Raw genomic sequence first — 71,086 nt, 5'->3', positions numbered from 1 at the left:
CTTCACCCAGTGTCTATTCAAATTTAAGATATAATCTCTGTTCTGCCACAGAATTCAGACTCAGGCAGTGCCATCCTGACCTCAACCTCCAGTCCTCAGTCCAGACCTCTTGATACCTTTTTAGTTTCTTCCCCATGGGAAGGAATAGAAATCTTATAGGTGAACAAGTTTTAGGTAGTTTCTAACTGTGAAACCTTTAGAGATGATGTAATTTACTCATATACATGAGGAAGGATATTCAAAAAGCAGGAAGGAGCAGGAAAATATGTACATGAGTGATCCACTCTCCTGCTGGGAAATAACATGGAGTGCCAATGTTATTCCAACGTTACCTTTCCCAGGCATCTTTCCTTCCTCCCTCTGATCTCTTCTAATCACCCCAATTGGCCAAACCCAACCAGAAGCCAGAAGGCAAGAGAGCCCGGGCAATGTGACCTATAGACAGTACAGATCCAGGGTCACTGAGCAAGGTAGAGAAAAGTGGAGAATAGACCTGATGGTAAGCAGGGGTGCAAACAGAGAATAGCCTGGATAAATAATTTTAAAAATTAAAAATCAAAAGTTCACCTTCCAGAGGTAACCTTGATTAACCCTTTGGTAGATTTCGTCAATGACTTTGTAATATGCATTACTTTTTTATAGCCGAGATACTACTACATAGTTGTTTTTTAAAGCATAGTTAACGAAGGAACAAAGGTCCAAGTGAAAAACTATTGAAAGACGGGCTTGATGACAGGTAATAATTGCATTTGAGTGGTTTATTAACTTTCCTAGTACATTAAAACACACACACACACACACACACACACACACACACACACAGAAAATGACCCAAGTCACTCTTGGAGTAATTTTTTTTTTTTTTTTTCTCATTGTGAATTTTTTAAATACAGAAAACTATTACTCAAGCTTCTTGAAATATAAATGGTCTTGGGCTTCCCTGGTGGCGCAGTGGTTGAGAGTCTGCCTGCCGATGCAGGGGACACTGGTTCGTGCCCCGGTCTGGGAGGGTCCCACATGCCGCGGAGCGGCTGGGCCTGTGAGCCATGGCCGCTGAGCCTGCGCGTCCGGAGCCTGTGCTCCACAGCGGGAGGGGCCGTGGCGGTGAGAGGCCCGCGTACCGCAAAAAAAAAAAAAAAAAAAAATGGTCTTTTTTATTGAACTATGCAGCTATTCTTTTGTGGACAAAATTACGATTTTTTTGTTTATTAATTTTTAAACCACAATATGCTGAGTATGTGATTAGGGATAGCAAGCGAGTGACACATGTACCGCCATGCTCCATTTTTTCCCGGGCCAGTCATCGCTCATTGATCCCCCTCATTATTTCCCATGGAGCTCAGATGTGGTTCAGAATCCTACTCAACACAACCCTCAGTACAGTGACTCTTACAAAATGAAACCTATTGCTGTCTTGTATGTCTAGCAGTCATTAAGAATAGAACTGTAGTGCCTAATAGTTTAAGTGGCCATCAATTGCAACAGAAGATTTCTCCTAAATTATGGGGTGAAAGATATGGCACAAAAATATCATTTCTTGGTTTCAGTAACATGTCAGAAGCAGAAAAACAGCTGAGGGAAAGAGTGAAGGGCTAAGCCTGAAGTTGCAGAATTCTCCAATAAAACAATCAGACTGGATTTTGAATTAGGGATCTCCATAAAAAAAGTGCATATTCAGAATTCCGTATTCTCATACCCTTAAAGTTTATGATCTCAGTCACTGGTGTAAGTCTATTTTGAGTGCTTACGTATCTAAGAATGTCTGTCTATTGACTTTATTCTGAAGGCCACAAAATTACTGGGTCCCAACATTCTTCCCTCAAAACCCTCTGAAGGCTGCCACATATAGAGTGGTAAAGGAAAAGTCTGAAGCCAGCCAATTTTTATATTCTTTGTAAGCAGTTGTCTTTCTTCCCTGATGCTTATAATATACAAGTAAGTTATTCTTAAAATTCAAATACTTTACTAGAATGTGTTTTAAGTGAAGCCCTTGTATCAGGGGTCCCATTGCTAAATTTGGAGATCCACCAAAATGACTCACAAAAGACCACGTGAAGGGTACTCCTGGCTAAGACTTATTACAGCAAGTCTTAGGAGGATACAACTGGCTTATAAGGGAAAAGGCACAAGCAGAGTCTGGAGGAACACAAGCGCAGTCTACTTTATGTTCTCTGTCTCCCATCAGGGGTCACACATTTTCCCCAGCAAGGAAAATGGAACAACATGTGTGATGTGTCTGCCCAGAGAATCTGATTAGAGACTCAGTTCTCAAGTTTTTTTTATTGGGGTCTGATCATACAGGCACTCTACCTAGCATGCACCAAAATTCCAGACTCCCAGAGGGAAAGCAGGTGTTCAGCCTAAACCACAGTGTTTGTAAAGAACAGGCAGAGTGAGCCACTCTTACTTACCATTTAGGTTAAGTTTTATATCAGTGTAGGGAGCTATTTACCAGCCAAGTTCCCAGACCCCAGCAAGCAGCTGGAGGTCTAAGGATAGCAGCTTTAGGCCTGTTTTTTTAGGTCTTTCCTGCACAGCCCCCTTTAAACTTATTTTTACTCATAATACCATGAGCCCTTTCAATGTGCATACTGAATATAAAGTTTTCTTTAGTTATATCTTTCATTATTGCTTTTGTTCCAACCGTGTGAGTTTCTTCCTTAGGAAGCTCTATAGCTCTTTGTTGTGGCAAGATAGACAATGAGGAGAGTGAGAGAAAACCTGTCCTTTCCTTCCTGTCGCTGTCATCACTTTGCCCTTCTCCTCTGCGTCCTCTGAGTCTCATGCTCGTCCCGTGCTACTGATGCATTTTTCTGTGGTATCAGCTCAGCTTTTTATGGACCTAATGCAAGGTTTTTGGTTTTTTTCTCGTATTGCATTTAAAACTTTTAAATTGCAAACCTGGGTGCTTTTTTCAGATGTTCCGTGATTACTTTCTAGTTGTTGTTGTTTTTCCCCTTCTACTCATCCTCCAACGGTTGGAAGCTCTTTCTAGATCCATTAGTTTCCAGTAGAGAGGTTGTGGGGCCTCATGCTTGTTGCTGCCTCTGTCATCAGGGGTTTCTGTTAAAAGCCCCGCTCAGTAGTTGAGTCATAGATTGTGGCGCAATTTTCTGGCCTTGTTCCAGGCGACCAGCAGGTTTTTATTTACTGAAATCCTCTTTCTCCTACATCACCGTTTAGCTAGCTCTCTGACACATTATAAAGATAAAGTAGGTAGAAAGAACTGTACCCTGGCACACCTGCCTCCAGGCTCTGCCATCTGTAGGCTGGGGCTATAGTGCCATACCTGTGAAGTCTCCCCTCCTGGGCTATTGTGGAGCCCAGTTCCTCTGCATCCACTGTCCCCAGGACATTAGGCGAGGGTGCCATTGAAGGCAGAGAGCCCTCTGGACAGCGTCCCGGCGTTTTGGACTGCTAGCCCTTGTGGTCCTGGTTTTAGGGGCTGGCTCCCTAACCCACAGAATGGGTGGTCCTAAAATGGCATCTTTTAATCCAATTTCTTGCCTGGTGTTGGGTTGAATATTGATCCCAAGTCACAGAATGAGATTCTTACTCTTTTTAATGTTGTGTTAGTTATTTTCATGAGAAGTTGGGAGCGGCTCAGTGGGAGGCTATTAACAAAGCGTTGTTTTAAAACGAAAGTTCTAAGGAAGCTTCAAATTAAGGGACTATCAGGGATCCAAAGAATAAAGCACGGTAAGTAGCCAGTGGAGATTAGAGTCTCGTTAGAGCGCTAGGACAGATACACACGGACCGTAACTCACAACACCAATATATTATGACGGGTGCACTGGGAGCCCCGTGGCTGGGAGTCAGGAACTCTGGCTTCTTGTTCCTGACTCCAGCGTGGACTTGCTGTGTGACCTCAGACGAGGCAGGGCTCCCTTCTGGAGCCCTCTTGCCTTGTTTACAAATGAAGGGATTGGTCTAGAGAGTTTCCAAAATGCCTCCAGCTCCAACATTCATCATCTTTTTCGACTGCTGCGATTCAGTGGGAATACTGTAGAAATGAGGGATCTGCTGACCTTGGGTTAATCCACCTCCTCTAGGGGCCAAAGAAACAGAAACCACAGATGCCTCCCAGTGTCCAGCCTCAGAGCCAGGAAGTGCCCTGTGTCCCACCAAGGGTGCCCAGCTCCAATCACTCCACCTCAGCTCTTTGTTGTTAGATTTTTTTTTTTTCTAGAGGGTGCATAAATTATATGAGTTTGCAGTTTGGAAAGGTCTTGTCTATTTGACTCATCCAGCTTATTTGTATGTGTGTGTTTAATGTAGCAGAAAATGGATTTCAGGCTCTTTTTGTTTTTGGAAATGAAAAGTCATTTTCATTTCATTTTTTGAAATGAAAAGTCCTTTCATGACTGATTCATAATTTAACCATAAGGAGTTGTATTATGCTCCATTTTGACAATGAGCCTTGATCATTTTGTTAGACCAAGTTTAGACAAGGGGTCTAAGACAAAAGTGAGTAACTTCTGAGACATTAGGTTGTGCAAAGACCTCAGGACCTGGCCTGGAGCCTCCTGTGCTCCACGTGGATTTTTGTCTTGTATTCGGAATTCTGTATTCTCTATGAGTGTCTAACGGGCGGAGGTGAGTCAGCGCCCATGGTGAGGAACAGGGTGGCACCCTGCTCTCCGATGAAGCTGGTCTTGGGTGTGAACCCCCTTGGGGCAAGGCAGTGGAGACCTGGGACCTTAGGGACTCCTGGGCTCTGTCCTCCCCGTGGGGACACTGCTGGCTGGCTCTCCTCCTGATCATTCCATAGGCACAAGGCCCCTCTACCTCCTGTGACATCTCCTTACCCCAAGCCAGGATAGGAGGGGCAATTAGTGAATCTAGGAGATTATAAAACACTGCCAAAACCAGATATTCAGGTTAATGCAAAATCCACTTGAGAGGCATAAATAATCTAATTGGTGCTTGACATGCAAACAGAATAGATAATCACAAGCTCTTTCAAGTGCATGGTGTTCCAGCTCTCCCTTCTTTCAGGACAAACTTCAGATACTTAGTGCCATATATATCTTTCCATACTTTAGGGAGAGAGATGGTGGGGAGAATTTCTTTTACAGTTCATATCTGTGAGATGTTGCCAGAGGGGAAAATGTGCACATCCCAAAGGCTCTTCCTCTGTGGCTTTCCCCGACTTCACTGCCTGAATGTCTTGTGCAGCAGAAAGATCATGCTCTCCTCGTTTCCCCAGCTGGAGCACAGCATTTACCACATTGTCTTGTATTTGTCTGTGTGTCTGTCTCTCCCATCAGTCCTGGAGGTTAAGGACTCCTTAATTCCCGGAGGTTAAGAACCACATCCAGTTATCACGTCTGAAGGAGCCACTGCAGAGGGCATGCTCAGCAGTGACTTGTTAAGCCAGATAAATAAGTCGGCTCTAGACTTAATTAAGGAGCTGGGAGGATGACATTCCCCAGAAGACAAGCTGTATCTGTCAACCAGAACAGCCTGTGTGCATTTAGTTTATGTAATTGAAAAATATTTGTTGAGTACCTACTATGTGCCAGATAGTCTCTTAGATACTATGGATGGAGTAGTGAATAAGACAAATAAGATTCCCACCCACAAAGAGTTTAAATATAATGGGAAACAGATAATAAACAACCAACGGAACAAATAGCAGCAGTTGTTAAAGGAATGAAAATAGGATGATAAAGAAAAATTGGGGCCAAGGAAGACCTGTCTCCTTTCACGTAAGATCTGAGGACAAAAAAAAGTCAGAGAGAAGAAAGAGCATTCCAGAGGAGGAGACAGCTAGTGCCAAGGCCCTGGGGCAGAACTAAATGTTAAAGAAACAGGAAAAAGTCCAGAATGGCTGAAGAGCACAGAGTGGGAGTGGGGAGTGGTTGGCGTGAGACTGAAGCAGCAGGCAGGCTGGGGCCAGATCACAGAGATCACTCTAAATGCATTACTCTAAATGCACAAGGGTGCTCTGAGCTGGGTGGAGAAGGGTAGAACACATCTGTTTATGGAGACATTTTGAGAAGACCTCATCATAAAACTAGGGTCTCATCCTTCTAAGGGGATGATCCTTCATACTTTCATGCTGTTTTCCAGGGAAGGAGGTGATTCTTACTGCTCTTTTGCTACAGCCTTGTTTGCTCAGCCCCTCTGGTGCATGTTTGGACCTGTAGAGGAGAGGGATGTCCCTGGCCCTGGGACTGGGAGGAAGGGAATGGCCCTCATGAGGATGGAAACCACAACTTTAGTCTTGAAAGCATTGAACACTCTGCATTGTCCAGGGCTCTTTGAGTTGCAAGTGACAGAGACACCTTGGAAACTTGCTGAAGTCAGAAAGAGAATGTGTTGGCTGCCAAAACTGACTTCAGGGGTTGAACTGGCCTCCACAGCTCTGGGTCAGCAGGACTGTCTCTGTCACTTGGTTTCCCCATTCTGTTTCTCTCTTTGTATTGGCTTTATTCTCTCATATTCCAGGAGAGCTTCCTCCCAAATGCCCTTAGTCCCACAAAGTGGGGTCTCTGTCCCAAGCCCCATGCTTTGGAGTAACTTGCTTGAAATTTACTTAAGTCCCCTCTCATTCCAGGGGCCAGCTGGAACACTCGGTTCCATCTATATGAGCTCTGATCCTCATTTCTTCTGTTTAGGGTGCTCTTTGACCCTTTCACCTCTGTGGGGTAGACCAAATGTTCCGAGGAATTTCAGGACTCCCATTCATGGCATTATCCTGAGGGCCATATGGACGGGGCTCCAGTTCTAGGAAACGGTTTGGGAAATAGATTACTCTCACAGGGCAGCACAGTATTTCTTTCATAGAGTCTCACGGGATTGGGCCACCAGAATGGTGCTAACATGCCGATTCAGGATGACTTTTACTCCTGTCTGACATAGAATGAGTTCAGAGCTCTGGGCTATCCTGATCCTTGGGCTCCAGCTGCATTTGAAGGCCTGAGTGTCAGTCTCTCCTGTTTAGGTTCTGATTGTGGTGCATTTTTAGTCTACAGCACCTGCAGGCAGTGGGTTGATGGCAGGCATCCTTCATCCTGTTTCCTGCTTCTGCACCCAGGGTGACCACTCCAAACTATGGCACCTGTCAGGGTCTATGCCACGTGGCCATGCCTGTCTCCTCCAAGGGTTTCAAGACCATTGCTCTATAGCACTGCTGGGTCATGACAGTTGATATCCTCTCTTGCATCTGCTTGATGTGCTGACTTTGTGCCCTCCTGGGTTGGTTGTGACCCATGCCAGACACGGGAGAGGCATTGCTTGTGCAGATCTAGGTAATAATATAGCTCGCCTCTGCCCACAACCTCCAACATCTTTCTACCCTACATTTTCATTTACCTCTCCTCCACCCATGATTGGAGATTTAACCCTTGTAAAGCCAGGACCAGGTGGTCCAGTTTGAAGAAACACAGTCCATCTACACAAATTAATTTCAAAATAACTCAAACATTTTATTTTTACTCTTTTAAGAATTTAAAAGGGGTCTCAGTGTATGCTCCAAAGCTGTTCTCTACATTTCCCTGGCAATAAAGTTCTAAACCCACAGCCTGCAGGGCTTTTTTTCTTCATTTCTACTCCCCCCTCCCAATAATTTATTATCTTGATTTGTACCGTCCAATACGGCAGCCGCTAACCACGTGTGGCTAGTAAGCACTTGAAATGAAACTACTATGAATTGAGATGTACTTTAAGTGTAATATCCACACAGGATTTTGAAGATTTGTTATTAAAAAAAAAGATATGTAAAATATCTGATTAATAATTTTTTATATTGAGTACATGTTGAAATGATAATATTTTTTAAATATTGCTTTATAAGTTATATATTTGAAATTAATTTTGCTTGTCTCTTTTTGCTTTTTTGATACGGCTACTAGAAAATTTTTAATTTCATGTTTATTTTATGTTTATTACATATTTATAAATATAGCTCTTATTATATTTCTTTTGGACACACTGAGTCAGATCAATGAAGACTTCCTAGTTTTCTCCTTTTCCTCCTGCTTCTGTGGTTCTTTTTTTCCTTGCTCTGATATTTTGATTCAAAAACATGAAAGTTCCAATAAGTGGTGGGGCAGAAATGAAACTCTCCTCAGATGGAGCTGTCAAAGGGCAAAGGTTCTAAGAGATACAAATACGTTAATCATCTTTGCCTCATCACACATAGGTTAAATAACATTAGGATCAAAATACACATTTTAGGGGGCTTCCCTGGTGGCGCAGTGGTTGAGAGTCCGCCTACCGATGCAGGGGACACGGGTTCGTGCCCTGGTCCGGGAAGATCCCACATGCCGCGGAGCGGCTAGGCCCGTGAGCCACGGCCACTGAGCCTGCGCGTCCGGAGCCTGTGCTCCGCAATGGGAGAGGCCACAGCAGTGGGAGGCCTGCGTACCACAAAAAAATAGACATTTTAGGAAATAACTGACTTCACTGTTTATTGAACTTGCCATCATAAAACTTTACCACACAGAAAACAACATTGGATGGAGGAAAGACACTCAATTTTTTCCCCTAAAACTCTTACCAGTCCACGTTTTGCTCGAGAGTTTAAATTCTTTCATTCATAAGAGTGCTCCCCTCCAACCTGTGTCCTCTCCAGGCCCTGCCACCATCCCATACTTCTTAGCTGACACAACTAATATAAGACAGTTAGTTCTTTTGATTTAAAATTAGCAGGCAACATTTTCCTATTTCGTTTTTCTTCACTTGGATAAATGTCTAGTTCCCAATGCATCATCACCAATCACTTAAGACTGCCATTTATTCTTCACTCCAAGGAGACTGTCCCAAACATTGAAAGCAATGCCGCTATGACTCACACTTCACATAAAATATGTCTGGGTGTTTGGGAAAACGGCCAAAAGGATTGTTTAATTTTACCTTGTGATAAAAGATATAAAGTAGTTGGGAATACAATAAGAGGATTTGTTTTAAGCTTTGAAGTTTTTTTTTTATTTGATAATCTTTTAAATCTCTTTTTTTTTATTGAAAAGCAGTGCACAGTGACAGCTAACAGGAAACTTATCCAATATCTAAGTATTTACATGTGTAAAAAATTGAATGTGGAACTGAATAGATGCATTTGAAACAAATCAAGGTTGAGAAATAACAGAGGATCTTTTATTAGATAATTATTCTCTCTAGGTTAATAAAGGAGAAATTTACTCTGGGTGGGTTGTAGCCAAAGATTTAAAAGCTAACTATTGTTATCATCCTTTGGTTTTGAAAATCAGAAGTGAACTTGGAAAATGGTTTTCTAGAATCTCCAAGGAACTCGGGGAAGGTGAGGAGTCTCTCCCTTGTCTTTTCTTCCTATAATGCCATATGCTTTTCTTTGCCCATAAAGAGCACACGTATATAATTTTAGGATTTATCATTTAGCATTTGCTGTGGTTTTGTGTATTTAATATTTCAGACAACTGCTTGTTCACATTAGTTGAAGAAGAGAGGAAGTGGAGTATTGTGTAATTAAACGGAATCTCGAGAATTAACGCTGGTATTTGGTAAGCCATTTCCTCTTCTTACTATAAGGGTCTAATTCATGCTTTTCCGGATAAATAGCAAAATTGCAGTTCTCATCAGAAACCTTGAACTCAAAATATAAATCTCTAAGTGCCTAGTGAACTTTTTTTTTTTTTTTTTTTTTTTTTTTTTTGTGGTATGCGGGCCTCTCACTGTTGTGGCCTCTCCCGTTGCGGAGCACAGGCTCCGGATGCGCAGGCTCAGCAGCCATGGCTCACGGGCCCAGCCGCTCCGCGGCATATGGGATCCTCCCAGACCGGGGCACGAACCCGTATCCCCTGCATCGGCAGGCGGACTCTCAACCACTGCGCCACCAGGGAGGCCCGCCTAGTGAACTTTGAGGTGGCATTTTCTTAAAAATTTTTTGGAAACAAGGGGGAGTTCAGAATTTAGATCTTTGGTGATTCTGTTACCTGTGAAGAGCTGAATGTAACAGGCACGTGCAAACAAAAGTTTCTCAGTGTTTGGCCCAGAGAAAAAAGCTCAATTTTTTCCCCCCTCTGGGCTGAAGTTTCTGTGTAGAGTGGAAGTTATACAGTGTGCTGAAAACCCTTGTTGAGATACAGGCACTTAAGCAAAAGTTGGAGAAGAACAGCAGCTTCACCTGGCTCTGGATGAGGCCAGCAGCACATGTCACAAAGTCCCTGGCTAGAAGCAGCTTTCAAAGCTTTCCCCACCCCTCTGCTCTCTGTGCTTGTCCTCAGCCAAGGGTAATAGACGGTTGTATGTTCCTAAAGATCTCCTCAGGACACCTCCCAGCAGCTTCTGCAATCCATTCCAAGCCTAACACTGAAGATAATCTTTTAAACATGTAATCCCAATTTACCAGGCTCTAGCCTGGGGCCCTGGGGGTTGCTGCCTTAATACCACAAGTCTAGGTCAGGCACAGGGAGAGACTGACTCATTTCAGTCTCTGTCAGAAGTCTTCCTCTTAAGTAATATGCACTAAGGAACCAACACTTTCTAAAATATCTCTTGAGACCTCTGGTTTGGTGCTAAGAAGATAAGAATGCGAAAAATTGCTGGCTCTTTAGTAAATCCTACTGTACAGTTGCAACCTTGTCAGTATAAATTTGCATCTCAGAGACAAAGTGAACTTTGAGAAATCCTGCCATTTGTGAAAATGTGCATGGACCTCATGGGCATTATGCTAAGTGAAATAAGACAAGAGAAAGACAAATACTGTATGATCTTGCTTATATGCAGTATCTTTAAAAAAAAAAAAAAACAATTCCTAGAAACAGAATAGGTTGGTGGTTGCCAAACAGGGGAGTAGAGGTAGAGGTAAAAGGGGTCAAAAGATGGGCAGGATTGGGGTGAGAAATAGTACAGAAGATAGATCGAAGGGGATCAAAAGGTACAAACTTCCAGTTGTAAAATAAGTAAGTCCTGGAGATCTAATGTACAGCATGGTGACTATAGTTAACAATACTATATTGTATATTTGAAAGTTGCTGAGAGAGTAGATCTGAAAAGTTCTTATCTCAAGAAAAAAAATTGTAACTATGGGTGGTGATGGGTGTTAAATAGACTTACTGTGGTGATCGTTTCACAATATATATCAAATCACGTTGTACACCTAAAACTTATACATTGTCATAAGTCAAGTATAGCTCAAAAAAAAAAAAGTGGGTGCCTAGCAACGGGCAGGAGATGAAGGGTAGAAGGCCACCAACACTAAAGAAGCAGCAGCTTGGATCCCAGATTCCCTGGGGAGGAAAGTGCATGGTCAGCCCTGCTCAGAAGCACAGGGACGACAGTGATGTGAGGTGAAGTCTTCCCTGCATCCTGTTTCTAGACATTGAATATCTGGTTCCCTGCCTGAATTTTATAAGAGCAAATTACTAAATGATTCCCATAACATGAAGGGAAAACAGGAGAGCAGTTCAAGCCCAAATGCTAATGCAAGTTTCTGCATCAAAAGAGCATTTATTAGGGGCTTGAACCGAGGCCAGGCCCAGGCTGCCAGAGTAAGCTGGAGGGAGAGATGGAGAATGTTTCCTTTGAAGTTTGGTGGTCAGGTCTCTGCTGGCTGTGGTAGTGAACCTATCTTGTCCCACCAAAGAGTAAGGCTATTATTTAGAAGGGAGAGGGCCCACATTTGAAGTTCTGCATTAACATTGCTACAAATGATAGAAAACTTTTTATTTCTAGGCAACTTTTATGTTGCAGAGACCAACGCAACTTGCCTAATGTGGGTTTTGCCCACTCCCCTTAGAGTAGTAATTTTAAAAGAGCTTTAATTTAGGGGAACAAATTGGCAAGCCAGGTAATCCCCAGCGGTGGTGGAGATGGTCTGCAGCGCTACAGGGGCTCTCAGGCCCTGCCTGAATTTTCCAGGCTCTGGAGTTGTCCTGGGCCTGCCCTCTGCCTGGGGAAGGAACAGGGCAGGGGACGCAGTTGTGTGTGAGTAGCTCTCGTGTGCCAAGCTGAGAGCCGGGATAAACAAGGATACGTGGGACCCCAGTCTGCCCTTGAAGCCTTCAGCCTCAGGGGGCGGCTTGGAAAGGGGAAAGAAGATGCCCAGTGTGAGTCCAAAGTAGAAAACAGGAAGGGCCATGAGAAAGTCAGATAAAACATGATGGGGAGGTCACCACCAGGCGGAGGGGATCATATTTCAGATGTGCCTCAAAAGATGGGCAGGATTGGAGTGAGAAATAGTACAGAAGATAGATTGAAGGGGGTGAGCGTGTGGGAAACTTTGAGGGGTGCTTGGGGAAGAGCAAGTCCTCCAGTTTGATTGGAAAGTGGGGGAGCCTTTGGAGCCAAGGTTGGGAAGAGTATGTAGGGCTAAGGTTGGGAGGATCTGGCTTAGGGAAAGGGCTGGGGGCTGCCAGAGTAGCCCCAGGGAGAGGAGGTGAGTGTGCAGCTGTGAAGGGGGTACTGAAGGCGTGCCGATGCGTCCGCGACAGTGGCTCTCAGCATTGGCTGCACACGGGATCACCCTGGGAGCTGAGAAACTGCTGCTGGGACCACAGGACCGGAGCTCTGGTTTAAATGGTCTGAGGTGTGGCCCCGGGCAACAGGATTTGTGAAAAGCTCCCCGTGAGCGGTGATTCTAAGATGCTGTCAACGTTAACCACCTCTGGTTTGTGGCAGAGTCTGGTTCAGTAGGGTGGGGCTGAATCACAGTCTTTGAGTGGCAAAGGTCTGTAGGACTTGGCCATGCCACGCCAGCAGAGCACCTGCCTGCAACTTAACCCTTCTGCGAGGAAAAAGTGAGAAAACCTTTGGCCTCTTTCATCTGGTTTGCTCTGGGATGCTGGGCCCCTGCTGAGGGAGGGCAGCCTTGTTCACTAGTGGTCGCTGACCTTCAAGGGCAAGTGGAGACTTTAAACTGAAACACACATACCCCTGGGGCTCTAGGAAGCCCTGCAGGGGGTGTGTGGATAAGCAGAGTTTTTAGCAGAATCAGTTTTCTCGGCTTCCACGCATACGCTCTTCTACAGCAGATCTGCCTGAGCGACCCCTCCTCCGTACCGATTCACCCATGCCGCCTCCTCTCTCCCACTGTCCCGCACGTACTCAAAATACAGTATTCTGCATCTTTGGCAGTTACTTAAACGTATGATAGAAAAAATCTATATATCAAGTTTAAAATTTGGCTCCGTGATTATGCGGTCTTGGCCCAATCCCACCCCTTCTGAGGTTCAGTGCCTCCTCTGTAAAAACGGGGCCAACCAGTTCCACTCAGCAGGTTTGTTGAAAGATCAAATGAGGGAGCCCCAGAAGTAGCCTGGCCTGCAGCCAGCTCTGGGTGAATGGCAGATGTTAATAACGGAAAACCGTCTTGGCATGTGGATGAGCTCCTTGAATGTGAATGCCCTTCCTCCTTATTATTGGGTCCCAGATTTTATTCCCATGGAAGCCCAGACCTCTCATGGAGGGTGGAGTGTGATGCAGTGAGGTTCTGTGCCTCTCTTGTCTTCCCTTCTCCAACTTTCTTGAAGAAGACCTCCCAATGCACCTCCTCCAACTGGCCTTCCCTGAGTAATGAAGCCTCATGACGGACGACTTTTCTCTACTTTGATCGTTTGACTGGCTCACTCTAGGTATGACATAAATGAGTTAATGCATCAATGAATGAATGCCGGGAATAGGGTAGTGAATGAGGCAGGCATTTTCCCCACCCTTTCCAAACTCGCGGTCTAGATGTCACCAGACTGTTACAACACTGACAGATGCCACAGTAGTAAAAAGAAAAGAGGCCAATGCAAGCCCAGAAAAAGGGCGTGAAGGAAGGGAAGGCTTCCAGGAGGAAGCGTTGTCTAAACTAAAATCAAATGGGCAACTGGAAGTCAAGCAGCAGGCTTGCCTCTGACCAGTGGGTTCAAGGGCCTGGAGGTAAGAAAGAGCATGCTTGGCTCTGAGAACAGAAAAGACTTAGTAAATTTGGCCATGGAGATGAAGGTTTCCCAGTGTCTTTCTTCCCTTTTCTTGGCCCTCCCAGATGATGGTATGCTCTGGAAAACACAAAGGATCTTCTACATCTTTTATGTTTATCCCCATATTTGCTCCACTCTGCAGAACCCACTACTGACACTTTAATAAATGCTTACTAGGCGTTGAACTTACTAGAAAAGGAGGCCTCCTAGAGCTTCTCTGGAGCTCTTCTCATACCTCCCTGGCTCTGGGCAGCAGTGCATGGAACCCAGTCTAGCCAGGGAAAGGGCTAACAGAACCCCATCTGCTGGCCCTTAAGACATGAATCCCTGGGAAGCCATGCTCTGAAATATCTTTTCATGCATTATTCCAAAATCGGGATTATGGAGGAGCATTTCATCTTCGAGGGGTGTGCACCCCAGTGGCCCTGGGGCTGAGGCCAGGAGCCTGGGGGATGGATGAAATGTGTGGCTTGTGTCAGCCTGCCTTTCATGTCCAAGACTAGGGAAGGGCAGAGAGACAGCAGCAGGGACGGGAGAGTAGGATCATTCATTTACACTCTGGCTCTGTCACCGGCCCATCAAGTCCCATCACCAGCAGACAGATTCAGCCTTGCTTGCTACCCCACAGTGGCCCTGGCGAGCCACATCCTCCACCTTCTCCCTCACACCCTTCGGGGCTTCCTGTTCAAGTGTACACAGGTTACTCCTGCAGATGACTCGGGAACAAGCTCTGGTCCCTGACAAAACCAACTGAGATCAGATATATCTTTTGAGGCACGAAAGCGGGAATTGTCTGTGATCTTTCAGTGCGGTATTTTCCTGGAAATCCACAACTAAGTGCTGCTTGTGGTGTAGAAAGCAATGAAATTCATTCTTATGGTTGGCTCCAAGCTGGTCAATGACCACACAGGCCAGCTTACTCCCTATCTGATGTCTGCGGGACAAGGCCACATGTATGTCAAACCAGTTTATATGCTTCTAGTTTTAAATACTCAGAGTTGATTTTCCCTGTGGTTGGATGAGCAGATTGGCAAATAAAAATCAGCAGAAGAAGGAGGCTTTCCCAAAAGGCAGAGGAGGACAGAAGCAGAATGTGAGGAGCCTGGGCTCCGTTGGCCTGACCTCACGGCCTTGGGCCTCTTGGAACCTGACTGATACCTTGACCACGATCTGAGGTCCAGGGTGAAGTTCCCCATGTGCGGACACTGGCCACTTGGTCTATGCCAGAACCTGCCATTTCCTAAGAGCACCCCTTTTTGCTACTGAAAGCAGGCCCAGCTGTCCTTTATGAGTCCGTTCATGGGCATGTTCTATAGGATGTCTTTCCCGACAAATCTCATCTGGCCCCAGTCACTCCTGGCTTTGTTTCATGCGTGTGTGCCCTGCCTCAGGTTGTAAGTGCCCTGAAGCCAGAAGCAAGCCTGCCTTCTCACCTCTCCTCTCGGGAACTGTAGAGGGACATTTCATCAATGGTAAGGACAGGGTCCTGGGCTAACGACTACACATGTACCATTTCCCTAGTGATGTGATGTTTGCCCCCAGTTCAGCCCCCATCTTTCTCCATCATTTAGGGCTACTGTTATAAGGATACGATTCTTTCAGGAGATGCCTTGCACTGAGGTTCTTGCGTTTGACTGGAATCAATTCCATGGCCTGTGCCCACTAAACACTCAGCAAGGGCCATGCTTCCAGCCGAGCAAGTCCTCTGAAATGAAAACACAGAGAGGCCATTTTGCCGGGACCAGTAGCCGCCTGCTGTTAGCTGGAGAGGAGGGACTTTTGGTGGTTACTGTCACCAGGCTGACACTGTGCCAGACCCCACATCTGGAAACAGTTATGACCCTGCAGTCTTCCTTTCTGCTCCTCCATTTGTTAATTTGCTGGTTTGGAATGATCAACTCAGGTCCCCGGTGTAAATTGTAGGAACCAAAGTTAAAAAAGAGGCCATGACTGTCACAATACTCTTTGAAAACAGACCAAGGTCTTTTTATGGGGTCTCGGATGAACCTTGTATCTAAATAAATATGTTTTTGAAGTTGCGTATTGTGTTGGACTTTAACCACCAAGCCAAGCCTTTATAAGCTCTGCCTTGAGCCTCATACCCCTCCCCGACTCAACACAACTCGGCCCCATCTGTCTCAAGGGCTCCATAGGATTTGCACTTGGTGGATTTGGACCCACACAGTCCGCTGTTTGCATGTACATCATACAGACACACACAGAGATGTACACTTCTTGGCCTACCCCACCCCCTTTAAAATGTAAGCAAGTAGAAGGCTTGGAAGGAGCCTGAACATGTTTGCACGCCAGCAGCACGACATGCCATTAGTTGCTGATGGTGTCCTGCAGATGAAATAGAGCCCAAAAGGCTTAGGGGCCTGCTTCAGTGCTTATTGCTTTTGGAGTGGAAAGTGCTCACACAGAAGACCTGGGTCTATTTTTGAGAGAAACCAAAAATTAAGCCTTAGGATATTTAGTAGATTTCTAAACAATGGAGGAAAAAAACCCTGGATGATCTTGGGAAGATGGTGTTTTCCTTGGCCATGAAGAGTGGATGCACAGAAAAGCAATTCTTTCAGGCTCTTCTGTCTCGGGAACTATAAAGCCCTAACGAGAACCAGAAACGCAGACCAGCAAGTATGTCTCTGGTACTAACCCTGTCTCCGGTTTCTGGTTTGATGAGTTGCAGTCTACCTTGCTGACTTGGCCTCTTTTTCAACCAGATGATGAATCACCTTTTCTGGGAAGAATCCCAGTCCCCCGTCACCCCTCCCACCCTCCGCTACCCACCCCATCCTCCCTCTTCTTCCCCATTCCCTGCCCCGACACCCCCCCCCCCCCCAGCAACAGAGTTGTTGGGTACTTCCCTTTGGAGTTCCTTTCATATCAAGCCATGTATTCGGCGCTTATTTCATCGTATGTGCGCCTGGCTCCCCAACCAGACTCAGTGCCTCGTGTTTAGAGAATGACTGCCTCATCCATGCTGGGCTTATAGCATGAGCTTAGGGAGTGTTTGTATTAGAATCCATCCAGAACCACTCTCTGGAGCAATTTGGTTGTCCATACGTTGTCGACAGTATTTTTGTAGATGATGTAGACCAGCAGGACTAACTCAAACTCTCGTTCAACTGTAACTTCAGAAATGTGCTAGTTAATGTAGGCAAATCTTTTCTACAGACACCGGGGGTCATTTTAATTCTTTCATCGTCCTGGGATTTTGTTGTATTAAATGTTAATTAAAGTGCCTATGCCATTCGGTTGAAGAAATCTTGGGCACAGATACTTAATATTTGATCAGTAATTTAAAAAGGAATAAAAGGAAAGTTTTTTAAAATGTGCCTTGCCAAGGTGTTGTCTTAGGTGGGGTCATGCCAATTACCAGGAGAAAATTACCTTTCAGTTATTTTACCTCTTTTCATGGTGCTTTCAGAGAAACAATGACCGCCAGGTATAGATTAGTCCATCACCAATGTGAAAGACATTAGGAAAGAAAGTGACCCATCTTGCCAACCAAAGAGTCAGACAGAGGTCACTGTGGAAGCACAGAAGGCTGTGAGAGGCTCCTAGATAGTTAAGGAGGAATGGTGGGACCTTGCCAGCTCCTGCTGCAGTATGTTGAAGAATCCCACGTGAGCTGAGACCGTAAATTGGCCCTTGGAGCCCAGGGGTGTGAATGGGGTGTGGCTCGGGGGATGTTCTCTTCGGGAGGTCCCAGGCCCCAGGGAGCCCAGGGTCAGTGATGCAGACTCCCTCGGGTATCTACCCAAACCCCGGGGAAAAGACAGGTCTGTGCTTCCCACACATTCAAGGAGACAATTCCCCTCTTGCCCAGGCTAGCTGAGGAGCATTTTTATTTGTTTAACTCAAATTCTAGAGACTTCATCAGAGGGGGGTCCTGCAACTGGATGATTTGGAGGAGCTGAAAGTCAGGGCTGCCGAAGCATCAGTGGCCCTGGGCTCATCGTCCGACCCCCACCCCTTGTGCCTGGGAGGTACTGGCCCCCACGGATTCACTGAGCAGTCGATACACAACATTCTATTTGCAGGCTGGGAGTGGCCATGGCAAGGTTGTTAAGGATTGCTAAATAAGTCTAGCTGATCCGTTCAAGGAATACTGATTTCCTGGTGAAAATAAATTGCGGTTCCAACAGCTCAGTTCCCCCGCCTGTCTAGGGTAGGGGGGCAGTGACTGTGCCAGCTGCTTTCCTCACCAAGGCTGCCTCATTCTCCAGAGTGGCTCCTGGGGACTTGCAGGGGTTTGCTCTCCCTTGCTGTGCGAGGGAGAGAAAGTTCCAGGGCTCTCCAAAAATGAGCAGCTACACTACCTGGAGAGGGGCGTAGAGCAGTGATACAGGTAGGGCAGGCGCTGGGAGCTGGGCTGTTTCCATTCAAACCCTGACTCTTCTGCTTTCTGGCTTCCTCACTACTCTGGCAAGTTGCTTCACCTCTCCTGGCCTTGCCTTCCTCATCTGTAAAACAGGAAAAATAACAATACCCAACCCACAGGATGACTTTAAGGATGGAATGACTTAATGCATGGAAAGTACTTAGAATAGCACCTGCCGTTGGTAAGCTCTAGCTCTCCTTTCCTAGGCTCTGACTGTATGTGTGCGCGTGCAGGAACACATCCGCTCTCCTCCCTGATGGCTTCCGTGCATCACTCTCAGGCTCACAGCCTTTCCTAGACACAGCCTCACCTGGGGGAACCGCAGAGGCAGAGACCTCCCTGCTTTGGCTGTCCTTAGAAGCAGCCCTCCAAGTCCCTTTAAGTGCCTCCTCTTATTGCAGCATTTACCCCATTCATGTCCAGTAAAACATCAGGAGGCCTCTGAAGGAAAGAATGAGGAGGAAAATGCTGGAAGAGGCTGGGGAAGGGGTGTTGCACTAGCTGATGCTGACAGGTGTGCCCTTGGGCCCGCCTGCTGGGTGAGGGGGAGTGGAGGGTGCAGAGAAGTTGGGGTGGGTATCATGGGGCACGCGCATGGGTTTAATTTTGCCCTTTTGTTCCAGGGTAAAGGAGAATGAGTTTGTTCCACAGTGTTAAAACCAACAGGCTAAATTTTGTGGCTCTCATCTCACAAGCTCCCCAGCCTACACAGGTTGCCTGCTATACCCTGGATTCAAATGTCCAGAGCTTTTTGGTAGAGGCAGGTGGTGTCAGGTTAGAAGCAATTTCTTGGGCACTTTTTTTTTTTAGTAAATGTATTTATTTATATTTGGCTGCGTTGGGTCTTCGTTGCTGCGCGCGGGCTTTCTCTAGTTGCAGAGAGCAGGGGCTACTCTTCGTTGTGGTGTGCGGGCTTCTCATTGAGGTGTCTTCTCTTGTTGCGGACCACAGGCTCTAGATGTGCGGGCTTCAGTAGTTGTGGCATGCGGGCTCAGTAGTTGTGGTTCACGGGCTCTAGAGCGCAGGCTCAGTAGTTGTGGCACACGGGCTTAGTTGCTCCACGGCATGTGAGATCTTCCCAGACCAGGGCTCAAAACCTGTGTCCCCTGCATTGGCAGGCGGATTCTTAACCACTGCACTACCAGGGAAGCCCTCTTGAGCACTTTTAATGTGGCTCTCAGAATGGCTGCTACAGAGCCAGCAGCTTCCCCTTTCTGCTTTCTGATGCTGGCACAGCTCTGCAGCTGAGGAAGTGGAGCCTTTCTTTTCAGCTAACATGGGGGAACCTTCCGTGAATTGGGGAGTACCGGCCCCAGAGATGCTGACGCCTTCCTGCTAGGGAACTGAACACCCGGCTAGGGAGGGTGGGGAGACGAGCCAGGACCAATGTTCCTTAAGGCCCATCAGAGTCTCTGCCTGACCCGGAAGGCCACACAAGTCAGTCTAGCCCAGGGTGTGGGGTGGAACACCCACCTAAAGCAGTGCCAGTCTCTGTCTAGAATCCGCTGGAAGAGGTGTGAATTGCACCAGCAGGGATTTAGGCTAGACCTTTCAAAACACAGTCAATTAATGAATCTGTAAATGTTAACTGGGTTCCTTGCTGAGTTAGGATGAGGTTATAAAAGAAGCACAGATATAAATACGTGGGCCAACTGTGATGGCAGACCCAAGGGCTAAAGGCTAGAGCTGGTGGACATGGCAAAGGAGAATCTCCATGAAGTGGGAAGGTCATGGAAGGGAGACCAGCTGAAAGAACAGTAGCCCAGAAAGGTTAAGGAATTTGCCTGAAGACACACAGCTTCTCAGTAACAAAGCTGGGTTTAAAGGGAGAGTATTTTACAGGTAAGTGGAAGCAAAGAGGTAGCCCAGGGCTCTGCACAGAGGAAGCAGAAGTGGGCTGTGTGAACTGTGTGTGGGGAGGGTAGAGGAAGCATGTGCCCTGCAGGAGCCAGAGCTGACCCTGGGACACATGGGAGAGCAGGCGAGATGGATGACAGAGGAATTCTACCAAGGACTTAGAAGCCAGGCGCAACAGAGGGAGGGCAACACCTTGGAAGTGTTTTGGTGTAGGGTGGATAACTTTTATGCTCTAATGTAGCCTTTTCAGTGTGTTCCAAGCTTTGTTCAGTGTGCATGTATTTCTTTTTAAATCAGTGGCAAAAAAAGATGTTCATTTAAAAAAAAAGAAGAAGAAAATAGGCAGAGAAGTCTGGATTTTCTCTCATAAACAATAAAAGCCATTGGTAGCGTCCTAGGAAAGCAGTGCTTTGGTGAAAGTGGTGTTTGGGGAAGATAAGACCGGTAGTGGTGGGATAGATGGATGGCTGCGGGTCAGAGGAAGGGTGTGGTCTGCTGGTGGTGAGAGGTGAGGCCTTGGGGATCTGGGGTATTTGAGTGGTCGATGGGGAAACAGAAACATCTAGGAGCGTTTTAGAAAGAGCACTTGTAGGGTCTTGGTGACCGATCGCATGTGGTGGGGTGAGGGGCGGGGGGAGAGGCAAACCTGGAAGCAGGCTTTCCAGCCTTGGGCAGTGCCATGCAAGAATACAGAAGTGGAGAGGAGCTGGACAGAGGCGGTATGAGGACTAGTGGACTTGGGAAGGCGTTGTTGCTCTGAGGCCTTTGCTCTCCATGCAGGAAAACTTGAGGGGAGCAGAGGAAAGGCATGAGTAAGCTTTGCTTCTCAGGCCAACAGTCGTCTGGTAGGTTCCCCACAGTGGCCATCACTCCATAAGAGTATTTGAGGTCAGGCAATTGAAGCAACCTCCAAAGTGCCTCTGGATTCTTCTCTTGTAAGATATTTTATCTGAGCCAAATCAGTGCAACTCTCTTGTGAAAAATCAGTTTCCCTGGAAAATAAAGTTGGGTTCTAGCCAACAAGTAGCATTTGGCAAGCCCTGATTAAGAAAGCCAGTGTTCAGAGAAGTTGTGAAAATAGCAAGTCATTTAGGAAGGTAAACACGGGGTACCTAATGCCATTTTAGGGCTGTGACAGCTGTTCTGTCTCCATCAATTGTAGAGCCTGAAACTGCAGGTTTATTTTAAGTTCTTGCTGTTACAAACCTGTAGACCACCCACGCCCCCTTGGCAGGCTTTGGAAGGGGAGACCAATTGAAGATGACCTGGACTGAACACAATTTCCTTTCCCAGTTCAGTGAGTAGAAGCCACCAAATACCCAACAGCTGGACCTAGAGAAAAAGCCACTTGCCAGTCACCCAGGCACCTTGACTGTCATTCACAGTGTGAGCTGGGCTTCCATGAGAGCAAAGATTTCCAGTGTGGTCCTTGGTACAAATTTTCAGGGTTTTTTTTTTTTTTTTTTTTTTTTTTTGGTCAATGGCTATGTTTCTTGAAAAGTTTTACGTAAATTGAATCCTATTTTAAACTCATCTGAGCTTTAGCTATTTAACAGAAACCTGTAGGCCTGTGCTTCTCAAACTTTAAGGTACACACAGATGACCTGGTAATCTTATTTAAAATGCAGAGTCTGATTCAGTGCGGGGGGGCGGGGGCACGCAGAGGGCAGTATCTAAGATTCTGCATTACTAATAAGTTCCAAGCTGCTGCTGCTGCTGCTGTTTGCAGATCACATTTTGAGTGGCAAAGTTATGGAAAATCCTTGAAAAACCAAATCTGAATCCCCTAAATGGCACTATAATCACCCCTTAATTTTAGTAAGTGGGCATGTTGCTTGCATTTGTTTGTTGGGTGGATGGAATAATTGCAGTGTGTAAAGTACCATTCTGAGTGCTGTGTATTGTACAAGGAATGGAAAATTTCTCCCAAATTTGATTCAAGTACTCTTAAAAATTGGATATCTCATGCCAAAACCCACCCTTCTTTCTCCCTGGCAAGTAGTAGGGAACTGAATTGTAAGAGCTTTCTCATTCACTACGTGGTAGCAGGTTAGAAAGGCCAAGTGTCCTCTGGGAATTATTTTGACCGTGTCATCTATCTTCACTGATGCCTGACATCACCCAGAACACCACCCAGGGAGGATGGCAAAAGGGAGGCATGAAGTTGGTCAAGCGGCAAGTGCCAGCTCTCCTGCCAGCAGACCCAGAACCAGTTTCTTTCTGTGTTTCCTTTGCGGAGAGCTTGTTGGAACTACTCATTCATCTTGATGTTGAAGCCCTGTTGTCAAGCACAACTGGGTTATTTTCAAAAACTAAACTGTTTTTGGTGATCTCGTAAGAGCCACAAAATGAGAAAGTAGTCATTTGTATAAAGTGTCTGAAAAAGTCTAGTAATTATTGTTCCAAACAAGCCTCTCTGTCCCTTTAGTTGGTCTAACATGGAAAGAAAAGGGAAATCTTTCCCAAATGAAAGTGAGTGGGGCTAGCCCCAGTTGGTGGCAGGAGATCTGGGATGGAGGACCCCTGTTCCCTTCCTCAGCAACATCTTTTCCTGTGGAAAAACACCCCTCCCACAAAGCAGCAATCTGTGGTGGAAGAACGTGTTTACATTCACAGAGCTCTGCATTTTCTGGTTTTGGAGGGAGGCGAGTGGTGGGACACAGAGGTGGAATTTTTTTTACATCTAAACAGTAAATGAAGTATTACTATAATCTCTTTCCTGAGCTCATGGAAAAACTCAAGTCATCGAATGTTAGTTTTACAGATCAGGGAAGTTTTACAACGAGATTACCTGCCTTGTCCCGGAGCCTATAAATCTTGCTAGAGGGAGAGCTGGGCTGGGGAAGGCACAGCTCCCAGGCTCTTACACACACGGGGTATCTTCCCTAAAACTGTGATGCAGCCAATGCTCCATCCCCAGGGGAGAGATCAAGCCCAAGCTTGAATCTCTTTGAGCCCTTCCCAGTGTCCTATGCCAAGCAGTCCTGTTGAAACAGAGAAATGTTTTGTTTTCAATCAATTAAATGATTATTTTCAGATGATTACACTTCTGTACGTGCTAACCTATCATATCTTTTCAGTGATCTCTGTTATATAGTGCAATTACTGGGAGAGGTAAGCGACTCATATCTTTTGGCCACTTTACATGAATTATATCATGTAATCTACGCTAGAGTCCTGTGAGGTTGGTTTTGTTATCAACTCTATGGGAAAAGTAGCAACTGAGGCTCAGAGGGGTTCAACAACTTGCCCAAGACCACACAGCTTGTAAGTAGTAGGACTGGGATTTGAACCCAGGTCCCCTGCCTCCAGAGCCTGCACTCAGCAGCTTTGTTTTACCAATGCCATCACTCTGGCAAGGCTGGCAATCTACCTGATGGATCCTGGCTTGGGCACCCAAGCTTTAAACCTAAACCATCAAGCAAAGTTGCCAAAGGCTACTTCCTCACTTCTCGGCATGTATCCTTCCCAGAAACTTCCTTTCATTCCTTACCCTACCCTTCTGGTCGGGACCACCTCGATTTTATAAAGGAGTTATTTTACAGCAGCTTAGACTAGACAATCCATGGAGGCTGCCGTGTTCTTAGACCTCAGCCCAGCTTTCCAGCTCATGATCTTAGCAGCCATCCACCTTGACTCACTGAGTAGTCATTGCCAAAGACACCTCTTTCTTTGCTCGAGGACTGTCTGAGAACAAAGTCAGCAGATAGGATTTTTGATGTGGAAATCATCAAAACAGTTCTTCCTATCCCCTGGCTTTTCTTCTTGAGGCTCCAGAAAAAAAAAAAGAAAATGATAAACCCTACAGTGAGGAAAAGGACTCATAGATAAAGTGGAGCTAAATCCCAGGCGCCTGAATGCTGAACTTAAAGCCACTGGAGAGGCATCCTCCTCCCTCAGAAAGTTGTTTTCAGGAAAGTCCATTCATTCCAGACTGAAGTATGTGTTAGACAGTCCTCACCAGCCGGCAGAATGAGCCCCATCTGAACGGAGGCAGGGAAAGGGATCATCTCCCCCAAAGTGGCAGAAGTCCCAGCCCGGGGAGCAGCCCCCCACAGCTAGCCAGGGGAGAGACTGTCCCAACCCTCCCTCCAGAGGAGATGGGAGGAGAGGAATGAGCAAGGGGATCAGGGAAGGACCTGGCTCTCCCCAAGGTCAAAACCACCCCAGAACATCCCCTAGTCTTCAATGAGGAAGGTACAAGCTGGGGTTAGAATGTTCCAGAAAACATTCCGTAGTCTTGTGGTCTTTAGTTTCCTGAGCGCCAACCGTAGTCTAGGAACCGCTCAGTGAGAGGGTCCAGCTTGGATCCTCTGCCCCACCTGGCAGTGATGGTGGCTCTCTGAAATCCTCCTCTCCCGTGGCCTCTCAGGGTCTCCCTGGGCCTCAGTTCTGTCAGGGTTCCTGCTCTGTTTCCCCTCAATCTCTGCAGATGGGTGCTCCCCAGGGCCTGCCATCTCCTCCTCCTCTCCTCCAACACGCACGCCCGAGGGAGACTGCCCAAGTCCAGGGCTTTGGCCACCACCTGCTAGTGTGATGACTCCAATCTGCATCTTCAGTGCTCACACCTCCCCTGAACTTCAGACCTTCAAAGGCAGCTCCCTCTTGCACATCGCCACCCGGAAATGTGGGTGTCTTGTCAGGCATGATATGAACGCACCTGGAGTCACGCCTCCCTACCCACGTGCAACCCAATGTGCACCTTCACCAGCGCAGCGTGCCCGTCCTGCATCTGATCATCCCAGCTAGAGACCTTGAGATTGTCCTTGACTCCCCGCCCCCCTCCCCTCCATGCCCTCGGGTTTCCCAGTCTAGTCCATGCTACCACTGAAATCTCCCTGAAACCTGACCCACCCTCTCCTCTCCCTCCACCGCACTCCCGGCTCAGGCCCTCAATAGCTTTTACTCCCTCTGCGCTCTGCCCCTCCTCCAGCCCCAGACTGCTCTGCTCCAGCCTCTCCTTGCTTCCCTTCCCCTCACTCTGATGATCCCCTCCTCCCTCCCTCCTTTCCAGCAATGTCCTAGCATGTCCAAGCCTCTGTAGACTGTGTCCCCTGTCTTCCACGCTGACTCTCCCCTTCCTTTCTCATCTAATCTTCTTGGAAGAATCGTCCACACCCTCTACTGCGCCATCACTTCATCAAACCATCATCTGGCTTCTCCCTCCTGCTCCCATAGCCAAGTCCCCAGCGCCTGTTTCCCACACAGCAGATAAGCTACAGATCTGTGTGCAGCGGTACTCGCTGCTCACAGCCCCCTCCTTCTGGGGCTGCCCATTGCCTCCTGCTCTCTGTCAGCTCTCCTTCACCCCTTGCTGGCTGCTCTCTGCCATGCCTCCTCTCCATCATCTGTCATCACCCACCTCTTGCTCCACACGCCCAACCAGAGAATCCATCCGCTCCCACGCCTTCAGCTGCCTACAGCTAAGGAGGACTCCCCTGTTTGGATCTGCATCCCAGAATCCTCGATGGAGCCCCAGATCTTTACATACAGCTGCCCACAAGACAGCTGGATGAGTCGCAAGCACTTAAAGTCAGTATGTCCAAAACCACTGACCCTCTCCTGGCAAATCTGCACCTCCCTCCATATCCCTCATTCTGAGAATGGCGCTACCATGCAACAAGATGTCCCTGCCAATAGCACCTTAGATATCCCTGGCTCCTGCCCTTCCACCCCCCGCCACTCTCTGGGTACAGCCTCCATGTTCTGCCGAGTCTGTTACCTCCTAGACACCCCCTGGTGTGCCACCCTTCTTCACGCCCACCTCCACTTCCACGGAGCAAGCGCTTGGTCCCCTCCTGGTCACCTGACCTTCCTGCCTCCAGCCTTGCTTATTTTATGTTGTCCTCTCCTAGCCTGCTCCTGCCCCTGGCCTGCTTCTCCATCACCTGCAGGACTCTTAGCTTGGGTCTGGCTCCTGTGACATGCCTTCCCTTCTCTCTGTCCTTGACTCTGCCTCCCCGTGCTTCAGCCAGCCGGACACTTTGAGGGCCCAGAATGCCCTCGCTTTGCCTGGCTAACTCCTTCTCACCCTTCCAGTCTAGAGCAGGTGTCACCTCCTGTCAGGCCGGTGCTTCCTCCAGGTTCCCAAGGCCCCAGCTGCCCCTCCCCACAGCAGCTTGTTTTCTGGCCCCCGGGTCTGTGAACTTTTTCAGAAAGAGCCTGGATCTCACTCACTCATCTATCTTTGTCTCCCCAGGCTAGCAGTGCCAGGTAATTGGTGGGTGAGTAATAGGTGCTTGAGTGAATACTTATCTCCCTCCCAGGTGACTATTTGTTCACTTGCTCTGAGCTCCTCCAGGGCAAAAATCTTGTCTTTGCTATCTTTTTGCAGCATCTTTCTCACAGTGCTATACTGATGTTAATTAAAAGAGACAATGAGTGTGTACCAAGGTGGCGGACCCCACCCTTCTCCATGGCTTCCAAGAGTAGCTTGGAGTCTAACAAAACCTGCCATATATATATACATATATACATATACATATACACACACATATACATTTATACATATACATATATATATATTGTCTTCTGTCAATCATAAGATTTAGTCCCTATCCATCTTAAAGTTAGCAAGCTAGGGGAGGAGAGGGGTGCGCGTGGAATGCAGAGGCAAGTGTGATGGGTAGAATATTGTGGGAATCAGCATGGCCTGAGACCGGTGAGGCATGTTTGGGCTCAGGACCCTGCAGACCTCGAGGAGGGAGTGAGGGAGTGAGGCCCCGTAGGCCCGTTGGTGGACGCTGGGGAGCACGGGAGACAGGGGCTGGTTGTGAACCATCTTGGGCCGCGGAGAGGGAGTGGGCGGGGCGCGGGGCGTCCGCAGCCCGCCCTCCGCCCGCTCCCCGCCCCTCGGGCGGCTCCCTGCGCTCCGCTTATTTAACCTGCCGGCGGCGACGGCACTCGCACTCCCGCACCGCTCGCCAGCCCTCTCCGCGCGTCTTCTCGCTCCATGGCGCTCCTCGGGCAGCTACTGCCCCTCGCCCTGGCACTGGCCCTGGGCCCCGCCGCCACGCCGGCGAGCCCCGCCAAGTCTCCCTACCAGATGGTGCTGCAGCACAGCCGCCTCCGGGGTCGGCAGCACGGGTAAGAGGGCGCCCCCACGGGGGGCGGAGGGACTGGGCGTCGGGGCCGTCGGAGCGGGCTGGGGGCACCGGAGACAAAGCCCGAGCCTAAAGCAGGCTGTGTGGGACGCTCGGAGGGACCAGCCCTGCAGGAGGTGGAGGGAGGGAGGCGGGGACGATGGAGGAAAGTCAGCAGGAGGCACTGTGTAGAGGAAGCGGATGGGAGAGCTGACCCGTCACCCCAACTCAGGCCAAGAGCGTGAGAGGGATCCCGGGCTTTGAGCTTCTCCCAGCGGAGAGCGCTTGGCAGCTCTCTGCCCCGAATCACTGTGGGAACGTGACCAGGGCAGAGAGGGAGCCCACCCAGCAGGGCACAGATTCCAGCCCAGCCAGGTCCTTGTCCAGCACCTTCAGACGTGTCGCTGGGGCCACACAAGCTGGCAGCAACCAAGGCCCCCAGGCTTCTGTTCACCTGTCCAGGCCTACACCCGCGACCTGGCACCAGACAGTGCTCTCCGGGCACAGCAAGAGCAGTGTGGCATCTGCTCCCCGGGCAGATGAAGAGCAGGAGAGTGTGCCGAGCCTCGCACACATTGTACAGATGGGGAAACAGTCTGGAGAGGGCACACCACTTCCCCAGGGACCTTCAGTATGTACTGGAGCTGGGATTGGAATCGCTCTTAAAACACTGGCTGGGCTTGTAAACTTGGGACATTATCATTGCATATATTCCTTTGAGACACTGAAGATGTGTTGGTTTTAGGGGGCAAACCCAGGCAAAATGTCTGACCCGGTAAAGACCCTGGCCCAGACCCAGGCAGAGGTGGGCAGTGTTTCTACATCCCAAACTAGGCCCTCCCGCTTCACACATAGCCAGGCTTTGCTGCAGCTTCCAGCCTACCTGGGTGCACCGACTCTTTTTTCACAACTAGGTAGAAGTGTATGTGGATAGTCGTGTCACAGCCCAAATGCCATTGGGTCTGGCGTTTGCTCCCAGGTGGTTCCCAAACCACCATGTGACTGGGCAGATCTGTACTCAGATCAAAACTCACAGTTGGAAGTGATCAGACTTGTCTTCATAGGGCTTTACAAAGCCTTGGCTCCCCGCCTTTTGAAGCGCCCCCTCCTTGGGAGCGGTCATCCTTGTACCCTCTGCCTGTGTGTGGCCTTGTGGCCTTACTTGGCCTTTCAGGTGCCCAGGGCTGTGGGGAGGGGACTGATGGGAGTGAGTCTGACCCCTCTTTAGAGTGAAAGCCATCCAGGCCATGCTGCAGCCTCAGCACCCTGCAAGAGATAGAGCACAGGGGATGTCCCAGGATCTTTCGGGAAGTGAAAGATGCCCCTTTGACTTAGGCCGGGTACAGAAGGGTGAGGGGACAGGGCAGAAAGACGAGGGGGAGATGAGGCATAAAGTCAAAATGTGAGCACCTGGCATTTTCATTGTCTCTGCCCAGCTCACCATTGTCCCTCTGCCTTTCTTACCAATGGAGCATGTCCTGTTTGGGTGCTGCAGTCCTCCTGGGAGGTTTCTGTTCCTGTTGTATCTTCTTAGGCACTAAGTCAAGAAAAAATCCCAATAGCATGCCCTGCGGCACTGTTACCCGGAATGGTGGCTCTGTGCGCTCCACAGTGAAGCTTCCCCAATGGTGTTGACAGGGTTCCAGCAGGAGCCACCTCTGCGGCAAGCCTCCTTCCTGTCAAAGCCCAGAAAAGCCACAGACCAGCTGGAAAATAGGTTTTCTTTTTCTTTTTTAAATGCAAATGCTCTTTATTATAAAGTTCAGACATTAGATCAATTAACTCCCTCCCCGCCCTCCCCCCACCCCTGCAGGCTAATCCTCTTGATTAGCTGCTTCCAGTGCAGTTGGAAAGGCCTATAGTGATCTGTGATGGACAGGACAGTGTAAGCAGTCCCTGGTGTGCACCCTCCCCCAATAAAGTCTGGACACACAGGCAGGTGAACTGTGACAAACAGTTGCAGACACAGTTGCGTTTACTCTGATCTGACTGTCCCTGAAAACCTCACAGGGCTGCCTGACTTTGCCCTTGGGGTGGCACCCTGTGCAAAATGGATAACCTTGTTCAAACTCCGGCCATCTTTTAAAGTGAGATCTGGTGGGAAGGGAAAGGTAAGCTCTTTTTTAAAGGAAATGTTGTATGTGTGCTTCACACGACGTGAAGGAAGAAATAATAAGCAGGCCCTGCTCACCCTTTATCACCGTCACCACTTTTGCTTTCATCTTCACCACAACACAGTGAGCTCTGTAGTGTGCGTTCCCATTTTACAGATGGAGAAACTGTGGCTTAGTGAGGTGGAGTGACTTAGTCCAAACACAGAAAGATGTTGGGAAGGTAGTGACTATGAGGTGGTCTCTTGACACCTGGCTGTTATCTGTGTTGCTATAAGGAAGGAAAAAAACAGTACTGAAAGAGAAGTAAAAATGCAGTCACCCTTCCAAATATCAACAACCAAACTGGACTGAATTTTCTGAAGCACTTGATTTTCAAATCCAAGTTGAACAGCAGAGCTGTTGTGCTTGAGGTAGAAGGCCCAGAAATGGGGTGCTCATTTTGATTAAACTTCAGCATGAATTTCCTGTGTGCACAGCCCACCCCTCCCACCCCGATGTGAGAGGGAGTGCGTCACAGAGACCCCCAGCCTCAGCTCCTGTCTCAAAGGGCAGCAGCAGTGGAAACTCGCTCCGCAGAGGAATGTTGGAGCCACATCCACAAGAGACACTGAAGATTTTGCCAAACGCCTACGGAAAGTTGCAGGGAATTCATCAACAGTAATTGTTTCCTGCTTGGTCAGATAGAAGAACTTCTGAAATTGTACAGCAATTAACAGCACCTATGGCTGGAGTGTGGCCAGCGGGGACTCTCTCAGGGTTATCTGGGGACTGCTGTAACCTATGAATGCCGAGCAGCAAACTGAGAAACAAGTTGGCTTCTGTAAAAATCCTCTGGAGGCTGTGGGCATTTGGTCAGACCCAGCCAGGAGCAAGGGGATAAGGGCTGTTCTCCCTGCTGGCCTGCGGTTTCCTCTCTAGCCTCAGCTTCTCTCACCCTCAGGTTCTTAACAGTAACTCACTAATATTTACTGGGCTTCCTTGGCCCACTCACCTTTGCCTGCTGAACCACAAACTGGACAAGAGGTGACATCCAGGTGGTAGAAGAGACAGGGCAGAGAGGTAAAGGGTCAGTGTGCCCTCACACCCAATAACCTGACTCAGTATTTGAAAATTGACCAAGTTCCTGTAGCCATATGACGGGGATGGCAGGTGCTGCCCTCACTGCAGTATCAGTGTCTTCCCTAAAAATACCATGCATCTCAAATGATGGCAATTGATTATATTTGTAAGGTATCAGAGGAGATGATATTTAGAATTGATACCTGAGGTTCTCTGGGAATAGAAGTTTTGTGAAAGCCCTTAGTCTCTTCGCTTTGCTTTTCTCTGGCTTGTGATTCAGCCAGGTGAACTGCCTGCCTCTGGCTCAGGAAGACTGCCTCCCACTTGTCACCACACAGCCACAGCTGCCTCCTTCCCCAGGGGCTCCCAGTAACTGTGCTGCCACCACATGGCCTGAGCATGGTTTGGGTCAGAACTTGGTACACTGGGTAAAATACACAAAAACAAAACCCCACGTCTCTGGGAAAGCAGACTTCTCAGCAGAACCTGGGTGTTTGCACAGGGTTGCTCAGGATGCTTCTGAGCTGGGTGGTCCTGGGAGCAGGTCATTCCAAGCCCCTCTGCACCTGATCTGGTGCTCAGCCGCATCTAGAACATGAAAGAATGAACAAGGCAGAACACCTGCCCTCAGGGTTCTTTGGAGGGTAGTTGAAGAGAAGACATACACGCCCTGATCAGTTTTGGGTTCTGTTTGGTAGCCAGCATCAAACAAGGGCTGTTATCAAAGGTCAGAGGTGGACAGAAGTATGTCCCCTGGGGCACTGGAAGAGGGCTTTCTGCGGGGAGTGGGATGCAAGCCGGGGCCTAAGTAATAAACAGACTGAGTTCAGTGAGTGAGCATCTCCTTCCAAGGTCCTGACAGCAGCTGGCCATGACCCCTAGTTTCCAGGGTGGACACTTCAGATAGGCCGTGTTTGGGAGCCAGGCAACTGCCTAGGGACGCAGAGGATGTCTGTGTGTGGAGCTGCCTGGGAGGTGCTGGGGCCCGGACCTCGTGACCACAGGACCAGCAATGCCCACAGGGAGGCCAGGTTAAAGCCTGTGGATGTTTGGGCTCAGTGTGGAGTAGAGGTGTAGAGAAGGGCTGGGGAGGGGCCTCTCTCAAAGCTGCTGTCCTTAGCAAGCACTCCACTTTTACTTAGCTGATGTTCTCCATCTATAACACGGAGTCTAAAATTTTTAAGATGTTTGTAGTTACACTTACCAAATGTCTGTGTCAAAGAAGAATGCTTAAATGAAATTACCTCACTGTATGAGATATACTTTGACAATTTTTAAATCGGGGGGGGATATTTTCAGGGGGATGCTGGAAATCTAGGTCATGAGGGCCAGAATGTACCCCCAAGCCAGCCCCTGGAACCAAGACCGAAATGACTGTATCTTCTCCATATCTAGAACATTCTGGTGACCCAGGAAGGCCCACATGGTGGGAAGGATGTGGAGGTGGGTAGACATGCTGACCATCTTGCTAACACGGCAGCTTTTGTTTTCAGCCCCAACGTGTGCGCTGTGCAGAAGGTCATTGGCACCAACAAGAAGTACTTCACCAACTGCAAGCAGTGGTACCAGAGAAAGATCTGCGGCAAATCCACGTGAGTATCTGGAACTACCCGAGACCCCCAGCTGCTGGGGAGGCTGCCCTTGATATGCACGGGCATATGTTCTTGATAAGGGGTCATTAAGATGTGATGGTGCAGCACCAGTGAGCACAGGGAGAGCCCAGGTACTGGGGGAAGGAATAGACAGGTAGGTGTGGGTGGGGAAATGGAGGTGTAGAGCAGGGCCAAGCAGAGCCCAGGGCCCAGTCCCAGCCACTGAGCTGGTCTTACAAAGCCAGAGGGGATGACCTGCACCTACAACTCTGCAATGTGCTATTGCTTTGGGCAGCTTCAAAAAGAGGAAATGGGGACAGAAAATCATGAGTTGATAAAAAAAAAAACTTCACGATTCAGGATAAGAAGGTCCCTTCCTGGAACATTGTGTGCAGCATCAGGAAGGTGAAGCTGACCGGGGAGAAATCCAGAGAACTGAGGGAGGGAAAGGGGAAGTGGTTGGATTCATCTCCACTGTCCCCGAGAGAGCTGAGAAGGAGCAGCCTTGTAGTGTGCTTGTGCCCGGGATTAAGACCCATGAAGGGGCTGCCATCTGGGCACCAGGAATTCAGCGCCATAGCTGGTCAGGAGAGGAGAGGGTTGTGCTGGCTGGAGTTGATGTCATCCTGGTGACAATGGGTCCCTTGGTGCATGTATTTGGGAGATGACCAGACTGGGAAACCGCAAGCATGGTTGTGGTTGGAGCAAAGAGGGCCTTCTCAGCATGGGGTCAGCCTGGGCAGTGGGGATCTTCCCAGCATGACTCCAGGGAAGAGGCTGGAGCAGAGGTGTGCACTGGGATGCACAGGAGCAAAGGTCACCAGGGGGCCCAGGACCCACAGGAGAATTTGAACTTGAAAGCAGATAATTGACACTAAGTACAGAACCAAGGGATAAAGGCTTTGCCTGGTCAGGTCACACAGAGACCCAGGTGCCTGGAGCCAAATGTCTGCTGCAGTGAGGCCCCGACTCCCCCTCCACAGAGGGAGGGAGGGGAATGGCCACATTCAGCACTCAGCACTCCCATCAGGCCACTGCATCCATCATCTTTAGACCATAGCTTTTCTGTATTACCAAAAAGAGTCTTGGTGCTGTTCGTCAAGCCTGATGCATGGATTTTATTATAGGAAGTAGTTACCAGTGGGCCCCTATTTAGTGACTTGAGTGAATTTTATTACTTAGAAATTCATTTAATTTCAGATCCTAAAGAGCACCAGTGTGATACAACAGCTAATCAAGCAAAGAGGGTCATTTCAGTCCTCGGTCTGATCAGTAACCATAACATTTTTACATACAGCAGCTGAAGCAATGGTGCAGGAAATTGTGCTCAGGAAGCCTGGCTGCCTCTGACAGGCCTTCTTTGTAGAAGCCCAGGCAAGAGGGAGGCCCATTTAACAGCCAAGTCAGAGCTGACATCATGGGGATGTAATGAATCACAGCAGGAGCTCAGGCATCCTCAGTGTGGCACAGGGAGGGCCAGCGCAGGAGCTAGCAGGTAGGGGTGGCAGCTGCCCATTCCAAAAGGCTTGACGTTGTTTCACAAGCAATGCAGTTCACAAGCACAGTAGCCAAGATGAGCTGGCAGGGCATTCCACCTTCTCTAGTAGCAAGCATCGCTTTGCCCAAGGGCTGAAATATTAATACTTCTTCAGCACTGCCTTCAAGTTTAGACATTTCACTTCTACCAAAGCCAGCTGGTGTATGGTCGAGATTTTCCATCATTTGGCAAAGCTATTTCCTTTAGATCTCATTCGGGCAGGGCACCCAGGGACATCTGCAGTGAAGCTGAGGAAGAGCCTTCCTTTCCTCCCTCTCCTGTATCCCACAGCCTCAGTCCCAAGAGGAAAAAGAAGAGGATGGTGAGAAGCCATCTAGGGATGACAGGCTATCCTCAGACCCACACCAGCACCTCCTTCCCTGTTTCATATTCCCTGTGCAGCCCCCTGGGACCGCGTGGCTAACCTGCTCTGAAATAACTCAGGTTTGACATATGCCAAACACCTCTGTTGTGCAGTGCTTCCTGAAGGTTCTGTCCCATTCTGTAGACTCCTAGGAGTCAGCTTAGCTGACAGGGAATCTTGTTCTGTTGAGTATTTACATGAACCCATGTACCATTTGGGGTAAGATCCTATGGTGGGCAGAATAATGACCCCCTAAAGCTGTCTACATCCTCACCCCTGAACCTGTGAATATGTTACCTTACAAAGGAAAAGAGACTTTGCGGACATGGTTAAGTTAAGGATCTTGGAGGGGGTCAGGGGGGAATGATTATCCTGAATTATCTGATGAGTCTAATATAATCATAAGGGTCCTTGTAAGAGGAAAGCAGGAGGGTCAGAGTCAGAGAAGGAGATATGACAATGAAAACTGAAGTTGGAGTGATGTGACCACAAGCCAAGAAATGCAGGCAGCCTCTAGAAGCTGGAGAAGACAAGGAGTAGGTTCTCCCCTAGAACCTCTGGAAGGAATACAGCCTTTGGTTTTAGCCTCGTAAGGCCAACTTCTGACTCTAACATCCAGAATTGTAAGATAATAAATTTTGTGGTTTTAAGTCACTAAATTTGTGATGATTTGTTCTAACCACAATGGACCCTATCTATTAACGTTTATAGCTGTGTTATGGGGAATTTATTACATGTGATTTGATCAGTGGTCTCCTGCAGGGCATGGCTTTCAATGAAGTTATTAACCTAACTTCAGTTTAAAGTTTATACCTGGAATTTTTTAGGAAGAAGCTCCACAACTGAGTGCTTAGTAAATATCAAGTAGCTGGTAAGTGCTTTTCATAGGTTAGCTTGTTCAGTTCTCACAATCAGCCCTTAAGATCAGTGTGATCATTAGCCCATTTACAGAGGGGAAGACTGAGGCTCAGAAAGCCTAAGAAACCTGCTCAAAGTCATCCGCTGGCAAGTGGGAGAGGTCCAGTTATTCTACATGCTGCCTCCAGGGGAGAACCAAGCCCAGCAGCTAGTTTTGGTGACATGGGGGGAGCCCAAGTGAGCAGCCCTCGCGCGCCTGGGTCAACTGCTCCAGATCTCTCTCTTCAGCCCTAAAACCTGTGACTCTAAGTCCCAGGGAGAAGGCCTCCTCGGGATCAACAGAGGCCCTTTGGCCCAGAGCCACCAACCTTTTCCTGGTTGCTCACCCGCAGCCTGGTGGTCATTGAGGACCCCTGTTGCAAGGGGGCTCCCTCCCTAGTCAGATGGAGAGCATGGGAACTGAGGAGACGCAGCCAGCATCCAGGAGCACCCCCACCCACCCAAATACCCTCACAAACCATGTGCAAACAGATGTCACCAAAAAATGTAAGTGTATTTTCCCAAGGTTCCGTCTCATCACTCGCCAAGCTGGACCCTGGTGAATGGGATAGTGGTGGAGTCTTTAGTGGTAGACAGTAGGTTAAAACAAGCCCTTTTTTACCAGGGGGCTCAAGATTTTCATTTTCTCCTGGGAGGCTGAAGAGAGCTCAGCTGAGTGCAGAAAATGACCCCATCCAGGCAGGCGCCTGTCTAGACGACGTCAGTCTGTGTTTGTTCAGTGATTCCCTTGGAAATCATGACACGCTGGATGGTTTACCTTCGGTCACAGGAAGCTGGCTCTCAGGCTGCATTCCTTACTGCACTACTTCAGAGTCAGGTTAATCCCTAGGTGTTTACAGCCGTCACAGCGGCCAAAATTGTGAAGCATGCTTGGGAGAGAGTGATTGTTTTAACTTATTATATTACCTCCTTGAAAAATTATTTTGGACAGAGAAAAACCAATGCTTCTCTCTCTATCCAGTCGTGAGTAAAACTTTGGAGGGGAATGGAGGAGAGCTTTGAGGCTCTGTTTCAATTCTTTAGGCCTTGGATTGACACTACCTTTTGCACCCCACCCCTGCCTCTTTCACACGCCCTTCTAAGTCAGGCAGCTTCTCTGACTTTCTTCCTCAAATTGCTCTTCTGACCTGGGAAGTTGGAATAAGAAAATTAGTGTCTCATTACCCTAGAGGATATACTTTTTCTGAGGTTTTTGCCTATTGGACTGTGTCAGGCCAAGGAGAAGCCAGGAGCCTTTAATCAGAGCAGCTTTTGCTGCTAAAATCCGATCCAGAGACCAGCAGATTGGTTCTCTCTGTGGAGGGAAGCCAGGGAACCAGGGAGGCACGGATGGGGGCTCCCTGTGTCCATCCTTTCCTGCGTTCATCCTGGAGAGATGAACCTCTCTGTCAGAACCACGACTCTGTGATTGCCCCAGGGGCCCGTCTCCCCACGGCATGTGTGTTCTCCCCAGGGCCAGAGCCCAAGGAAGGTGGCACACGGGGCTGAGAAAAGGGCGTGTGAGTCCTGAAGGGTTTGGTCAGGATCACCTCAATGGGCTGTCTTCTTGGTCTGCAATTTACAGCTGCCCTCTGCTTCTCCAGGGCCAGGCAGGCTGGTTCTGAAAAGACCTGGCATTTTTGGGACAGTTGAGCAGGGTAACAGCCAGCTCTGGAAGCGTTTCAACCCATAAGGCTACCAGGCTGAGGGTGAGAGGCTTGGGTCACCCCATGCACCTAGAGAGTGCCGGGAATGCTAGAATATGGGTAGCATGAGGGAAGAGGAGGGAGAGGCCAGCAGGGCGAGAGGATTAGGAGAAGGCTTCCTGGCAGGGAGCCACACTCAGCTAACCAGGAAAAAGCCTTTGGCTAGGGGGCTGAGCCCCTGCAGGGGGTGGTGTGTCCCCCACGTCCAGCCTCTGTGGGACACGGGTACAGAAAGCCCACCTGGAGAGAGGGGGCAGTGAGTGCTGACAGGGGTTAGCTCTGATCACATCGGAGAGACCACCTGCGTCCTTTTGATGTCAGACTTTCCAAATCAGTCCACTTTCCCCCAAATATGTGCACTGTCAAGAGCAATGGAAAAGGGTCTGGACTTGATGAAATGTGGGGAGAGTCCTAGATCTGCCCCTCCCCAGCTGTGATCCTAAGAAACCCCTTTGCCCCCAGAGCCCTTTCCGCTTTCTGATTCCATTCTGCATTTCCTTCTCCACGTGGAGACGTCCCTGCTTACGTCTGTCCCTGCTCCCCTGCCCGGCAGTCTCAGTTTCTCCTGTCATTCTCCCCATCTCTCCCCGCCTCCACACACACGTGGCCACAGGAACCAGTAAGTTCACACTTGGGGGGCTGACTTTCTGTTGTCCTCAGGGAAATCCTGGTGAGGCCCCCTGAGCTATTGAGCTCTCTTGTGGCTTTGTAGGATGGAACTCAGACGCTGACACCCTGGAAGAAGGGTCTTTGGCTAGAAGAGTCTTTGGCTGGGGGCTCCAAGGCATGGAGTGTCAGCACCATGTGCATGGGGGACCCCAGAGATGATGAAGGCTTTGAGGAGAAGATACCTCCTCCAACTGTGCTTCTCCAACTCCAGGGAAGGTCACCCAGGCGCTTTTAGAAAGAAGCTAAGCTTTGGGGGACTTGACTGAATCCCACTTCCTCAACCCCAGCCACAGAACCCTGGCATTTATCAGAGAGCCTGAGATTCCACGCATGCATGTTCCAGGTCCTATGGGCTCAAGGCTTGCAGCTCTCTCTAAGTTTAGCTACGAGAAGCTGGCAGACACTATCCTACTTCGAAAAAGTGCTTCTCTACCCCCTAGAAATAATCCCATTGGCTGGAATTGTGAGTGTGAAATTGGAAGTAACCTTAGAGGTCATCTACTTTAACTTCACCTTATTTTACAAAAGATCAGGAAGCTGAGACCCAGAGAAAGAAATGGACTTTCAAGGCCACCCTGCTAGTTACTGATGGATGACAAGCCTAGTCTCCTGATTCTAATACTGTTTAGTTACATCATGCTGCCTTTGAAAGGTTGTGTGTCAGTCAGATCTCACGTTTGCTGCAGAAGATGACTAGTTTTCAAAGAGAAAACCGTGGGTTGGTCAAGATCAGTCCTGAGACCCCCAGCCTGTTTAACCCTTTTAAATAGGGCTGAAAGGTTAGAAAGGAAAGGGATGGGAAGAAGGCTGGGAGAGAAGGGGGAAGAGGAAGTCAGGAGGATGGAGAGAGCAGGGCAGAGAAGAACGTGCGTGGTGTCACTCCTCCGAAATGTCCTGGGGGCTCATTTCTGGCACAGTGACACCCATAGCTCCGTAGCAGCCTGAGCATCCTAACTAATCTGCCTCTGAAAGATTAGTTAACAGAAGATGAAGCCTGGATAACAGAGGAACCAGGCTTCATCTTCACGTGACTCACCCGGGGTTCCCTGAGACAACTCCAGTGGAATTAGTAAGAGCAGAATGTCCTGGGCTCTCTGAGAGCACCCTCCCCCCTTCCAAAGCCCAGACTTCTGTCTGATTTGCCTGCTTCTCTTCTGATGATGTCATTAAACATCCTGTGAGTGGCCGCAGTGAGCGGTTCTGTGGTAAACCCGCTGCAATTCAAGGCTGAGTTCTTTCCTGTCCTGAAGGGCACATCCATGTGAAAGAAAGGATGGGGCAGGACAGGGCTGGTGGCTTCTGGTTCCAGGAGGGAACTGTGCTCACGCTGCTGGTGCAGGGGTGGCATTCGATGGGACGGGGATTTGATGTGAAGCAAGTCTTTCTTAGAACACTTCCTTCCTTGTGATGTTCTTGGAAATTCTCAGTCTTCTGGGTTTCACCAGATGTTGGGTTAGCTGAAGCTTTGCGTTTCAGACCTCCAGAAGGTGGTGAGTGTTCCACAGTGGACCAGTCTGAGTTAGAAGAGGAGGCTTTAAGTTTTTCTGCCAAATGACTTCAAAGTTTAAAACCATAAACTGCCAGTCTTGTTCATCCAAATACAAAGAATCTCGCAAACTGCCAATATCAGTTGCCTCCTGGAAGGACAAGGAGATGGTTGAGGGATGAGGGTGGATAGGGAGCATTTTACTATAGAATCCTTTGTAGATTTTGAAACTATATAATGTTTTCATTGATAAAAAATTTGTTTTTAATTTAAAGAAACAGAAGAACAAGCATCTTGATAAAAAAGGGTTCTGTTTTTATTTTAAAGTGTGATCGTGAAGATTGAGAAAAACTTGATCATATATACAATACACTACCCTTCTTGGTTAGTACATCAGAGAACCAGAAGACCATGGGCTGTTTAATCCAATGACCATTGCACAATACATGCATACATCTTACAGATCAGGAAACTGAGGCCCAGAGAGAGACGGGACTGGCTGGCGTGGTCTGGTTTGGTTAGTGGCAGACTCGGAGCCAGAAAGGTCCAGGGTTCCTTCTTCTCCTCCCTGCTGCCTCTCGGGAATGCTGCCCACTGGGTTCCCCATGAATTGTGTTGGAGATAAATTTTTGGTGAGGATGTTTTCTAATGCCACCGCGGATATGCTGCCGCCATCCTCTGACTGTATCCCGGTTGCATTGCTATAGGTGATGGCAACTGCTGGGCACCTTGTACAAAACTGGAGAGGCGTGACAAGCTTCTTGCCAATGAAAGGCACAAAGATGACTGAGCATGTGGTCTCCTCTGAGAGCAGGCTATGTGTCCCATCGTGTCCCTTCCCGGAGCGAGGGCTGATGACATGGGATGGGGAGGGAAGTCCTACTAATACACGTGTGTGTCTCGTTACAGAGTCATCAGCTACGAGTGCTGTCCCGGATATGAGAAGGTCCCGGGAGAGAAGGGCTGTCCAGCAGGTGAATAAGCCTTGCCTGTTGGCATGGATGGAAAGGAAGGAGGGAGAGAGGAGCACCCATGTGATAGGCAGCAGAGTCTGAATGGGGGTCCAAGGGATGGGGCTCCATGACAGGGCCAGAGGATGGAAGCTGGAAACGGCGGGTTTCCTGCGCTGCTTCTTCCTGTACAAGCCGACTGCTTAACACGCTGGGGGAACAGACTCCGATCCTGACCTGCCTGTGCCCTCTGCACCAGGCACAGGCTCCTGGCCTTGCTGTCTCTGGCTGGGAGTGATTCTAAACACATCCAGCATTTCTCATTAGCCCTGCTGGAGAGTGGATGGTGTGGGCCTGGTCTCTGGCTGGGCTGGGAACACCAGGCCACCCCACCTCACTCTGTTGGAAGCCGTCCCAGTGGAGCTCATAGGGTCCCACGATGGCCATGCAGGTCCACAGACAACGTGGTACCTGTGAATTTCCTAGATCCTTTCCTTTAGTCCCACACACTCCTGGGGACTATACAGAGGAGGATTTTTTTGTTTGTTTTAACTTTGAAATCTTTGCTATTTCATTAGTTGAGAATGTGAGACTGAGACTTAAAAGGAAGGGGGTGATTTGGTTGGTGCCATGGTCACGAAGGGGGTGTGGTCCGTATGGGCTGGAGCCGCGGCCTTCCTGACTTAAGTGGCAGGGCGAGTGGGAAATGTGGGATGGGGAAGGAGATGACCTGGAAGGTGGGACCCAGCCTCTGGATCTTAGTTTCAGGCCCTTTAAAAGGAACACGAAGCTCCCTGTGTGAGGAGAAGGGCCTCCTGAGCTTCTGGCTATTTTCAGGAAATAACATTTTATTACTTATAAATACCTAAAGTACTTCCAAGATCTGTTTCATTCTGGTGGAGGCCATTAGGGAACCAGTTTGCAAAACAGCTAGATAGATCCGTAAGGCTAGCTTGTAGTTGGGATATCTGTTTCTGGTGTATGTTCCCACCTGTGTTATCTAAATGTCTATGAACAAAAGCTTTGCTCTGCTTTAGTTAAAAGTGATTAAGAATGACCAATCAGTTGAGTTCAAGTAGGGAGGCACTTGGCCTGTGGAGTTGTTCTAAGAAGCACGTGACCAGCCTTTTGGGCTCCCCGACAGCAGGCTGTCTCTGGCCTTTTCCAGCGGGTGTGCCATCCCATCTCAGACAAGGGTGTGGTCTGGTTGGAGGGGCATCCCACAGGCCATCCCCGCTCTGTCCTCTGCCCCTGCAGCCCTGCCGCTCTCCAACTTGTACGAGACCCTCGGAGTCGTTGGCGCTACCACCTCTCAGCTGTACACGGACCGCACGGAGAAGCTGAGGCCCGAGATGGAAGGTCCCGGCAGCTTCACCATCTTCGCCCCCAGCAACGAGGCCTGGGCTTCCTTGCCAGCTGTGAGATGACCTCCTTCTGCCCAGGGACCCGTACTGGGGATGCTCTTACTGAGGCTCCATAGTGATTTCCCATCGTCTCAGGAAATGTCTTCCTTAAGGCCTCAGATAAAGCCATGGCACTTGAGCTAAAATACGCCTCCCCCGGTGGCTTCCAATGACCCATCCATTTAAGTGTCCAGACAGACCTTGGTGCTCACGGGTGGGGGTCCTTGGCAGAATGGGGGTCCCCGGGGAACCTTTCCCAGGGCTGCAGGGACCCCTGTGTTGAACGTGGGACCTGCAGCCCCCTCACTGCCACACTGACCCTCCTCCTAGGAAGTACTGGACTCACTGGTGAGCAACGTTAACATCGAGCTGCTCAACGCCCTCCGCTACCACATGGTGGACAGACGGGTCCTGACGGACGAGCTGAAACATGGCATGGCCCTCACCTCCATGTACCAGAATTCCAACATCCAAATCCACCACTATCCCAATGGGGTAGGGAATCCCGCTTCCACAGCTCTGCCCTGTGCCCACCCTGAGCCCACGCCCGGTCCACGTGTGGGGCTGGCTTCTTGGGTGGTGTCCCGCAGGTGAGGTCAGCTGTGCATAGTCCTCTGCCTCCTGCACCTGCTTCTCCACCGCTCGTGGATGCCACATTCTGTCCTGTGTTTTCCCCGCCTGGGCCTTCGAGGCTGTGCCTCCGAGGTGTTAACTGCTCACGCTCGCTTCTTCTCTGGGCAGATCGTGACTGTCAACTGTGCCCGGCTGCTGAAAGCCGACCACCATGCGACCAATGGTGTGGTGCACCTCATCGATAAGGTCATCTCCACCATCTCCAACAACATCCAGCAGATCATCGAGATCGAGGACACCTTCGAGACCCTTCGGGTGAGGGACTGCCCCCGGGGAGGCCCAGCTGGGGACCCACCACCTCCCAAGAGGCCCTTCTTCTGCGGGAGGGGTGGAGGGTGTCTCCATATTTGTGGGCGCTTAGGTGACATGGAGCAAGTTCCTTGAAATGCCCATGAACATGGCGAGTCCGCTAATCAGGCTGTCAGCTTGACCCCAAGGAGACATCATAATTCTCTGCTGGGAACTTCCCCCTGCTGGTCTTCTCCTATGTACTTTCCTTGACTCCCCTGGGAAGCTCAGGGGTGGTGGCTGCAGCAGGACGGCTGCCTGGGCATGCTCTGTGGGTTCCAACGGTGGGAGGGCCCTTCCTCCCAGTTGCTGGTTCTCTCATGTGGGACTAGATAAATGGCCTTTCAGCCTGCATGATCTTCTGGACCACACGTCCCCACCATGGGACCCCTGATGTAGCCATACCCCTGTTTCCTTGGAGCCCTGACCATCAGAGAGGACACAAGTATAGACACAGACACGGAGTCTGGGATTTGGCTTCTGGCCTGGCTTCTGCCTGCCCTGGGGCCCCAGAACCCCTCTGGGGCTGTTCCTGCCCCCCTGCCCAGCAGGCATTTATCTTCCTACTGGGGTGGCAAATGGGCCTTCCTCTTGGCACCGGCTGCTCAGAGGAAGTTAGCACAGGCTGCCCTGTCAGGGTTTTTGCCCTGATTCAAGGAGAACTTCCTGACCACAAAGGATACCAAGTGGGCGTGGGATGGTTCTTCCCCTGGAGATCGCCAACACAGAGAGACAAACATCCCCGGGCTGGGCTGGCACTCAGGTGTCCTCAGGAAGTGGCTCTGGAGGGCCCTAGGGAACCTGCTCTCTAAGCTCTTCCCATGCTTTCCTTCTGGGTCACTCAAAGGTCAGGGGTCTGCAGGGGGACGATGTTCCCACAAAGTTGGTGGCACACCTTTTGATTAATAGCAGCTGATCCCCACTGAGTAACCTCCTCTTACTGTTCAGGTTTGGCACATAGTCCTTCTTTTCTTCTTCCCTTTGGCTCTTTCGAATGCCCACCTGTCCTTCTGCTAACACATACTCGTTAAGCACCTGCTACTTCCCAGGTGTGCTCTATGTGCCGGAGGAATAGAGGAGAACAAGACAAAGTTCTGTCCCCACTGGCAATGGTATTCTTCTGGGGGACACAGACAAGAAACAGACAAGGCAGTCACAGATCATGCTAAGTGCTGTGAAGTCAGGCAGTAAGTGGTGAGCAGAGGAGGCCCGTGGGGACTGGCTGGTCCGGGAAGGGTCTGTCTGGAAGAGGTGACCTTTCAGCCAAGGCCTAAATATTGGGAATGGCCAGTTATACAAGACACAGGGGCAAGAGCTAAGCTGGCAGAAGGCAGATCGAGAGTAAGGCTCAGAAGCAGGATGAGCAAGAAGGAGGCCTGCAGGGCTGAGTGAAGAGCACTAGGCAGCCAACAGGTGAGGTGGGAGTGGCCAGGCTGGTGAGGCCAGATCCTACGGGGCCTTGCAGACCCGGCGAGGAGTGTGTCTCGTCCTAGGAGCAGCAGGATGCTTTTAGAAGATCATTTTCCTGCTCTATAGAGAAGGGGTTATGTCATCCTTATGCTCACGGAGCCCACACAAATAATTATCGCCAATAACGATTGAATTGCACAACGAGAGAAGGACAGCAAGCTGTGCAAGGGTGTCTAATAGACTCATTTTCATCTGGGGGCAGGGGCAGGGGGTGGGCAACGCCAAGTTGACTACCTAGAGAAACGACATTTTCGTCAAGGCCCAAGGAACGAATAGGAGTCAGAGAAGCAAAGAAGCGGGGAAGGGCAGCGGGAACAGCAGGACAACAGCCCAGGGGTGGAAAGGAGGAAGGTAGAGCAGCAGCTAAGAGGTGGTCAGAGTGGGCGGAGCTCAGGCTGGCAAGGCTCCTGGAGGCCATGGGAAGAAGTAAGCCTTGGTTCAGCCTATCTTTTCATCCAGGGCTTCTACAGAAGTCTGGAGCCCTCCAGAGGAGCACTGGCGAGACCATGTGTGCCCAGAGCCTTCAGGGAACGCTGCCTCTTCTCCCCTCCCCACAGGCTGCCGTGGCTGCGTCGGGGCTCAACACCCTGCTCGAAGGTGATGGCCAGTACACACTCTTGGCCCCGACCAATGAGGCCTTCGAGAAAATCCCCGCTGAGACCTTGAACCGGATCCTGGGAGACCCAGAGGCCCTGAGAGGTGAGCACCCCTGGGCTTCTGCTGCTGCCTCATTGGAGTGGCCAGACTAAGCCCAAGGCCTGCTCTTGTCCAAGATAGACATGCTGCCTGCCATCCTGTCCTATTGCTCCCAACTGGCTGTGTCTCTGCAGAGGCCACAGCAGAACCCTGGTCAGAGGGGCGGGTGAGGAATCCAGCAGCCTTTTTCTAGGGACACAGCTGGGCTGAGGAGGGAGGTGGAGCTGGAGGTCCAAAGTAAGCTGTGGCCAGAGTCTGGAAGAATTAAAGGCCCAAATGATCAAAGCTAGAGTGAGGCTGCTGGAGTGGGCAGTAGCTTGGAGGTGTGGGGAGGGGGTGGCAGGTGCTGGCATCCTCAAAATGGAATCATCATGTTGACCCTTGAACTCTTCCTGTGTCTGGCCGGGGGCCTCAAGGATAATCCAAAATTACAATGAAAAACCCGAAACAGTCAACTCTTGACTCTTTATGGCTGGGTCCTTCCTCACCTTCTCAGTGAGCTGATAAGTTAGGAGGAGTATTGATTATTGCTGGAGGAGAGGGAAGGACCATGGGAGGGCACGTGAGGGAGATTAGGAGGGGAGGCCAGGCTCTGCCACCCCAGCTCCCCAACTCCAGGACCACTGAGATGCTGCCTGCGGGTCCCTGGGTCCCCTTCAAAGGCCCCAGGTCCCCTGTGCACTCCAACCCTGCAATCACACTTACTCCTCCCAGATATAATCCAGGGATGACTTCATTTCTTTTGAATCTATTTAAACCCACCTTCGAAATGCCTAATGCATTTCAGACACCCCATAAATGTAAAACGTTCTCCTTGCAGCTATGCAGGGATGGGAAAGGGCACATTTCTGAAAGCACAGATGGGGATCTATTATGTCCAGATATTGTGGTGCCAGGAACCCAGGCCGCAAAAGGGAACATGGTGCAATCAAGGAAGTTTAAACCTAGTTGGTGTAACAGGCTTAAAAACAGGTCATTGGGGATCTGATGTGCTGAGCGTAGTACTCAGAGATACTCCCAAGGTCATGGGGATGAGGGCAGGGATGGGCATCCGCAGCCTAAGGAGATGAGACTTGGGTGCATCGCAGCATTTTAGCTTTTTATTTAGAGCTGTTTTCCCCCTAAAACATGTTTTGTACGGAACACATTTTTATCTTTGTAGCTATCAGAACACCTTATTATAAAGTGAAAAAAACACCCCAAGTGTGTCCCTTTTGCACATCTGCCTTTTCCCACTTTAAGCTGTTTGCTCAAAGCGAGGGCCTTCTGTGTGGGGCTGCCACTGCAGGCTGGAGGGCAGGCGGCCACGCTCCACCTGACAGTCTCCTGGTTGCTAGCGGGTCGGCAGATGGACAAGAAGTCCCCGTTCGCAGACTGGCTTCCAGCCCTGGCCTGGCTCACCCTCTGAGGGGCCCTGGCAGGTCACCCACCTCCCCACCCCCGGCCTTCGGCTTCCTTCCCTGAGAAACTAAATCCCCAAGGCCTCATTCCCACAGCCGTCTTGCCGCCCTTTGTCTTCCCCACCAGCTGAATCGGGTCAGCACTGGCCTTCAAGGCCCTCAGCACTTCTGTGGGGCCTCAGAGCTTCCTCCTGCCTGTGACAGTGCGGTTTGGGTTCCCACACTCAGGACACATTGGAACTCGCCTCTGTGGTGAGCACACAAGACAAAGGGCCCCGGGGACCCTGGTGAGCGACAGTCCCGGAACAGCTCTGCCTGGCTGGGGCTGGGGCACGTCCCCTCCACTGCTCCTGCAGCCTCAGCACCCCCAGCCCCTGCCCTGTCCCTAAAGCAGCACTTGGGCAAGTAATTAAACGATTCTATTTATGATTTACGGGTGGGGTGAATGGGGCTGCAGAGACCATGTCTTACTTATCACCATCCCCAGCCTCTAAAGGGCCCTGGCAACTAAGTAGACCCTTGGGGTAAAATGAACAAAAACAAATAAAATGTATAAATAATTCAGAACTTTCATTTGCTACAGTTTTCATCTTTTCCTACCACACTTTACATTTTCATAAAGGTCAGTAGATAAAAAAAATCCCAAGGTAAACTCATTTGAGTTTTTCCCGTATCTGGGAAGTTCAGGTACAAATAAGAGAATTCACCCTGAAGTTCAGGTACTAAGAAGCTAATCACTAGCATTTGTTGGGCGTTTACTCTGTCGTCAGCCGCTGTGCTGGGTGCTTACATTCAGAGTTTCATGTCATCCTTACATCAGCCCTAGGAGATGAATGCTGTGATTATCTCCACTTGACCGATGAGGAAGTTGAGACCCAAAGAGGCTCAGTGACTCACCCAGGGTCCCAGAGCTGCTAAGTGGCCGAGCTGGGATTCAAACTCAGGTAGACAGCACAGAGCCCAACTAGTTTTAGAGGCTCGGAGGAGGAGAGGAAGAAGAGGATCCAGGCCACGTGGTACCCCAGGCTCGTCTGATTGTTAACCTCAGAGAGAAAGGAATCCTCCTAGCCGGGGCAGGTGGCGAACTGGCGCCTCAGGTCAGCCCGGCTGGCACTGACTTGACCTGTGTCCTGTTCGGCCCCCAGACCTGCTAAACAACCACATCCTGAAGTCGGCCATGTGTGCCGAAGCCATCGTGGCGGGGCTGTCCTTGGAGACCCTGGAGGGCACCACGCTGGAGGTGGGCTGCAGCGGGGACATGCTCACCATCAACGGGAAGCCCATCATCTCCAACAAAGACGTCGTGGCCACCAACGGTGTGATCCACTTCATCGATGAGCTGCTCATTCCAGACTCAGGTGATCCAGGCCTCGGGGGCCTTGGGCCTGCCGGCTCTGCTGTCCCCTGTGCCGTCCGTGGTGGCGTGGCTGGGGGAATTCGGGGATCTTGGGAGCCGCTTCCCTGTCTGCACCCAACTCACAGCCTTCCAGGAGAGACAGCCTGGGCACCTGGCAGGTTGCAGCCAGATTATGAAGAGTCTTGAGCTGCAGGCTTGGGAGTCCAGGCGTTACCTTGTGGGCAGCGGGGAGAGCCATTGGAGGTGTCTGGGGAGGGAGCGACTCAATCACAGAAGCCTTTCAGATCTGCCTGCACTGGTTGGGCACAGAGGGCCATTTGCTGACTTCAGAGCATTTGCTTTCTCAGTCATGCCCAAGGATCCCAGGGTTGCTGACCCAGGGAAAAATGACTGAATGGACTTTGGCTTGGGTCCCATTCAGCACCCTTGCCCCATCCTGGATTTCCAGGGAGTTCTACTGCTAATGAGTGAGGGAATTTCACAGGAAAAAAAAAAACCCAGAAGAAAACTTTCTGTGGGTGTGGTCACTGGCATTGTCAACTCTTCAGAAGCCATGACACAGACAAATGCTTTCTTCCTCCCCAGCATTGGACAGGACCCTGACCAAGGGCTGGGACAGAGGCCCTCTGCCCAAGTGAGTCTCACCTCACTTCCCCAACCGGTGAGGTTTTCTGGGTGACCATTCCCCTGATGACACAAACCCGCTGTGCCCCAGCAGTGTTTAGAGGGGTTGTTGACTCAAGAGATGACATTCCTGCTGATGTATGTCATGCTCTGGGATGGACGAATGATAAATGAAAACAGTACTTTTAACTTTTGAACCCACTTTCTCCTTCCTTATAGCCAAGACGCTGTTTGAGTTGGCTGCGGACTCCGATGTTTCCACAGCTGTCGACCTTTTCAGACAAGCTGGCCTTGGCACTCATCTCTCAGGAACTGAGCGATTGACTCTCCTGGCCCCCATGAATTCTGTCTTCAAAGGTATCGTGGGGAAGGCATCCCTGTGCGTTTGTCTCTGGGGGCAGCTGCCCCACCACTGTCACCTCCACAGCACCCTCCCCAATTTACAGCTCCCCGTGGACCATTCGTGCTTCCACCCAGCTCAGCCAAAAGCAGATGTGACTTCATCAGAAAGTGAAGAGGCTCTGCTATTTCATTTGGTAGAGCAGAGGATGCACGTGGCAGCCTTGTCCTCAGAATTTAAGAGTGTGCATCTGTTGGGAGAACAAAGCACTCCCTTGTCTTTTTATTTGTGGGGTCAGTTGCCAGTGTGATAGACAGGAGGTCAGAGTGAGGATACAGCTGAGCCATGGCCATGGGGAAGGCAGAGAAGGGCCAAGTTGTGTCTGTGCCTACCCCTCCCTCTTAGGGCAAAATTCCAAACACCCTTGATTATCTAGACATTTTTTTTTTAATTCTCAGAAGATGCCAGATATTAAGGAATATTGGCCGCCTTGCTTGATTTCTCAATTTCTATTTCCAAATGGAAGGAGGGACAGGCTTTCTGCTGCATTGTCTGGACCTGACCACGCCTTCTCTTGCAGATGGAACCCCTCCAATTGATGCCCGGATGAAGAATTTGCTTCTGAACCACATGATTAAAGATCAGCTGGCCTCCAAGTATCTGTACCACGGACAGATCCTAGAAACTCTGGGGGGCAAAAAACTGAGAGTTTTTGTTTACCGTAATGTAAGTTCTGGGTCCTAAATCATGCTCTTTCTTTTGTCTCAGCTCCAAGAAATGCAAGCTATATTAGTGTTAAAAAAAAAAAAAAAAGTGTTCAATAAGCAGGAGGTTGCCTGAGAACTGTTTTCTAATAAGGCAGGAAGGAATTTTAGAAAGAATATCTGATATCAAAGGATGGAAATGGGGGGCTTCCCTGGTGGCGCAATGGTTGAGAGTCCGCCTGCCGATGCAGGGGACGTGGGTTCGTGCCCCGGTCTGGGAAGATCCCACATGCCGCAGAGCGGCTGGGCCCGTGAGCCATGGCCGCTGAGCCTGCGCTTCCGGAGCCTGTGCTCCACAACGGGAGAGGCCACGACAGTGAGAGGCCCGCATACCATTAAAAAAAAAAAAAAAAAGGCAAAAGGAAGGATGGAAATGGGGGTCTTGCCAAAAGAGTCAAACCTCCTTTTCCGGAGGCCTTTGGGAATAAACTGAACACCTGTCTGGCCTGGCTGGGTAAGCAGCCATCCACCCTGAACCCAGAGTGATGAACGAAGGGAGGAGGGATGCAGGTTTTGCATTCTTCTTAGCTCCCGTGAAGAGAAGCCTTGCCTGAACTGACACTCAGCCCTCCTTGGTCCAAAAGCTTCTCTTCCCTCTTCTCCTGTTTCTTCTCTCTCTTCAAACCCAATAGTTACCCTGGAATATCAAATAGGAAGTACAACACAACATAGCCCTTGCTCGGGACCAGCCAGCACCAATTTGGCTAAAGAAGGTTGTCAATTTGTTAAATAAATAAATGAAGAGACTCGATCTCTTTATTTGATCATTGTCAATGGCCCTCTGGTGTCACGTGATAATCTCATTATGGGCCCTCTCTGTACATTTATTGGGGCCTCTATAGCTCTTCTTTCCTTAAGGAATGCCGTTTTTATTTTTTTCTTTCCTGGAGGAAACACATGCTTTTATCCTAGTCTTAACGCTGCAGCCCCGTATACATTCACTGATCTCTGCGGATGAAGCCATCAGCACATGCCCTGAAGAAATCGGGAGGCCCCTGCTTTGGGTTGGGGGGTAACCTGGCCTCTCTCTGCCCCTCTTTTGTACAGAGCCTGTGCATTGAGAACAGCTGCATCGCCGCCCACGACAAGAGGGGCAGGTACGGGACGCTGTTCACCATGGACCGGGTGCTGACGCCCCCAGTGGGCACCGTCATGGATGTGCTGAAGGGGGATAGTCGCTTCAGGTAACCGGCCCCATCCCAGGGCGGTGCTTCTGCAAGTGGCCGTGCTGGGGCAGGACGGTGGCCTCAGGTGTCTGTCGAGCTCCCCACTTCCTCGGGGCTCCAGTGAACACTGGCCGTGTGCCCGTGTGATCTCGCAAGCCAGGGATTTGGAAAGGACGAGGGTCACCTTGAAAACTTAGGTTGAGAAGAAGGGTCGCTTCTGGAAGTGTAACCCTCACACCCGTGGGAACAGGGAGGGGGCTGCACTTGTATTCCTGAAGGGCAAGGGAAACATCCTGCTCTCCTTTTAAAGTCCCAGGGAAGCTGAGAACACCCGGCTTTGCGCGCGTGATGAGTCTCACTCTGTGTAGTGTCTGCTTATTGCCCCCGAAGTTTCCTTCCTTCTCAGGCTCCTGATGTCCCTTTGTTTTCTTGCCTTGCTCTCTCCATTTCTGGTTTGCCCACTCACCACTGGGTGCTGTGACATCGAGCATTTCCTGTCACTGAATTCAGCCATCTGCACAAGAGCCTAGGAGACCGCCCACCCTCTGCCCCCACCCCCCACCCCCCGGAATCACATCCCTCAGGCCCTGGGGCTCAGTCAGTCTCTGGGTCAGCCATGGCACTGACCTCTCCCTACCTCCTTCCGCCTCTGGCCACTGACTTCTGGCTTTTAACTGAGCTTAGCATTTATGGAGAGAAGATGCAGACCGGAATCGTTCACTGTCTGTAGGAAAACCAGCAAGGGGTATGAATGCCAGTGCTCTGGGCTCCACCTACCCACAGCGGTGCGGTATTTGGGCAAATGACAACCCCCCCTCACACACAGACAGGGAGGTGACCTTTTCCGTGTATGTATCCACAGCATGCTGGTAGCCGCCATCCAGTCTGCAGGGCTGACCGAGACCCTCAACCGGGAAGGGGTCTACACGGTCTTCGCCCCTACCAATGAAGCCTTCCAAGCCTTGCCACCGGGAGAACTGAACAAACTCTTGGGTAAAGACCAACCTAAGTACATTTTTCAGCTTCTCTAAAGTAACTGTATCGGTCAGGGTTTCAGCAGGAAACAGTTGGCATATTATGAAGGGTTTGAGTGAGAGGAATTTAATGACAAGACTATGTGCAGAGGTGTGGGCAGGGTTAAGGAACCAGCAAAGGGTGATGGTACCCAGTGTGTACTGCTCCAGGCCTGGGGGTGCTGGGGGCAGGGGATGGTGGGGGGAGGCCCGGTCCAGGGAGACCCTAGGAGGAGGGGCATAGCACAGTGGCTAGAGCCACATGCAGCTGCTGTCAGAACCATGGCAAGGAGGCCACTAGATGCCTTGGCCTCCTTCAGCGGCCTCCTGGCAGCTGATCACAGGAGGGTGAGGGAGCCTGGATGATGCACTTCACGGTGGTCAGCTTCCCCGGGCAGTGAACAAGGCAGAGAAGAGTAGAAGGGAATTGAGGGTAGATGACAACCAGCCCAGTCAGCAAGGCATGGCTTCCCCTGCGGACCTGTGAGAACCTGCTCATGAAGCCATTTACCTGCATCACATGTACCTCGGGATGAAAGCTTTACCGAGAAGCTCATCAAGGCCCTGAGCAATTAAGTTGAGTATGTTTGAGAGACAATCTAGTGATGAAGAGCTTGGGCTCCCAGATTACCTGAAAGCAGACCAAACCCTGGCTCTGGCATTTACCAGCTGAGTGACCTCTTGCAGGTTGCTTAACCTCTCCGGGCCTCGGTTTTCCCATTAGTAAAATGGGGGTGGTAAGAGTACCTTGCTCAGAGTGTTAATAAGGATTAAATGAGCATTGCCCACAATGCTGGGCACACGTCCCCCATCGATAATGGGATAATGGCTATGATGGTGCGGAGGTAGGATGGGCCTGCGGTGTTTACTCTGACGCATGCCTGTGAATGACGCATCCACCCAGTGCAGAAAGGTGAGTCTGAGGAGGAGGAGGAAGGATCTTGGCTAAGCCTTGGGACCCAAATCGTCTACACCTCCCTTCCCGCTCTGGAGTACAGAACAAAAAGCTCGGGTAGCTGTGAACTGAATTTGTGTCCTGTTTAATTTTCCTTATTGGTAAATGAATGCCTGTGTCTGTGGTGCTGACGTAGGTTCCTGAGGAGAGGGGAGGCATTCATTCTGGACATAAACTTTCTATTCTCTCTCTGCTCAGGAGGAACGGAATATTCCCCAGGTGTCCCACGCCTGCTTGGCTTGCCTTTCATTTTCAGCTGTGCGAGAGCTGAGGGAGGGCTTGGGCAAAGTTCCCCCAACACGCCCTCCCTCAGGCCTGCGGGCAGGATTAGACCCCAGCACGCCTGGGGCATGGAGCCTGTCCCCCGTGTTAGAGGTCGATCCAGATGTTAGAGATCTCAGAAGAAGGAGACCCTTCCCATCCTGGGGGCTGGCTTGGCTCAGCACCTCCAGGCCATATTTTTTTATTTCTTTTTTTTTTTTTTTTTTTTTTTTTTTGCGGTACACGGGCCTCTCACTGCTGTGGCCTCTCTCGTTGTGGAGCACAGGCTCCGGACGCGCAGGCTCAGCGACCATGGCTCACGGGCCCAGCCGTTCCGCAGCATGTGGGATCCTCCCGGACCGGGGCACGAACCTGTGTCCCCTGCATCGGCAGGCGGACTCTCAACCACTGCGCCACCAGGGAAGCCCCTGGCCATATTTTGGTGGAAGGGAAACTCTTGCCAGCTCCAAGCTGTGGATGTTTGGAAATCCCTTTGTACCTGGTGGCTCCATCCCATGGCACTCATGTGGATTCATCCATAACCAAGTGAACTCCCCAAAATACTTTAAAGCTTCCTCTGTTCTCAGTTTCAACTTGCTGGAAATAGCCGTCCATAAGCCCTGGGGATACCCAGCCATTTGGCTGGTAACATGAGTATCAGGGGCAGCCTCGATACAGAGGAGAGGGCAGCTGGCAGCCTTAAGATTGCCTCCCACACTTAATTTGGGGACTGCCTGTTCACCTTTATGAGCAATTGGCTGCTTTCCCCAGTGGGCGGAGGAGCTGATGTGGGCCAGAAGGAATGCTGAGACGTGACGAGGAGGGACACTGTGGAGGGATCCCCCCTTCGGCCCTGACCTCATTGGCTCCATAGCTCCTCCAGACCGCAGCTGTCGACTCTTTTAAGTTCTCCCTTCAGGAAAAAGCCGTCTCAAAAATATGCATTTGAGGGCAGAATGTAAATATTTCACTACTGTGTTATAACTATTGGGAGCCATGCTGATGATGAAATGTCTCAGATGCCAGTGCTGGAAAGGCCCCTGGCTTTCCAAGCAAATATTTAGTCATGGAAACATGAGTCATACTCACAGAAGAGTATAGATTAACTCCTTCTCAGCATCACAGAAGCGTGTACTTAACCTAGCAACCCATCCAGTGCACAGGTAGAGTCATGGCCGTGGTCATATGCCTTGTTCCCCTGACCATTATGCTCATGGTGGGTCGGAGGGCTGAGCACACAGTAGGTGCTGAATAAGTGCTTATTACCTGGGCAGGGGTTCCTCCATCTCGGGAGTGACTGCTTACATCTTCTGCTTTGGGCCCTCCCTGACCACACCAGTTACCAGCCTTAGGATTAACTCTGCTTTCTTTTCCCACAAACATGCAGGCAATGCCAAGGAGCTTGCCAACCTCCTGAAATACCATGTTGGCGATGAAATCCTGGTTAGTGGAGGCATCGGGGCCCTGGTGCGGCTGAAGTCTCTCCAAGGCGACAAGTTGGAAGTCAGCTCGGTGAGTACGTTTAACAATTAAAAGGCTGGCCGTGCCCTACCACTGGGATTTAGGGCACATCTCGTCCCTAGGATGGCATTAGACACACACTCCGTGTTTAAGAAGCATCTTGAATCTCTGAGTGCATTTTGAAAGAAAAGAGAAGAAAAAAGGAAAGAAAAGGGAAAAAAAAAAGGAGGGGCTTCCCTGGTGGCTCAGTGGTTGAGAGTCTGCCTGCTGATGCAGGGGACACAGGTTCGTGCCCCGGTCCGGGAGGATCTCACATGGCGTGGAGCGGCTGGGTCCGTGAGCCATGGCCGCTGAGCCTGCGCGTCCGGAGCCTGTGCTCCACAACGGGGGAGGCCACAATAGTGAGAGGCCCGCGTACCGCAAAAAAAAAAAAAAAAAGAAAAAAGGAAAGGAAAAGAAAAAGAATCTTCAGGGAAATCAAGGGAGATTGTGGTTAGACCAGAATAAGAACTTCCAGATCTGCAGGGGAATAAAGCATCTGACTGGCATCTGGGAGAAGCTATTAAATCTCCCTTTCCTTAAGGAAATGATAGTTACTTACAAGTCTTGAAAGATCAATTCCCAATCCCCTTCCCACTCTATCCCCCCCAAGTCCAGGGGTTCACTGAGCTGTACCATGAACCAGACCAGGAGGCTTTTTCTTCTGACGCTTGTTCTGTGAACCTTCCCTTACTCAGCACATTCCACTTTGGAGGTGCCTCCGATGGTCCCTACCTTGAAGAGAGGGAACAGATAGGCAGCCCAGCTCTGCAAAGCTGCCTGTGGCCTCCCTGGCTGTACCAGCCAAGGCCACTGACACCCCGTGGAGGGACCACCCTTGCAGCATGTGGCTGGCTCAGCTTCTCCCTCCGCCTCTCTCCTGGCCTCCAGCCATCCCTGTGCTCATCAGCTTCTCCCGGGAGCACAGGAAGGCAGGCAGGGATGGCATGACTTGTTTGACTTCTGCAGGTCACCTGAGAATCTCCCAGCTCCTAGTCTGGGGTGTCAGGGTCCTGTCGGTCTCAGGCTCCAGTTCCCCCTTCCCCCTTGGGTCGTTCAGGAAAGCCTGAGACAGATTTACCCTATGAGAAACTCTGAAGCCAGGCATGGAGGAAAAGTAGAAAGAGCCCTTCACCCAGAGCTGGACGCCTGGCTTCTGTTCCCAGCTGTCCCACTTGCTCAGCTTAAAGGAGGCCATAATATCGACCTCCTCACCACGCACTGCTGTGAGGATAAGAGAATCACACAAAAGAGCACTTTGTAAATTGCAACATGCTGGGTCCACACAGGGATTAAATTGAGTCTACCAGACCAAAGGTCTGTAGCTGACAGGGTCTGTCTGTTCCAGTCACCAGAGTATCTTCAGCACTTAGCACAGGATCTGGCATCCAGAAGTGCTCAGTAAACATTTGCTAGGTTTAAGAATGGATAAGGTGCTTGGTGTTCAACAATTATTGTCTCTTTTTCTCCCAGAAAAACAACATGGTGAATGTCAATAAGGAACCTGTTACTGAAGTTGACATCATGGCCACCAATGGCGTGGTCCACGCCATCTCCAGTGTCCTGCAGCCTCCGGGTAAGGCCCTAAAGAACCACATCCCCACTCATCCTGCTGCTGGCCCTTCTCGACACACAGCCGTTGGTGCTCTATAGAAACCCTGCTGTAAGCAAAGATGAGAATGATGTGGGATGTGTGGACTGAGCATCTGTGGATGGCATTGCTGGGTCTGGTTGAAAAGTAACTTAGGAACTCTTGGTTCAAATGCACTACACCCAGTAACTCAAGGACAGATTTCTCTTTGCTGAATTGCCTGGCTGTCCTAGCCCTGTTCGAACAGAGCCCAGTTGTTTGTTACATGTGAATGCTGTGAACATGGGTCAAAGCACCCCTCCTGCAGCATCCCGCCCTGGGTGAGCTCTCTTTACCTCCAGCAAAGCTGCACTGGAGCCTAGTCTCTCTCCTCAACCTGTGCATTCACCTTTCTTTGAGCTCTCTCCCCACGGGCCAAATTCCACCACGAGTTATGGAAAGTTATAAAGGAAAACTTCATCTGAGAATGTGAGCCAGAAAACCCAACAGTGCCCCCTCAGTCCTGGTGGTTATGAATGACTCGCTAATCATTTCTCTCTCATTGAAGCTGCCTTTCCTTTTATCTGCAGCCAACAGACCTCAGGAACGGGGGGACGAGCTCGCAGACTCTGCGCTTGAAATCTTCAAACAGGCGTCTGCGTTCTCCAGGGTAAGATGCCTGCTTACGCTGGCCCCTGCCCTGAACAGCCTTGGGTCCTGTATGTACTTGGGCTCATGGAGGGGACTCTCCTGTCTTCCTTGGCTGTCCTCCCAGGGCTCTCCCATAATTTCTCTCCACTCCCATGGGGGCATCCTTAGCCTTGGCCTGTGTGGAGTTCGGAGCAAAGAACCCAGGCATCCCCGGCTTCCTTTGTGGGCGACAGCCGAGGCCTTCCAAGCGAGGCCTCTGAGCCTCAGTGCGTGGGGAAGCCGTAGCTGGTGAGAACAGACACAGCTCTGGAATCCAGCTGACTGAGAAGGGCACTCCATCTTGAGTTTTCCTTACAGCGGACTGGCCTGCCCTGAGCCTGGGCTCTGAGTCACTCTTCTGTTTTCCGTGATGCAGCCCGCCATGGCCAGTGCTGGGGCCCTGCTGGGCAGAGGTGTGGGTGCTGGATCCAGGGCCCTCTGTGTGTGGGGAACCTCCCTTCCTTGCCTCAGCCCCACCTCCCTCTCAGAACCTCTTGGACTTTCTGTGCTTCTCTTCCTGTTCCCCAGCTTGCCCAGGGCCCAGGGTTCCCACTCAGGCTCCCCTCAGGTCAGGTGGAGCCCCTTGGGAATACGGGTCATGTTACAGAAGGTTTGCATTCCCACAGAAGAGCCTGCAGGAGGTAGTCTTAAACCCAGAGGTATGGAGCTGGAATACGTTCCTTTACTTTTGGACATAGGGCTCTCCTTCGCGCCCCTTGAGGAGGGTTCTTGGCCCAGAGTTCCTATTCCTGAAAGCCACCCCCTGTGCGGTCCCAGCCCCGCAAGCTCCAGCTGATAGTCTGGGGGGAAGCCTGACTTTGGGGCATCCCAGGAATGTCTGCCTCAGAGTCCCCTTGGTTGGGGCTAGCACATCATCACTTGGGGCTGCCACGACTGACTGAGTGGCTCCCAGGGGCCCAGCAGTTCCACATTCCCCTTCCTCTTCCTCATTCCCACCATTTTTTTTTTTAAGATGTTGGGGGTAGGAGTTTATTAATTAATTAATTTATTTTTGCTGTGTTGGGTCTTTGTTTCTGTGCGAGGGCTTTCTCTAGTTGCGGCGAGCGGGGGCCACTCTTCATCGCGGTGCGCGAGCCTCTCACTATCGCGGCCTCTCTTGTTGCGGAGCACAGGCTCTGGACACGCAGGCTCAGTAGTTGTGGCTCACGGGCCTAGTCGCTCCGCGGCATGTGGGATCCTCCCAGACCAGGGCTCAAACCCATGTCCCCTGCATTAGCAGGCAGATTCTCAACCACTGCGCTACCAGGGAAACCCCCATCCCCACCATTTTTTTCTGAGCAAGGATGGCAATGGGCAAAGCCACTGCCATGAGCAGGTGTAGGTATTACATCCACTAGAAAACTTGACACCTTGTGTTTTCTTTCAGGCTACCCAGAGCTCTGTGAAACTAGGTAAGTCTGGTCTGGGTTTGAAGTCCTTGTAGACTTGTTTGGGTCTTACCCCTAGGCAGGCCCAAACCTGCCATCTGCTGTCTATAGCTAAGAACATCATGGTGCAATGAAACATGGCCTTTGGGGTCAGACACAGAACACGTAGTTTCCTTCTCCCTAAGATGGAGATAATAAGAGTGCCAACCTTTTTAGGGTTGATATGAGTTTTTAGGTTTGAGAACCTGGGAATATTGCACAGGGGCTTGGCAGGAGCCCATGATGAGGTCGTGGCCCCAAGCTGGTAGACGTAGAAAATCCCAGTTCAGAACATCACTGAGTTAGATACGAAGTTTCACAAGCCAGAAAGCATCTGCTCTGTGCAGGAGAGGATGGCAGAAGAAGGCTGCTTGGCCCTCGTGCTCGTGATTCTGACAGTATCCTAGACAGACATGGGAAGCCTGCACCTTTTTCACCTTTCAAACCTCTCTCTTTCAGCCCCTGTCTATCAGCGGTTATTAGAGAGGATGAAGCATTAGTGCAAAGGACCGCAGGAGGAATGCATTTCGGCAGCTCCCCACCAACTTCTCTCAGTTTGCCAAAGAGACTGAATGTTTTTGAAACCAAATATCGCAGTTCAATGTACCTGGGCCATAATGTACACCGTAATGAGATCTGAGCCTTGGGAGGGTGGAGGGAGGAGGGAGAGAGAGAGACTTTTTAATTTTTTCCCCCTAAACGTGACTGTTAGCCCATTGCATGCAGAGACCTGGATGTCACTGCCTGACATTCACTTCCAGGCAGGACCTGTCCCAAATGTGGAACTTCCTGCCTATGCTACTTACTCTGGAAAAGGGAGCCAAAGTTTCTGAAGCTCACAAAACATGAATCAAGCAATCCAGCATCATGGGGGTGTCGTGGCACTGTTTTTGTAAAGCTCTTTCACAGTTGGAGAAATAGAAATGGCATCTTATAAGCTATGAGTTGAACTGCTGTGTCAAATATTTCTTGCACCTGCATGTGGCTTGGACCCTTCTGTCCAGGTAGAAAAGAGAGGGTAGGTAGAGAACCCAGAGCTCAGGATTCCCCGGTTGTGGTAGAGACATGGTGTGTCTAATAATAAAACCAAAGAAACGTGTGCCGCTGTGGATGGGAACTGTGTGCTGGCTTGGGTATTTTACAGGGTTGGGTTTCTGTTTCTTGGGGCTGTGATGTGCCTTCCACGGGAATTCCACCAGGAGCAGCTAGGCAAGAAGCCCTGAGGGATGGTCTGTAGGGATGACCATAGCATTAGCTTCGTAGGTCCATTGCGAGGATGAAGGGACATGATTCTTGTAAAGCACTCGGCACAGCATTAAGTATCCTTATTCTTATCACGCTGTCTGGAGCTGCTCAGGATCAGTGCAGCTGAGAGCCTTTTTTTAGTGTCTTTCCCACAGGCAGCCCACTTTCCTGGAGACTGGGATGCCCCGCCTTCCCCCACATCACTGCCAAAGCTCACTTAGGGGACCAACTACCCAAAGATGGTGCTGCCGGGAATAGAGCAGTGGCGCAGCACTAGAATAGAGCAGCCCCTCCCTCGTGTGGCTTCCGGTCTGGGGAAAGACAGCCGTTAACACGGCATCCAATACAATCGTTCATCCATCCATTCCTCAGATGTGAGTGTTAGGCCCTGGGGAGCAGACATGGCCCTGTTCTCATGGGGAAGAGACTCATTCGTCAGCTAATGGCAGTGCTGCCTGCCCAGCCACGTGGACTCGGAAGGACAGCACCGTGGTTCTGTGACAGGAAGGAATCTGAGCACGTGGGGGCTGGAGGAAGGGACACCCAGGAGCTCCTGGACGTGGGAGGAGGTAAGAGGAGTTGAGGGAGCTGACCTGGAGGGGTGGAGGTCAGGCTGCGGGGGGCTCGGGAGACGTCCCAAGAGGTGAGGTTTAGCCTTCTGCACGCTCCCACCACTTTCCCACCACTCTGCCTGGCTCACCCACCCCCAGGGGCTCGTACAGGCTCGGGCTGCCCGGGATGCCCTGCTCCTGCTAGAGGTGCTGCTCTCTGAGCACCCAGAATTGCACACGCCTGGACTCTGCAGGATGCCGTCAGAACCCAAAGAGGTGATTAGTATAACTTCTAAAGGTCCTTTCATTGAAAACAAAAATCACCACACATTTCCTTAAAAATGCCAAAGCACCTCCACCTGTCCCTGTGACCCCAGCCCTGTCCCTACCCCAGCCTCCCCAATACGGGGAGCTCCACCCATTCTTTCAGCTGGAGAGTCCCCCTTGGGACTGAGAACCATGCCTCCCCCTCCCAGCCAAAGAGGATTGAGTTCCCTTTTGGGGTCCTAAACATCCCCACCTCTGTTTTTCCTGGAGACTCAGGCTAAGCATTAGGTGCTGCCATCTGAGGATGGACGCCCAGGGCCAAGGGGTCGGCCACTGGATGTCTCCAGGGAGGGGTGATCGCTGGAGGGAGGTGTGTGCTGCCTTATGTTGCATCAGAAGGTCAGAGAGCAGCCCAAGCCAGGAGGTTGCCCAGTGCTCTCTGAGCACTGCCTGCTGAGCGCCAGCCAGGTAAAGAAAGGCGAAGGAGAAGGGAAAGGGGCTCTGCTTGGTTCCCTTCGCTCCCTGCTGTCACTCTTGGGCTCCCAGGCCTCTGGGCTAGAGAGGACCACAAAGACCCTCAGCACTGGGTCCCCGGGGCCTTCCAGGCTGGGGCGTGCATTTCCCACACAGAGGCCAGCTCAGTGATGACGCCAGGGCCACTGCGTTGGGCTATGCTCCTAAATGCATTATCTTTTCTATTTCTTACATCAGTCCTCCTGTGAAATGGGTAAGTACTCTATTTCACTGCTGTCGAAGTGGAAGGTTAAAGAGGTAAGGTAGTTTGCCAGGTACCAGAATAGGAAGAGGCTGGCACACAAACCCTACACTCTTAACCATCCCTTGTGTCCCACCCGCCCCAATGTCCATTGAGGAGGAGCCCCGGCAGCCCCAGGCCAGCGGACGTGGGTGCCGGGGTGGCTTGAGAAGTCCCGGCAGGCCGGAACTCTGCTTGCACAGCCTAGACCGTAGCTTGTTTACGTGCTGCTGGGGAGCCAGGAGTGGGGTCAGCACCAGCCATGGACACCCCAGACACATGGATGTCAGCAAAGAAGGGAGAGGAGAGGGATTTCTCATGCAGAGGAAAATACCTCTGTGCTTGAAACCGTAATTCAGTGTCATGGTCTGAGGAGCTGCCCGGAATATTGTGCTCAGAAATCTTTCTAAAGCCAGGAAAGAAGGCCACGGAATGAGGGTTGGGCGCGGTGCCGTGTCCTGAAAAGTCAGATGGGGCCACCTCCCTGGCTGTCCCTGCCTGGCGAGGAAAGGAACACACCCGCTCCACGGGATCCTTTGTTCAAATCCCAGATTGAACCAGTTCAGAGAATAAGCGGAGTAGCCATGGGAGTCTGGTACAACCCTCTACACACACACACACACACACACACACACACACACACACCCCTCCAATGGCCTGAGCGGCCCAAGACGGAGCCTCGGGCACAGATACCTTGCACTCCACACCTACTCCTGGGTTGGGGGAGGACTCGGGGTGGGGAGGAAGACAGCAGCTGAGGTCTGGTTGCCCCACAAGAAACTTCCAGCTCTGGCCTGCTGGGGGCGGGTTCCACAGAACCATCTGTACCCCAGGCAACGGAGCTCCTTGCATGACAGGGGTGGTAGAGTTGACACTGAGACCTGAAAAGTGAGGGGCTGGGGAAGAGAATTTGGGCTGAAAGAAGAGGAAGTGCATAAAGTCTCCAAGGCACATGCTGGAGAGATTTGTGTGGCCAGAGTGGGGACAGGAGAGAAAACTCCTCTGCTGAGATAGATATCTGGGGTCAGACCATGCCTGGCTTTGTGGGCTGTGGTAAGGCTTTTAGACATTATCTTTCTGACAGGAGCCACAGTGGGCTTTAGCTGGGAGAGCTGCGCCATGATCAGATTTCTTTTATTGTGGTAAAATAGACATAGCATGGAGTTTACCATTTTAACCATTTTTAAGTGGACAGTCCAATGGCATTAAGTATATTCACACTGTTGTGCAACCCATCTCCAGGATTCTTTTCATCTTTCAAAACTGAAACTATATCCATTGACACGAATTCCTCATTCTCCCTTTCCCCCAGCCCCTGGTAACCAGTGTTCGACTTTTTGTCTTTAGGAATTTGCCTACCCTAGGTACTTCATATAAATAGAATCGTACAGCATTTTTCCTTTTGTGACCAGCTTATTTCACTTCACTTCGCTTGTCTTCAAGCTTTATCCTCATCGTAGCATGTGTCAGTTTCCTTCATTTTTAAGGCTGAATAATATTCCACTGTGTATGTACCACATTTTGTTCTTTCATTCATTCATCAGTGGACAGTTGGATTGCTTCTACCTTCTGGCTATTGTGAATAATGCTGCTATGAGTGTGGGTGTACAAATATCTGAGTCCTGCTTTCAATTCTTTTGGGTATATACCCAGAAATGAATGGGGGAGAAGCTGCCAGTAGAAGAAAAGTAAGGGTTCTGCTTCGGATATTTTACATTGGGAAGTCGTTCAACATCCAGGTGGGATGTCAGAAAGGCCTTTAGAGCTCAGGGAAGAGGTCAGGCCTGAGATGGGGTGTTTGGGTGTCATCAAATACTGTAGGTGCTATTCAAAAACACTGGGTGAGATCACCTAGCGAGAGAATACAGAGAAAGGACAGTGCCTCGGACAGAGCCTGGGGCTGCTCCAGCATTTAGAAGTTTGGCGGAGGGAGAGAAAGCAGCAAAAGGGATTGAGAAGGTATCTGAGGAGGCCTGGAAGTCACCAGAGGAGAGCCTTTCAAGAAGGAGGGAGCATCAACCATGTTAAATCACTGGTGTGCCCGTTGGATTTGGCCACATGCATGTCATCAGTAACCTCGGCAAGAGGACTTGAATCTGGAGTGAGAGGGAAAGAGGGGTGAGAAGGATGCATTTTCTGGTTTGAGTGCTTGAATGGATGCCATTTTCAAGGACGGATAAGCCTGTAGGTAAATGAAAAACTGGAAATAATCTATTTGTTCAGAAAGAATCTATTTGTTCAACCTCATCCTTTATGCCTGGATCAGAAGCCCCTCCCTCCATTCCCTGTGAATCCATTATCACAGCCCTAATGACTTATTTGGAGTAATTCCCTAACTTCCTTTTCGGCTTCCCCTGCTAGTGAGTGATCTGTGAGGGAGGGACTCTGTCGCACCCCCAGGTCCTAGTGCCTAGCACAGGACCTGGCACACAGTAAGTATTCAAATGGTGTCACCCCAGAGCCTGTTTTCCAGAGCACAAATGGTCCCTTCATTCAACATGGCGGGCTCAGGCCCCTGTTGCTCTCTGAAAAGGAAGAGGAGGCTTCCTAGACAGTTGGGGTATCCTTCTGGGGGGCTCTCATAGATGTAGGTTGGAGGAAGCCTGCATCCAACACCCTCCTCAGGTCTCTTCCAGAAAAGCAGACGGTGGCCTTGTGGGCATCCCTGTCCCCGAGGCAGCTTCAGTCCACTTTGGCTAAGAAGACTCCCTGAGAGAGACACCTATGGGTCACCAGGCCCCAGGTCAGGGAGAACATCTGGGTCCAGAGAACAGACATACGGCTACTTAGTCACACCGCAGGAGACTCCCCGCTCCCAATGCAGGGGGCACGGGTTCGATCCCTAGTCACGGAACTGAGATCCCACGCCGCACGGTGCAGCCAAAAAAAAAAAAAAAAAAAATCACACCACAGAACCAGTAACGTCATCTCAAGCAGGTGACCTGACCTTCTAACAACTTTGGGGAGGAAGTTTCCTGCTCAGAGAGTTACTCCCCCTTTCCAGGATCCTCTTCCTCCAGTTCTGTTACAAGGAAGAAGGTCTGAGATTTGGGAGCAGCAGAGAGAGAGGAGAATTAAATATCCTTTAAATATCCTTATTTGGGTGGAAATGAGTTTTTAAATGAACAGATGGAAAACTACTCTCTCCACTGTCAGGGGAGCCCGTGAGTCCCTGTGGCTTCTTGGCAACAGCTCATACATAATTCAAGTTCAAGGAAGCCATCTGCACGCAGGGCCCTTTCCCTGATGACAGCTCTCAGTCGGGCTCCCAGACGTGAGGATGAGGGAAGTGCCCTAGTGGAGGAGAAGGTCAGTCCCACCGTGGTGGGGGAGGGGAGTGAATACAAGGCCAATGAGTAAGCACCCTATGACCTCAGTTCTTCAGTCATGCAGGGACAGCTCCTCCAGACATGCCTGAGAACGAAGGAAGAACAGCCTCTGAAGTGCCAAGATGCAGCTTCCAATCCCAGCCCAACTCGGAGAAGAAACACCTTCCTTCAGATCCTAGTAACTTCCAGCCTAGAGCAGGGATTCCTAATCTTCCATAAACCAGGGACTCCTGACAAAAACTGGGGACCCTTTCCACTGAGGAATGCACGGGGACCTACAACACAGTTTTGATGACCACTCCCCCTTGAGTCCTATTCTAAACACTTTCATACGGGCCTGAATTCCACAGCACTGCACGCTTCTTGGTGCGGCAAGCAAGTCTTCTGCCCCAAAGCATCTAGCTTAGATACACAGTAGGTCGTCAATAGATAGAGAATGAGTAGCCCATCAAAGCACAACCCGTTTATGAGCCTACAGCAGGGCTTCGTGGCTGTCCCTCAATGGGACAGTGGCAGCTTGACAGCAAGCGAGGAGAGAAGTCGTAACCCAGTGTGATGTGGAAAGGCCTTCAGAGAGCATTCACAGAGCAGCCCACCTGGGCAAACCTGCAAACTCACACTGGTGAGAAACCCTGCGGGTGTCAGGAGTGTGGGAAGACCTTTACTCAGAACCTGAACAGTTTGCAACATGGGAGAATCCACACTGGTGGGAACCCCTGGGTACCTGAGTAATGTGGAAACACCTTTATTTGTGGTTTATAGTTTACATACTTGAGACATTCATCTAGGAGGAATACTCCCTACAGAAAATAGATCTTTGAAGGTATTTATCAACCATTTTTGGAGATTATGGAATTTACACTGGTGGATGATTAAAAACAAAAGCCCTTTTTCGTCTTTCTAACCTTATGTTTAGCTTTAGATCTTAGCTGTACATTTAGTTTTATTTCCTAGTGTGGCTATCATTTTCATGTTAACTTTTCAATCCAATTTGAATTTGATTTGCTCTAAGATGGGAATTTCACCTCCAAATTTTTATCTCATCCCCAGGAAGCCAACAGTTCCTTCCCCAACGTTCTGTTTTGCCTTCTTGGAGATACATTTGATTATTGGTATCAGCTTATGTCTCGACCACATTTTTCTGTTCCTTTGATCCACATATCTCTGCTTGTACCTGTATCACACCACTTAAATTTGTGTTAATTTAGTATCTTTTAACATCTAATAGAGTCAGATTTCTTTGCTTTTGAAGATAACTTTTTCCCTTTTGTAAAATTAACACTTTCTCCTTGCAAAAGTTTCAGAAAATATAGAGAAGCAGAAAGGAAAAGTAAAGATGACTTATAACTCTAACAACCGGTGATAGTCTTTGTCAAGTTACTGGCACAGATTCGTCCGGATTTTGTCTTTGAGGAAAATATGAGCATACATCACATATTGTAATCCTCCTTTTTTGTGCCCAAATAAATTACTAATAAGTTTCAAGATAAAACAGGCATTGTGGTAGGCCAAATTATAAGACAGCCTGCGTGACCTCCTCACTCCCTTGATGGCCAAAGGGAGATTACCCAGGTGGGTCCAATGTAATCACATGCCCCTTATTTAAAAGCAGACTTTCTCCAGCTGGTGGCAGAAGAGGTAGTCAGAGGTTTGCAGCGTGAGGAGTACTCCATGCCGAGTTACTGCTTTGAGGATGGAGGGGACCAAGTGAGAAGGCACACAGGCGGCTCCTAGGAGCAGGGAGCAGCCCCACTGACAGCCAGCAGGGAAATGGAGCCCTCAGACCTTCAGCAGCCGCCACCTAAATGAGCATAGAACCCAGTTCTTCTCCAGAGCCTCCAGGTAAGAGCCCACTGACACTGTCATTTCAGCCCATGGGACCCTGAGCAGAGAATCCAGGCACGTCCACCCGGAATTCTCATAGAACCGCGAAATAGTTGGTGTTGTTTTAAGCCACTAAGTTTGCAGTAACTTGTTACAGGGCAATGGAAACTAACATAGGCATTTAAACGGGTGAACGATTAAAAAGAAAAACCCTTTGATCAACTTTCTAACCGTATTTTCAACATTAGAAAAATCATGTTTGGTGATAAGCCTGAGTTTAGTTTCATTTTCTTTACTCAGCATCTGCGGGGGCCGCTGAATTGCCCTCGCTCCGTGAAAAGCCTGTGTCCTGTACCAAGATGGGGGTCTCTGGGGCTGGGCTTCAGGACCAGGCTCTGTGAAGCCCCACCGGGCAGGTCACAGCCCTTCCTCCGGAAGTGGGGTGATCCCCTGCCTCTAAAACTGTCCCAGACCCACAAGAGACCTGCTGAGAGCTGGGGATATAGAACTACCTTGGGTTGGCCACACCCCCTCCTCACATGTTCTAGGGCATCCCCCCTGGTGAGCTAGCTGTCACCCCAAGGGCACCCACACACAGTGGAACTACACTTGACTGTCAAATGATGATGCCCATCAGCTGGGCCTGTGCGTGTTCACGGGGGCTTCTCGGAACAAGTGCCCACCTTTGCATTTTAACACCCTTAACAGTCTACAAGTTTCTATCCTATAGCAGCCAAGGGTGGCTGCAGAGCCGGCTGGTAAGAGGGAAATTGGATCACAAAGGGCCCTGGAGCTCCTCCAACACCCCGCCCCCCCACGCCAACCATAATCATTTGAATGCTAGGACGCATTCTCTTGGATTCTGACCCAACTCTGACTCAAAGCTCTTCTAACCACTACTTTGGGTAGCCAAGGGGAACCCATACATCCAGCAGAGACCCAAGACCAGTGGTTCTCAATCCTGCTGCCTGTTAGAATCCTGAGGGACTTTTTAAAATCCCAAAGGCTAGACCTCATTGTCAGAGATTCTGATTTTAGTTGGTTTTAAGGGAATTGGGGCCTCAGTAGTTTCAAGACCTCCCCTGGTGATTTTAATGTGCAGAGCAATGGTTCTCTACCACTGCCCTGCCTAAGAACCCCCTAGGGACCTTGTTACAGATGCAGATTTCCATGCCCTACCCTGTGAGATTCTGTTTCAGCTGATCCTGGAGAAGACCAGGAATTAGCATATTTAACACACACCCCAGGTCAGTTCTTCTCAGACTTGTTAAAATGAAGACTCTGATTTAATTGTTCTAAGATGGAAGCTCAGATTCTGCATTTCAAATAAGTTTCCAGGTGACACTAATGCTACTTGACCGGGGGTTACACTTTGAGTGGCAAATGTCCCATCAGATTTGGAAGAACTGCCATAGACCAAAGATTCTAAAATCGTAGTCCTGGGAAGTGTAGTCACAGCAGCAACACCTGTGAACTGGTCAGAAATGAAAATCTGGAGGGCCTCACCTCAGACCTATTGGATTAGAAACTCAGGGGATGGAGCCAGCAATTTGAACAAGACTCCCAGGTGATTTTGATGCAGGGCAGAATTTGAGAACCACTGTTAGGGAAATGGCCACATCTGCTGGGACAGCAGCTCAGGGCCAGCAGAGAAGTGGTGTCTGGTTCTCTCAGTCTTCTCTGCTTTGGGCTCCAAAGGCAAAGCTTTGTTTCCCTAGGGGTCAGGTCAGGTTGAGCAGGAAGCAGACTAAGGTCCTGCCAGCCTCATCTGGAACCCAGCATGAATCGGCCAGTTTCCAGCCATGTTGGTATCATCATGCAAATATGCAAAAAACAACATTCTTAAAGGAAAGCCATTGACTTTATGATTTTAATGAGATCTGGCTCAGCCCTCTCTCAAGATGTCTATGTAGTGGCTCACCAACAGCTGCCAGGGAGAGGCAATACGGAGTTTGTTTATTTTCTCAATTTAATGCATCAGTTTTTTGGAGCCTAAACATCCATTTCTGGAAAGCAAAGGGATTTCCCTGGCCTGAGGAAATAGGGAAAGTTAACACCTCCCTGAGAGGAGGGGGTGGGATTATCCATCTGAACATTCATTCTTTCAATAGATATATATCAGATGCGTGTTGCATGCCAAAAACTATGCTAGGAAGCAGGGAGACATGGCTCTGGTGGCAGGAAAGCGAGGAAATTCTCCTGGGTGTACGTGAACTTATTTTATGAAATATAAGACAGAGCCATCAGTTGGGGAGGAGGTATGAAATAATTCTCCTGGGGTTCTTTAAAAATGCAGACTCCAGAGCACTACTGAATGATCCTGATTCAGCTGTCTGAGGTGCAGCCCAGGAATGGGAAGTTTTAACAAGATCCTCTTGTGATGACGGTTGGGGGTGAGTCCTCTGAAGCATAGCAGTAAGGGTTTGCTGGTTTGTTTTGTTTTAGTTAAGTAATTTGTGTTCTTCAGGTAAAATTAGAAAATAAGGATTGAATAAGGTCCAGTTTAATCCCTCCCCCTCCCCCATCACTGCTAATAGCTCAGCTTCCAAGCTGGACCTAGCGCAACAAGGTTCCCCTCTCACTCAGTTTCTACCCCTTGCAGGGTTCAAGGTCCTGTGGTTGGTGGGTGGGTGAATGGGAGGAGAGAGGGAAGCTCCTCTTTCTGCGCCAGGACTGTTTTCCCCCAGATGAGGGGTGTTTGCTTTCGGGCTGTCCGCTGCTCCCAGTCCTCTTTCAGAGCCGACCTGGACAGCTAGTAGTGATTCTAACCCCTAAAGGCTTAAGGAGGGACGAGGAGGGGCCGGGCTGCATCTGCGCCACGCCCCCAAGTGGCTTGCGTCACCCTGTCCTTCCCTGCCCCCAGCTCCGTGCCTGAGAGCTTGTCCCAGGCGTCGCGAGGCCTCTCAGCCCCCACGCCCGCCCTGCTATTGGCACCACGGAAAGGGCCGGGAATCCGTGGCGAGAGGACGGGGTGGGGCAGGCTGCTGAGAAGCTCTTTCCTCCTAGAAGCCCCTCAGGGTGTCCCTGAGCAGAGGCGGGGAGCTGAAGGCCTTCCGTAAAATAACTCATGAGCAGGCTCTGAGTTTGCCAAAGGCTGAGGCCAGGTTGTTTTAGCTCCGTGTCAGGCCTTGAGCTGGGCCCTGGGGACACAGAATTTGTGGTCAGCAAGTGCTTTTTGCATGGAAGGTGAGTGAATTAATCAGGGTTTCGAAGTCCAGGAGAAAGCCGAGATGGGGCCCACAGGCCCAAGAGTTTAAAGACCCATAGCTCAGGAGAAAATCCGTGTCTAGGATAAAGTAGCATGACTCGTTCCTCCTTTCTCCCACCCCACCCTTTTGTCTCCACTTCTTCTCTTTTGGAGGATTCGGAAGCTAGATGGAGACCTTACCATAAATTGCTAACACAGGGGCTGAGACCTCAAGGATAACAATGTCTCCGTTTATTGAGCACACACCAGGTACCAAGCTCTGGCTTAAGCATTTTCCTCATTTAATGGCCAGAAAAGCTCGGTGAGGTTGTTAGTGATGGCCCATTTTGCACATGAATAAACTGAGACACAGAGTTAAATAACTGAAACATTAGAAATTACAAGAAGTGACAGACTTATTCAGGAAGAGAACCAAAGTTTGGGCTCTCAGGAAAGGGGAAGAGTTATCTGTAGAATCTCTTTTAAAATATTTCAAATAATTAGTAAGCTCCACTAGACAGATCTATCATTTTGCTCTTTACTGTTTCCCTGTACCTAGCAGAGTGCCAGGTCCACAGTAGACACTCAGTAAACATGTGGTGAGTGAATGAGTGAGTGAGGACAGTAGAAACCCAGTATGTAAGAAACTGTGCTGCCACCAACCTGAGTTGAACCCCAGCTCCCCCTACTTCCTAGCTATGTGACTTCAAACTCACACTTTGCACTGTTTTGTTTTGTTTTTTTGCTTTTGTTTTAGTTTTTTTTAAAATTTATTTATTTTTGGCCGCATTGGGTCTTTGTTGTGGTGTGCAGGCTTCTCATTGCAGTGGCTTCTCTTGTGGCAGAGCACGGGGTCTAGGCACGTGGCCTTCAGTAGTTGTGGCACACAGGCTCAGTAGTTGTGGCGCAGGGGCTTAGTTGCTCCACGGCATGTGGGATCTTCCTGGACCAGGGCTCGAACCCATGTCCCCTGCATTGGCAGGCGGATTCTTAACCAGTGTGCCACCGGGGAAGTCCCTGCACTGTTTTTTATATTCATGCTATATGAAACAAAAACCACATGAAAACTTAAAACCATTACAGGCAATAAAAGCCATACTTGACATATTCCCGGCCACCAATCCAAACCCCTCCCCAGAAGTGACAGCTATTTTTAAAAAGTTTATTGTGCCTCCTTCTAGTCCTTTTTCTGTAAATTTACATATAGTAGTAAATAAAAACACATAGCTTTGTCTGGGTTATGGCTCTGTTTTGCTTTATATGTTAGGACTGTACTGCACCAGCTTTGTGGGAAACTTCACTGTGTGTCTGGGAGATGTTCCCACAACAGCATCTGGAGATCTCTCATTATTTATAATAGTTCCCCAAGAGTACATGAACTGTGATTTATTTTGCCATTCGCCTTGTAGGACTGGACATTGAAGTTGTTTCTGTTTTCTTCACCAGTTTACAAATACTGTTCCAGTGAACATGTTTGCCCAAGCCTCTTCACGAACAGAGACAAATCCATCTTGAGGATAAATTCCCAGAAGTGGAATTGCTGGGCTAACATACACACTTAAAATTGTAATTGCCGTGTTGCCATCCAAAAATGGCCTACTAATAGTATTTACTGGATGGAGGCCTGGGAAGATACACTGTAATAATGTGCTTCATTCAGGCCAGGCACATGGTAGGCTCGGTAAGCATTTACCAAAGCAATTGCCAGCGTTCGCTTCTATCCATTCCCAGCCCCTAATCTGAGCCAGCCCTGGCTGTGGTGCCTTGAGCCAGGTTGGGGAATGAGAACTGCCAGCAGGAAGAGGAGGACTCAGAGGCTGCGTTCCAGGCGCTCCCCCTGGTGGGCAAATGTCCCTGGACAGTAAGAAATCCCCCATCTTTGTAAACCCTAAAGCAGATGATACTCATTCCCGCTCAGAACCCTGATAGACCTCCTCTCATTCTTAGAATCCCGCCCAGACTTCATTTTGCTGGCTGCTCTGGTGCCTTCGTGCCTGTCTCATAGGAACTCGTGCCACTCTCCTCTTCCCTTGTTTTGTTGCAAAACCACATTGCCTCCTCTAGTCCCTCAAGCATGCCCTTTCTACCTCCTTCATTCTTTCTCAGAGATCTCCCCACCCTACAAGCTCGTCTCTAATACTCAGTTCATATGCCACCTCTTCAGAGGGCCCTTCTGTATACACGCTGTCTAAAGAGCCATCTCTCTACTCTCCACATCCCCGTTCCCCACCCCTTACTCTTTGTCTAATCAGCCTGTGTTTTTCCTGTGCTAGCAAGTTCACGCCTAAATAAACCCAGACATTTCCAAGTGTGGCAGAGTGCAGTGTCATGAGGACAGGGACCATATCTGTCTAACATGTGATCCCCGTCTCCCAACGCCTGCCAACAGCACTTGGCAGTAGCAAGCACTCAACATTTGTAGAATGAATGGATGAATGAATAACTAAATAATACTAACAAGTAGGAATAGAATTGACATTGAGAGCTAACAGGGGCTAAGGCAGAACACACTTCCCAGGGTTTTGGTTCCGTTTCTCTTTTAGATGCCCTTTATGATCAATAAGCAACAATTTTCCTGGGGTAGGTTTTAGCCAGAGCTATCATCCTGAGTGCTGTGCGTTAGAGTGAAGAGGCCAAAAGGCAGGGGTGGTTTTGACACCTTTGCCTCAATAATCCTTGCCTTAGACTACAAGGTAGACCATATTTTCTGGATGAGCAAACTGACGCACAGAGAGGCAGAGTAGAATTCACGGCTGGTATCGGCTCAAAGAATGGGAGTGTCT

At 49.8% G+C, this 71,086-nt stretch overlaps 1 protein-coding gene across 1 annotated transcript; it reads left to right on the top strand.

Moving 5' to 3' along the window:
- Window positions 1-27,085: 27,085 nt before the first annotated feature.
- Window positions 27,086-58,245, top strand: TGFBI (transforming growth factor beta induced; the record flags this gene model as incomplete). Its single annotated transcript, XM_079703786.1, has 17 exons — window positions 27,086-27,219; window positions 31,882-31,980; window positions 39,549-39,613; window positions 40,847-41,007; window positions 41,323-41,487; window positions 41,734-41,880; window positions 43,941-44,082; window positions 46,625-46,837; window positions 47,680-47,817; window positions 48,381-48,526; window positions 49,612-49,748; window positions 50,593-50,723; window positions 53,347-53,471; window positions 54,933-55,035; window positions 55,620-55,699; window positions 57,107-57,131; window positions 57,606-58,245. 17 exons carry the CDS (start codon window positions 27,086-27,088, stop codon window positions 57,644-57,646), a joined length of 2,052 nt encoding a protein of 683 aa, XP_079559912.1. The 3' UTR covers window positions 57,647-58,245.
- Window positions 58,246-71,086: the final 12,841 nt, after the last annotated feature.

The sequence above is a fragment of the Hyperoodon ampullatus genome, assembly GCF_949752795.1.
Source record: "Hyperoodon ampullatus genome assembly, chromosome: 4".
NCBI classification, from domain to species: Eukaryota; Metazoa; Chordata; class Mammalia; order Artiodactyla; family Ziphiidae; genus Hyperoodon; species Hyperoodon ampullatus.
Note: the sequence above shows the minus strand (reverse complement) of the source record. Positions and strands in the feature narration are given on the sequence as shown.